Genomic DNA, 72,089 nt, shown 5'->3' with positions numbered 1-72,089 from the left:
CTCTGAAATTTGATCACTCATATCATTGAGTTCTGTGCCTATTTTCTGTTATATCAGTTCTCCAGCTGCAGGTGACGAGGGTCTCTTAAATGCAGTCATGGAGCCCTTTAAGCTTCTTTCAAGGTAATAATAAACCGGCTTGAATCTACTCTTTATAATGCATCCACGGCATTCAGCAATAACCAGCACGCACTTGCATAGTCTTTAAAGTTACTAGTTACTCATACCTCTCAACTGTCAAAGACATTGCACATGTGAGTGCATCACCTTCAACACATATTATGCCCCAATTCACCCAGTGTAGACCTTCTGCAGGATGAAGCCAGGTAGGATGTGATATGCCAATATTCAACTAAGTTGCCAAATCCATATAGATCAACTAAGTTGCCAAATCCATATAGAATAGCTGTACCACACCCCGAACCGAGGGAGATGAAAGTTGTCCCTCAGCTGTTAAGCTGCTGAAATCCCTCTTCCTCAACATAGAGTTGCCCAGGGTGGGTGCAGTATCTAACTCAAAGGCCTCCAATTGTTCTCGTTTAGCCCTGCCGAAATTGTTGAACAGATGCCTCTCTGTCTGCCGTAAGCTCTTTGGTCAATCTCCAGGAAGAATTGACCTGGAGGATTCTCTTTGCTAAGTTTGACCAATTAAATCGATTTCTCTCGTAGAACAGTTTCCTTGAGCTCCTCATACCACCATTCTGCAAGTCCTGCCTGCCCAGGTCAGCGTTGATCCTTTTTTATGAACTTTGTGTGTCCATCATCCCTGCCAAGCTCCTGTGTGCTTTACTGCTACTTGTACCTGAAACCTTCTTCAGGGGATAATTTCTGGCCACCAGAGCCCCCTTACTCATATGGAGAAGTTACAAGTGCCTAGGACTTGTTATTTCTCTGCTCCTGAGGAAGCCTGTAGCCAATAATTACTTATTTGGAGTGCAGACATGCTGCTCATTTGTCTTAACACAGAGCAAACTCAGGGGCATAATTTACATTCCAGATCTCTCCACAGCATCAGGCAGATTTGGCTTCTCCTGCTTCCCTATCCTGTATCTTATTCCCTTGACACTATTTCCTGGGAGCATTTCCTTAATAAATCACTTGCACTTGAATTCTTGGCTCCAAATCTGCCCCTGTGGGAACCTGAATTAAGACAAATATTTTTATAACATCCCCATGACTTTGCAAGAGCAGCACCTCACAAAAAGCAGTGAGTCCATAAAAGAAATGGGCTGAGACAGAAAAAGGACAGGACTCAGTATTAGATTCTTAATAATTTCTCTTCAGGAGATAATAAACAGCAAGGTACCAGAAATTTATTAAATGAGTCAACTAACTGTGTCAAGTTTTGGGCTAAAGGAAGTTCATTGTTGTGGCGCCACGAAATGACAGCTTGCATTGTACATGATTTGAAAAGAGAATGGAGATGGGGCAGGGCTACACATACTGTGTTCAGTCCATTCTGGTTTATGTTTCTGGTCAACAAGTGACAACAATGGAATTCAGACGAGCTCTATTTCAGCAACCTTCCCTAGAACTTTAGGAGAGTTATCTCAGTTATAAAGACTTGTCAGTTCCAGAAACATGGTAGCAGAGTAAGTCTCTGGATATTTAACTAATAATAAAAATGGGAGAATTTTTTCCCTTCACTTCTATAAATGCTTATTTGTTTTCATTGTTAGTGTACCAATTTAGTAGACTTTATCAATTAAAATTCGATCCTTCTGTATGTATGTGTGTGTATCATTCTAATGGAGGATCTGCAAAAATACATACGACATATTTATAACAAAAAAATTTGTTACGAAAAAGGGCTTGAAAGGAATACTAACATATTTTCAGAATGTAAGTGGGGAAGGGGCTTGTGCAGGACAATAGCCCATGGACTGAATACAAATAAATGGCCTAATGGATATTTTTATCCATGGGGAGAAGGTGGGAGAGGAAGGTGAAGATAGGGCAACATAAGAAAGATTACAGGCCGGGCACAGTGGCTGACGCCTGAAATCCCAGCACTTTGGGAGGCTGAGGTGGGTGGATCACGAGGTCAGGAATTCAAGACCAGCCTGGCCAACATGGTGAAATGCCGCCTCTACTAAAAATACCAAAAAAAAAAAGCCAGATGTGATGGTGCATGCCTGTAATCCCAGCTACCCGGGAGGCTGAGGCAGGAGAATCACTTGAACCTGGGAGGCGGAGATTGTAGTGAGCAGTGACCCAAGATTGTGCCATTGCACTCCAGCCTGGCAACAGAGCGAGACTTTGTCTAAAAAAAACCAACAACAAAAACAAATAAACAAAAAACAAAAAAACATCAGAGCTTTTATGTTTTGTTGATTTTTTAAAAGTAATAAGCTTAGCAGAAGTTATCCTTTCGTCTGCAAAAGCCTGGGAAGTACATATAGCACTCACCATTGTAGCACAGAATAGAAATAATAAGCCAGTCCGGAATATTCATGACCAGTTTCAACAAGAACATTTTCCAGTTGGACAGTAGAAAACAGATGTAGTACTGTCTTATTTTAACAATGTTCATACGTTGGATGTTAACTGTGAGTCTATCCTTGATGGCAAACTAATTTAAGAGCATAAATGTTGGGTAATTTTATATGAAGCAATATGTAAGTCTCTAATGCTAAAACACCCTCTCAGATTCCGATAACAATGTTTCATTCTTGCCTGACTTCCTCCAGGTTATTGAGTTTCCCCAGGTATTGAGAAGATAACTTATAAGACACCCCAGAATTAAATTAATAAATTTAATTAACATAATGCATCATTAACTCCCTTGTTAGTATGAGAAACTGGCATATTTCTCTCCTGTTATTACCAAGTTCCTGAATTTGTGTGGGTTTGACCTAGTTTACAGTTGCTTAGTATTTGAGAATCATGGCATTTTTGCTTCCACATTGCCCTGCTAACTTTTGCGGCACTCGTGCTACAATCCCCTGGGGATTTCTCGCTTATCCCTGGGCCACAATACCAGGCAGTGGCAGTCTCAGCAATTAGTTGGCTTGCCTTTCTCACTCGGAAACCTGTGGTTCACCCACCAATCAATCACTGGAGGAAGTAAACACATTTCTTATCACCTGCAGCCATATCCTTTTCTATCCTCTTTTCTTGAAGTCTTTCCTTTTTCCCTGATGTCTCATACCCTATTTTTTTTCAATCCAAGCAGAGTATTCTTCCCACCTTCTGTGGAAACATTTCCTCTTCATCTAACCTGTAGGATTGCGTCTGTTTGTATCTTCCAGAATACATTATTAGCTCTTCATTCAGGAAAGTGACAACATGGCTTTAATTAACATGTTGCACCAGTTAGCTGGAGCAACATTAGAAGAGCAGTAAATGATACGGGTATGGCTTGACTCTGTGTCCCCATCTAAATCTCATGTTGAATTATAATTCCTAGTGTTGGAGGCAGCGCCCGGTGGGAGGTGATTGAGTCATGGGGGCGGACTTCCTCCTGGCTCATAATAGAGTTCTCACGAGATCTGGCTGCTTGAAAAGTGTGTGGTGCTTCCCCTTCTTTCTCTCTCTCTCCTGCTCCCACTATGTAAGACATGCTGGCTTCCCCTTTGCCGTCTGCCATGATTGTAAATTTCCTGAGGCCTCCTCAGCCACGCTTCCTGCACAGCCTGCAGAACTGTGAGTCACTTTCGTCTCTTGTCTTTATTACTTACGCAGTCTCAGGTAGTTCTTTATAGCAGTGTGAGAATGGACTAATACAGATACCATGTTTGATGATGGCAAAAGGGAAGGCTCTATGCAAGACAGAAAAAGCCCTGCCCATGAGCTCACTCTGACTTAGCGTTATGGACATTTCCGAATAAACATTGTTTGTCATTAATCCACCACATCACTGTAACTGTGAACAGTAGTTACAGTGGTATCTTATGTTTAGAATATATATATGTGCTTGTGTATGTATATTTATGATTCAGGTAACTGACTTGGAATCTCTATACGTTTTAATCAGAAATATATTATCAGTAGTTTTCCATTATCTTTATTTCGTTGTAAGGTACTGAGTAAGTATTCTCATCACATCTTGATAAAAGTAGGTATATAACTGAATGGGCCCAAAAAGCAATTGTAATAAAGTTGCCATCTGGTTTCTTCACATGAAATGTAGTGGCCAGATTTTGGCAATGGTTTCTCTGTTGACACATATAAAACTTTTTCAGCAAATCTCATTATCCTTAAGCAGATGATACCATTGACCTTTTTTAAAAAATATTCCAAAAAATGTGAATTTTGTAAAGTCATTCCACCCTGGTTCTTCCCTGTCACTGGCCATTTTTTACTCCTTTCTCCCTCTCTCTCCCATTATTCTGATTCGATGTTAAATTTTTATGTTCTTCAGGCTTCTCTATTCTTGGCTTTTTTTCCAGATATTCTTTCAGTTGAAATGCCTTTACAACTGGTTGTGCAAAAAAAGAAATTACTGGCTGAAGTAACTGAAGAGTCCCGGGGTGGCTTAGCTTCACTGAGGTGCCAAAATGTGTTATCAAGATCTGCTTTGGCTCTGCAGGACTGACTGCTCTCCTGCTCTGTGTGGAGGCTTCATTTGTACACAAAATATGCCAGCAAGAGGGCAAGAGCAGAATCAAACTGCAAGTTTCTGGATGCAAACCTAGGGGAAAACCCAAGGTTCCCTCTCTGTGAAGCCCCAGTGGTATCTGACTGATAAGAGTCATTCTTAGTCTAGAGGATCCTAAGAATCAGTGGAGTGTGCTAACTAGCTTAGGTTGGCATTTGGCACTGACATTTTGGATAGGACAATTTACTGTGCAATAATGTCTGGGCATTTGGTGATACTTAACATCCCTCAATCTAGGGAAATAAATACCTGTAACATCGCCTTCAGAATGGAGAACTACCAGGTCAGACCCATCAGGGCCCTTAAATTAATAGTTCTGAATTGGGTAGAATCCATCTGAATCAATGCTGTGGGCTCAGAATGCAGGAGGATAGATTTCTGATAGGAAATGTATTTACTATTTAAAGAAAAAGGTGTGAATTGTGGCTGCAGTGAATGGATGTCCGTTATAGTGTTTCTCAATTTCTATACCCTTTTCTCAGGTATTATCATCCTTAAGACTCTAACTCTCAATGGTCAGCTAACAGCAGAATTCATCTACTGAGATCTAAGCCAATGTGTACAAATAACCTCGACTGGTACTGCAGCCCCATGGGGTCTAGTCTTGAGCCTATCGTTTCCCCTTCATCCTAAGTTTGTTATTCCACGTTATCTCACTTTCCATTGTCTATTCCGTGGTTCAGCACATGCTGTGTCCTCTGCCAAGTCACATTGATTATGTCTGCTAAATATTGTTATAACCCATCCTTTCCAATCAAATATTTTTGTAATGCCTTGAGTTATCAAAAGAGAGTAATTGTATTGTTGCAGAAATGATTTATCTAACTCATTTTAGCATTTCCCTACTTATCCAATACATAACTGCCAGAATATTCTTTCAGATATTAAATATGATTATTTCAGTACGTTGATACTATTTAGTGATTTCTGATCCTTTGTAAGAGAGATTGAACTATGACTGACTGTTCAATTATAGTTGGACACTTATATGGCCTGTGGATTAAATCTGCCCTATTCTCTGTTTTTTGTAAATAAAGTTTTACTGGAAGACACTCAGGCACATTCATTTACACGTTGTCTATGACAGCTTTCATGCTACAAGAGCTAAGTTACCTTTTATAGATTAAAATGTTTTGACAATTACCCCATAGAATAAAATCCTAGTCTATTAGAATGCCATGCCCTCTAACATTTTGCTTCTATTATCACATCCTCAGCCATCTATATCTTGAAAACCATCTTACCATACTTTTAAATACCAGATTTGATTGGTTCATGGAACACAGCATGCTATTTCACTAGTTCTTTCCTTAACCCCTGCTGTCTTCTTCATTTGATCTAATTTCAAATCTTATCCAAATACAATTACACTTTATTTCAAAACATTCATCTCAGACGTAGCTTCTTCAGAAAGTCGTCTGTGATTCCAGGTAGATAAAATATTAATAATTTCATTTTTGTTTTACTTCTCTACATTAAACTTTATTCGATTATTACAATTATATTTTTTGTTCATAAATTCATTTTTGCAATACCCTGTGAAACTTAAAAATAGATATTATGCATCATTAATATTGTTATCCCAAATCTCCAAAACATTCTTCTTAATATGGTAGAATCATAATAAATATTTGGCGAGTGCATAACTGAATCATTTTTAATTCTAAATTGGGGATACCAGGTAAACATTATCCACACAATGGGCTTAACATAGCCTAATTTTGTTTGCGTACATCTCATTGTACGCTAGGTTACCTGTGGAGTTTCCATGATGCATGATGTTAATAAAAACTAATGTAGCTCTAATATTAGTGAGGCTAGCTACCACTTAGTATGAAGAATTAAGTTTTATATAGATAGGTAAGGTGATGATGTTGAGGAGTTACTCTCATAGATGGATACTCATTCTCTTAGAAAGCCAGTACTATTAGAGATAGGTTTGGTGGAAATGCCGTTAAAATTTTTGTAGAAGTTTCCTTAGCAATGCAAATACTGTCTATTGTAATTTACTAAAATAACAGCTAATGCTCATGGTTCATTATTACAATGGTGTTAACACCACTCTCTAACATTGTGACATCTTTTTCAAAGCAATATGATTTCTATGTTTGCTTTAATTATAAAATACAAATTCTATAGTGTTTGGGTAACTCTTTGGCAGTCCCTGCCTCTGACTCCCCAACTTCTTACCGCTACACCCAGGGATATACAAGGTTCAGGGTCACTCACTTTACTGAGCTTTTATTGATAAAGGCAGGAATGGTTTTGCCTTTACCTATGATCTATAAAATCAACAAAGATATTGATGTATGGTACCTTACCTCCACCATCTTGGTTAGATTATAATCAGTTTACTCATGCAGATAGCAGGAAGTTTTGTACTCGGAGATTGCACCTGGGAAGAATGACATCCTGGGTGCTTACGTTGCCTTTAACTCAGCTCTCCTCTTCTCTGCCCACTCCCTTGGTCCAATCAATACAGATGCCTTTCTGACATCTTCCCTATCCCATGTCTGTTACTCTTGTGTAGTTTGCCTTGAAGACTAGAGACCTGGCCCAATTCCCATCCTGTTTCCTTAGGGCCCTGTTTTATGTGTCACGCTTCTTAGAACACGAGCACTTCTGTTTTCCAGTCCTCGTTTGGCAGACTGACTCCTGTGCAGATATCTGTAGAATGTGTCCCACAGCTTCTGGAATTCAACATTAAGATTCCACAAAAGTATACCTTGTCCTATCATTTAACCTTTGTTTTTAAAATATTGCTTAAGCCATCATGAAACTTGTTAGGCCAGTTGATACCATACATATCTGAATAGCTTACCCTTCTTATTCTATTGGTATAGGCTGATCCATTTCCCAAATTGAGTTTGTAACATTTCAAGTTGGATCACAGTGTCTTCTGACTGAACTCTTCTGGAGTGTAATACGCTTAAACCTAAGCTTGAGTGTTGTCAAATAATATGTGAGTACTGCATGGAAATGGGGGGAAATGAAAAAGATGAGTAATATCCAGTTTTTCTCAGAAAATATTTCCATCTTAATAGAAAAGTCAGTTTGGCCAGGCGCGGTGGCTCATGTCTGTAATCCCAGCACTTTGGGAGGCCAAGGTGGGCTGGTCACCTGAGGTCAGGAGTTTGAGACCAGCCTGGCCAACATGGTGAAACCCCATCTCTACTAATAATCCAAAAAAAAATAGCCAGGCGTGGTGGTACCTGCCTGTATTCCCAGCTACTAGGGAGGCTGAGGCAGGAGAATTTCTTGAACCAGGAGGCAGAGGTTGCAGTGAGTCAAGATGGCGCCATTTGCACTCCAGCCTGGGCGACAAGAGTGAAACTCCATCTCAAAAACAAAACAAAACAAAATAGAAAAGGCAGTTAAAGGAAACAATTATATGCATTCTATAGTGAACAAAAATGAGTGCTGAATAGAATTATATGTGAAATACAGCATGAGTTTATACAAAACAGTAATTACTTCTTACTAATGGGATCTAGGGAAATTTATCCTAGGCATGTGACTTGAAATTCAGAGTGAAAATAATTATATATACATATAATTACATATTGATAATTAATGGAGATACTTTCTGTTCTGAATAAATATCTTGTAAAAAGGTACAGATATGAACATAATGTCAAAATTGTGTTACACATTTGTCATATAAGATGTACATGTTGAAATTAATGAATTAAGGATGGATTTAATGCAGAAAAATAGGTCTAGAGAAATGGTGATTCATGCTAAGGCAGTATATGGTAATAGAGGTTTTAAGCTGAAGAAGAATATGTTTCCTAGAGTGAATTTTTATTTCACAGCAGAAAAGTAGGTCAATAACATTTTTAATTTTAATGGCTGATGAATGTGGCAAAAAGTTCAGATTTTGGGCATTAGAGCATTCCTCTTTGGTGATCTTAGTAAAAGTAGTCTTAAAAAAGATGTCTGAAAAAAAAAGTAGCCTAAGGAGGTAATTGAACAAAAATTATTTTTTAAATTAACAAACATGATATAGATGTATGTATTTCTCCTTCTGAAATTAGGCTTAGATTCTGCTGAGCACTGAAACTGGCTTTCATCTCTAGACAAGCATGGCAAGTTTTCTTTCGTTACTTTCTCAACTTTCCCCAATTCCACCAAATGTACTATGTCGGTCCTTTCAAGAAACACACTAACATGGTTTTGAAGAGATACTTATTGATTGGGCATATTTCAATTAGAAACCATTACTAGCATATTTGTATTCAAGTATGATGCTTCCTTAGGGATTTGTAAGTGCTCAGGCATTCCTCTTTGAAGCCAATGATTTTCATATTTTTTATATTTCTTCAGTTTCATAGAAAGCAAACACATTATAAAAGAAAGCATCTCTCATGTGCATTATGACGTGGTGGAGTAAGTGTTCAAAACGTGTTAGTTTTACTCCCATGGAAGACAGTGAATTCTACCATTGCTGCCTCTGGTTACACGGGCTTGACTCCAAAATCCTATTCTTTCTAAGCACCACTTTGCAATCCGAAGACGTAAAAGATGTCCTACCCGAACAGAAGAGCTGGTCCTATCCTCACTCTCTCCCTTCACTTATGCTTTACTCTCCGAGTAAAGAGATATTTCCCTCAGGTTTAATGCATGTAGCTACGCAGGTTGAGTTTTATTAACATATAAAAACCAGTTAGTCAAACCCCTCAAAAGAGCAGACTTTAATTTTCCCTTGGCATTTTTTTAGGAAGCGTGTTTTCATTTGAAATGAAATCTTTCATGGATTCTAACATTGTATGGAGAGCGTTGCAGCTCCTAAGAACCAAGTAGCTTTTAATCTGTTTTGTGGACCCTTGGGATATCATGTATTTTCTAGAAAATAACTTTACCATGGCACAGGTACTCACTACTTCCACAAGTGTTTTAGATTTTAAATAATTGTGTGGTTTTTAAAAATATATATTAGTGGATTTGTATGTGCTGGAATACATCAAGGCTTTATTTCCCACTGCTTGTGCCAATCCTTACTGAAGCCAATTCAAATGTTTGGCAATTGACTTTTTCACTTAAATACTGATGAAACAGATTATACTGAGAAGGATATTGTTCACTATTCTTGGACCATTTATAAGAATTTCTTTATGACAGTTGTTCACCCATGATCTATAAAATCGACAAGGATTATTAATATTGATGTATTGTAGAAGACTACTAAGTGTTCAGAGGGAGTATGAGAGTCTTAGACCAAACATTTTGAGAAAAGAATGAATATTAGTCTCTCTGGAAACATTTTCATCACTAATTGTTTAGTGTCATCTTTCATTTTTAATTATTCTAAAATTTATTAAGCATCTACTATGTACCAGACAGTGTTCTGAACTTCAGGTTAAATAGTGAAAAAGTATACAAAATTTTTTACCCCATGCATCTTATGGAACTCAAGCACTCAGTGTCTGCTTGCAACTTTAGAAAGAAATGCATATTTTCCTTGTAGTTACGACTCACAATGTCCCAACATTTAAAATTTAGTATCAAAATAACATAATGTGTATCTGACTAGGTAATGCTACTGAAACAGAGACCAAAATCCTAATTATAATGAGGAAACGTATCATTAGTGATGGTGGCAACTAGTAATATAAAATTGAATAAATTTATTTTATCAAAATGCAACTTCAAAATTAAAAGCGCAGTATGGGAAATTATTTCAATTATAAACGTATTTTGGAAGTATTCAACTACAAATAGCAATTTGTTATTGAGAATTTTCTTATTCAGTATTAATAGGGATATATGATAGGAATAACCAAGCAAATTCAAGAGAGCATGATTAAAGTCCAAAATTAATTTAATAGAGTGAAAATTAAAGGGCACATTTAAATAGTTGATGCTGTCTGAAAAGAATAAAAGTTTTGCGTCCATGTAAGTTACAATATTGATGCAAGGGAGGCAGTTTAATTCATGTAATGACTAATAAGCATATTGTGTTACAAAAATATATTTGTGCCTGCCTTGGAAGCTGAAGAAAGCAGCACTGTGAATGTTTTTCCCAATTGGAATAAGCAGTTTCTATTCTGGATCTCTCATTAAGTGGCTATCCTCTGGAAAAAAAAATTAAAGATTTGTGGGAATTGTTTATCATGTAAAAAACTCTACATAAAGCATTAAAGTTTGAAAGAAAAATAGGACAGATAATTTAGTTCTAATTTTTGCCTTACTTTTGCCCGTGTTCCTAAGCAAATCCCTTAATCTCTTTGCATCCCAGTAGGTTAGCAGGTTGGAGAAAAGAAAAGAAAAACAGGGTAAGGGGATTTTCAGGGGTGGGTTTGAAGTACAGTTAGGTACATTACAGAATATGTTAGAGAAACCTCAATAAGAAGTTGAGAATGGAGCAAAGAACCAAAGAAGGCGATGATTTTAAGCAATACTAAACAGTATTTTAAGCAATACTAAACCAGAAGTAAGGGATTCGGGCCAGAATTTAGTCAAGATAGGTAAGGATTTGAAAAGGAAATAAGTGAGAAAATTAGAGAAAAAGTATAGGCAGTTTAATAATTGACTATCAGATGGTGTGGAGTAATCTCTAAAACCCAAATATTGTTGCAGAGTTGATGACACCAGTACGCTGTATTGAAGGAATGTCCATTATAATCTTCAATAGAAAATATTTTGTCTCAAAATACCACAGAATTTGAAATTCCACCATTTAACCTTTATTATTTTGATTTCTGAAAGGTTTAGTTCTTCAAATTTCCCTAAATAAAACATAAGTAAACTAAGGACAAGCTCTTGCGGGAGTGAGATCCAAAAGGAAACACAGAGAAGTATCATACACTTAAAAAATAAATCCCTCATGTGATTCTCCAGCTAGTTAGCAGTCTCCTCATCGGTGCCACCTTGGGTGACTTCACTGAAGCTGCACTTGGTTCATGTTTCTTCATTTAGCCTGCATTCTTTAACCCTTTGTGTCTTTTGGACTCGTATTATAGGTTCACTGAAAGTAACAATACTCATCATACATCTACAAAAGTAAAAGGCCACCAAATCCCCAGTCGCCTTGTTTTTGTAACCTCCTTTTTCCAGCCATTGCTAAGCTGGGACAGTGGTTTATCATTCCGAGTCACTAAAAAATTAAGAGGCTAGTATTCCACTGGTGAGGCGCCATAGAGAACAAGGCACTCCGATTGAGATGGTTTGGCTCTGTGTCTCCACCCAAATCTCATCTTGAATTGTAATCCCCATGTGTTGAGGGACGGACCTAGTGGGAGGATTATGGGGCAGTTTTCCTCATGCTGTTCTCCTGATAGTGAGGGAATTTTCATGAGATCTGGTGGTTTAAAAGTGTCAGTTTACCCTGAGCTTGCTTTCTCTCCTGCTGCCTTGAGAAGAAGGTGCCTGCTTCCCCTTTGCCTTCTGCCATGATTGTAAGTGTTCAGAGACCTCCCCAGCCTTGTGGAACTGTGAGTCAATTAAACCTCTTTCCTTCATAAATTACCCAGTCCCAGGCAGTTCTTTTATATCGGTGTGAGAACAGACTAAGACACTGATGATGATTATGCCAACACAGAATGGTTGATTTCATTTTACCATTTCTGTTGAACTGTTTTAGATTTCTGGAGAGCTAAAAGTCTGCCATTCAAAATGTACAATAGTTAATTGGCCATCCCTAGAATTTGTTCAAAGGTACATCCAGGTTTTGTGAGGCCTATAACTTATACAATCTGGGCAATAATCCTTTAACAATGTGTATAGCATTAGTGAAACTAAATTAGGTGGAAGTCCCTGGAAGGGGCCCATGACATTGAAAGGCCCTGAAGCTTAATCTTCATTAACTTCACTATAAGTCAGCCTCTACACATGATATAATTGGTCCTCAGTTTTTAGGGAGCAAGGAAGGAATGGTAAAATCAGCAACTGGCTGGACTTGAAGCAGCAAAAGAAGTCTAAGTTTGGCTCTGCCATTGGGCTCACTGATTGCTTTCACAGACTCTGAGGCTGAGGATGTTACCACTAAATTATCAAAGAACAGATGAGGTCTAGAGAGCAGCAAATCCCAACTCTTTACTTTTTAATTTGACACTACCCAATGTCTTTGCATTGTAGTGTCTTTCATTTTTAAAGGTTTACTCTTACTGGCATACAAAACAGGCTAGATCTGCTTTCCAGTGGTTCCAAAATGGAAAACTTTTTGTGTCTGCATCTATTCTTACACTAAATATTTTAAACAGGCCCTTGTCTCCTACTGTATCATTTGTCCAACTATTAATTATTTAAGTGTCTGTTTGGGGGTGAATTGTGAATCCCAAATAGATATGTTGAAATCTAACCCCTAGAACCTCAGAATGTAACCATTTGGAAATAGATTATTGAAGATATAATTAGTTTAGTTAAGATGAAGTCATACTTGACTAAGATGGGTCCTTAATCCACCATGACTGGTGACCTTATGAGAAAAGGAGAAAAAAACAGAGACACGGGCACACAAGCGAGAATGCTGTGTGACAACAGACATTTAGACAGCTGCAGCTACAAACCAAGGAATACCCAGAAGTGCCAAGGAACCACCAGGAGATAGAAAGAGGCAAGGAAGGATTTTCTGCTGCAGGTTTCAGAAGGAGCATGGCCCTGCCAACATTTTGATGTCAGACTTCAAACCTCTAGAACTATGACAGAATACATTTCTGTTGTTTTAATCTACTCAGATTGTAGAACTTTTTATGGTAGCCTCTGGAACCTAATATGGCATCTAATCCCAATTATGGGGCCTCAGTGCTGGGCATATAGCAAAGAATGTGATGTTATACAGCCTGTGCTTATGTAATCTATTGAGAAATATTGACTCTAAACATTATGTCTGTCTGTCTATCTATCTATCTATCTATCTATCTGTCTATCTATCTATCTATCTATCATGTGTCTATCTATCATCTATCTATCTGTCTATTATCTATCTATCTATCTATCTATCTATCTATCTATCTATCTATCTATCTATCTATCTATCTATCTATCTATCATCTATCTATCATCTCTCTCTCTATCCGCCTGCTTAACAAATGCAATAAGAGAGGGAATAATTCTTCAGATCCTACTTTATTTATCTCTAACGTGGAAAAATATCAAACATGCAGCTCTTGTTCTGATTATTTAAAAAAGATAATTTATATAGAAACCCTCTTGGAAGCTTGAAAGAATACCAAATAATGGTTGGAAGGCAGTGCAATGGCATTGAACGACTGGCGTAAGCCCAATACTTTTGATCACAAATGACAGCAATCCAGCCAATATTTCTTTAAACTAAAAACAAAACAAAACAAACCCAGGAAATTCAATCAGAGGCTTGAGTAGCTCCATGAAGAGGAGCTGGCTCAGAAAAGTCATTTGTGGACAGTAGGGAAAAAAATCATATACAAACAAGAAACATACCAGTAGAATTATATGACTAAGAAATAGAAGTATATTTTGCCTGATGGACAAAGAATCTTGCTCAGAAAAACAGTATTCACACAAGGCTTGCCACTCTGGGCTCTCCACTTGAGCTTGAATCAAGCCTCTCCCACTTATTACTAGATCTTTGGCAAGTTAGTACTGTGAACCTCAGCCATTATTTTCCAAGTTGAGATAGATATCGCTATCCTGAAGAGTTTTTGTAAAGATTGGTTTGGAAAATACCTATAAAACATATTTCTTCGTTGGAATAGGTAACCAAATTGATATTGTTTATCATGGCAAGCAGAAAATTCTCAAATTCCATCCCTTACCTCTGTTCACTTCCTAATCCCATTATGTTAGGCTACATGGGAAAGGGGAATTAGAGCGTCAGATGAGATTAAGGTTGCTAACCAGCTGACCCAAAAATAAAAAATAGGGAGATGACTCTGGGTTATTCAGCTGGCCCCAAATAATTATGGGGATGCTTAAATGAGAAAGGGGGAAGTAGAAGAATCAGTGTCAGAGTGATTTGATGTAAGAAAGACATGACTAGGCTTTGAAGACTGTGAAAGGACAGACCAAGAAATGAAAGAAGCAGGAAACAGCAAGAAAACAGGTTCTCACCTGGAGCTTCCCGCAGGAAACGCATTCCAGCTAAGATGTGCAGTGAGCTGAGTGAAACCAGTTTTGAACTTCTGACTTTTAGCACTGTAAGACAATCTGTGCTCTTTTCAGCCACCATGTTTGTGGCAATTTGTTGTAGCAGCAATGGGAAACTAATAAAGTTATTTTAATCTTACTGAGAAATATAGGACACTTATTAGGATGAGCGAAGTAAGAAACTATAGTAATGAAGAGGAAATACATGAAAATAAATTCATGAAACTTGCATAAAATCTAAGGAAAATGTGGGCATATCATAGGTGATTGCAATACGCTGTGATTAAGTGATTGACAAAGATAAAATGTTTTCCTAATTGGGACATTAAACTTATGAAAGAGTTCCTGGAAGGGTATAGGTGCTGGGGAGTTTCATGCATCTGAGATTGTGTGATTTTTCTTTCCTTGAGAAAAATTAGGGGGGAAATAGAGAAACTGAAAGGAGTTCAGGTTGAATAGAGTTAAAATTCAAAGAGTGAAAAAATGACAAGAGAGTTAAGTCAGATAGGGAAGCACTACACTACGAGTACACTGTACTGCACACAGAATTTGACCCGAGTTCCTCCTTTCTTGGCCTATCTTATCCATTTTATATGCTATACTACATGATACTACTATACCATACCATATCACATCATGCTAGCAGCTGTAGAATCATGTAGAAAAGCATTAGAATACTTTCGTGAGTCTTGAAACAAATAACACTCTTGAGTCTAATAACACATAACTATTGAGTCTTATAAATAAATTTAATTTTAATGATGAGTTAGTCATTTGTGTTACCATGGGTAAGTTGGGTAACTTCTAGAAACTATTTTTCTTTAACTGATAGAAGAGATAAAAAACAAAATTCCTTCCTCATGGTTTGTTTTGAAGACTAAATGAAATAATACAATTCCTAGCACATAGTAATGAATAAATGTCACTATCATAATATAAATAATAATTATTATGTTACTGCAATTACTATTATTATGACTATTGTTAGTATCAACCCTGAAAAGATTTTGAAAACCATTTTTAGAAGCTTGAGCTTTATCTTCAATGCCAAAAGGAACCAAAGAGGATTTTCCATGGAAAGAAAATGATCTGATTTGCATTCTACAATAATCACTTTGGAAATAACACAGAGGGAACATGAACACTGACCTATTCTCCCTCCCACTATACACTCAAACCACAGTGAATGAATACAAGGTATAAGCCCCACAGATGGAAAACAAGGAGAAAACACCCTAAGAAAAAGGTAATTTTGGAAAACAGCAAGACCAAGACCAGTGCATGAGTAGGAACTGATTTTTCAACGCAAAGTTGAAACCTAGATGTCTATAACAAGGAAAACAAGTCAGCCCGCATGTAATAGAACCTCTGAAATGCTCAGACTCTGAGGAAATGTGCTTCTCTACAACCGGGTGTTCAGGGAGGAACTGAAATGAAGAGAAGTTTCTACTCTTTCAGCCACCGCTGCTCTTCCCAAGTCCACCGCAGCAAGAAGATGAGCACCCTAAAGATTCTGGAAAAGTGGAAACAAGACGCAGCTGGGCTGGGAGTGAAGCACTGTACTGTAGAAGGAAGTTTGACTTATGAGTGCACATAGAAAGGAAAGCCTCTTTGCCCACTGGACATCTAGAATTTGGGCAGCCAAGCAAGCTCATTCTTTTCTGGTATGTGATTGGAGTGTTTCTCTCTGGGGAATATCTGGTTTTATTTCTTTTCTTCTTCTTCTTTTTTTTTTTTCTTTTTCTTTTGAGACAGAGTCTCGCTTTGTTGCCAGGCTGGAGTGTAGTGGCGGGATCTCGGCCCCTGCAACCTCCGACTCCCTGGGTCAAGCGATTCTCCTGCCCCAGTCTCCTGAGTAGCTGGGACTACAGACACGTGCCACCACGCCTAGCTCATTTTGGGATTTTTAGTAGACACAGGGTTTCACCATGTTGGCCAGGATGATCTCAATCTGACCTCGTGACCCACCCACCTCAGCTGTCTGAAGTGCTGGGATTACAGGCATGAGCCACGGAACCTGGCCAGGGAGTATTTCTAATTAGGAAAACAACAACAACAACAACAACAACAACTATCATTAATTGTATTTTGTGCCCTTGGAAGAACCTGTCAATTCTGCCATTGTTACCTTATTGTGGAGCAACACATTAATGCCTTATAACTAATTACTTTGTATTGCCTTTTTTTTTTTTTCTCATTAGAATTTCCTACTCTTTACAATACTGTTTATGTACATACAGGCCCCCTGAATTATTTTGTTTCGTAATGTCTCCCTAGTTCCTAGAATATTGCCTGACCCTATGTATTAGTGAGGGTTCTCTAGAAAGAGCTAATAGGAGATATATATATATAGATAGATAGATATAGATAGATAGATAGATATACACACACACACACGCATACATACATATATATATATATATGGTTTTATTCGGATAAACTCACACAATCACAAGGTGAGGTCCCACAATAGGCTGTCTGCAAGCTGAGAAGCAAGGAAGCCAGTTTGAGTCGCAAAACCTCAAAAGTAGGGAAGCCAGTGGTGCAGCCTTCAGTCTATGGCTGAAGGCCTGAGACGCCCTGGCAAATCACTAGTGTAAGTTCAAGAGTCCAAAAGCTGAAGAACTTGGAGTCTGATGTTTGAGGGCAGGAAGATGAAGGCAGGAAGACTCAGCAAGTCTGCTCTTGCCACGTTCCTCTGCCTGCTTTATTCTAGCCATGCTGGTGGCTGGTTAGATGATGCCCACCCAGATTGAGGGTAGGTCCGCCTCAACTAGTCCACTGACTCAAATTTTAATCTCCATTGGCCACACCCTCACAGACACACCCACGAACAATATTTTGCATCCTTCAATCCAATCAAGTTGACACTCAATATTAACCATCAGACCCTGTGTGTATATATGTAGGTATACACATATGCATATATGTATGTATATGTATATTGTTTAAGTAAATATTGAAAAATAAACTTTTACTTTCCCATGTTGTATGTTCTTTACAGACAAGTAGGGAGATCAAACCAAACGGACAGATACATGGATCTCTCATGATCAGAGGCAATGCAGTGAACAGACAAGAACTTAAAAGGAAAACCAAATACTGAGAGAAAAGATACTGCATGTTACAAGAACAGATGCTATGAAAAAATCAGCAAGTACTCCAAGAAAGAACTCTTGGAAATTATAAAATACATAATTTTTTTTTTAAAAAAATGAAAAGTACTGAATGACAGTCTTGAAAATATAGCTTAGATATTAGAAATGATGATCAAATGATGGCAAATAGTAAACAAAATAACTGAATTAGCTCTGGAAGCCCAGTGTCTGACTAAGAGAAATTTCAGAATAAAACTCCCAAACATAATAAAAATGAAGGAGAAATTAATGAAAGGAAGTGAAGGAAGCCAGTGAAGTGAGGGAAGGAAGGAAGGGAAGAAAGGAGGATTCAGAACCAAATGATTTATCCAGATTGCATAGTGCCCATGGATAGCTCAACAAAAGGAATGAAAATACAGTACTTTCAGTAGACAACTTGATGATTATTCATTTCCTTTGCTAAGACAAGGTAGATAAATAGCATCCTAAATGGGTGTGATTTGTTTTTAAATAATGTCTTTCCTTGTTCATTTTTCTGAGTGTCTGCTTATTTTCTGGTATGCTGTTTTGTTTTAATAATAGAAGAAACATGAGCATATTCTAATGTCAAATCAATTAATCAAGATAGAAAGAACGTGAATATACCGAGAGAGAGTATCCATCACAAATTATTACATCACCATTAGCAAAATGTCTGATTTTAATTTTATCCATATTTATTGTTACAATTCTGAAGGGAGTTTCATGACTCTAATATGCAAAGAGAATAAAATTTTTGAAGGTCCTAAATTGAAATGTTTGCTTACAGTCTTTTTATCTTGTTTACATATATAAAACAATCAACAAATTTTAAGTAATTTGCCCCTTTTTAATTGCAAATCAAATGCAATTAAAAATAAATAATTTGAAATCGGATAGCTTGATTGTAATTGTAGAAGTTATACATACAACATAAATATTCTGTCATTAAATATTGTCTCGTAATTAATATTCAGTAGAGACTATTACAAACTTAATAAAACCAATACTAAATGTTATAATGAACTAAGTTATTAATATATCTATCTGATAGAACATTTTAAAAAATTAATCTATTGAACCCGAACATGAAAATGCAGATTAATTTTTTCTGATAGTGACTTACACTTGATATTTTATTTTGTTTAGTAATTGAATAGAGCTGAAAATGGAGAGTTCCCCTTCTTTACCGTAAATCAATGAACATCCTTCTTAAGTCATGTGGATTGATTAACACTCTAGACTGGAGATCTCAATTAGATATATAATTAAAAAATGATTCATTTTGAAAGATGCACAAGTAATTTTAATACATTTACTTTCAGTTTAAACAAATTGTAATGTTTAATTGCAAATATAACACCTGCATTACCATGTATATATTTTACCTTATCTCTTCACTAGTTACTCAAGAAAATGACACCTAATTTAAGAAAGGAATAATGGGCTCTTATTTAAGATTGATGTGAAAGTTAGTCAATCACACACTTGTCTTATTTAACTTTTTTATTTAATTCACAACCCTGGGTCTTACCAGAAACTGATGAGCTAATTTGTTTGCTTCTGAGCTCATCAATGGGATTCCATTAAGTTAAATGGCTTTGCAAAGGAAAATCTATAAAGGAACAGCAAATCTACTAGACATGATAATGAAAGGGACTCTGAAAATAATGTTTTACATGAAAGCTACTCTAAAACAGTTCAATACTGGATCAATTAAGCTGGAGAAAATAATTCAGTTGGGATAATTGTGTTTTACTGAATGTTTAAATGTTTGTTAAATAAAATAATTTATTCTGATTTGTGAAACATCAAATGATAAAGTTAATTATCATTAATCCACTTTGTAAATCTGAGAATATTTACCCTAGAAGACTGCGATAGCCAGGTTGATAAGCTAAATATTGATAATGCGTGATTTAACATTTCTCTGTTACTTCATACATACTCTTTATTTTGCCATCCTTTCCTAATTAGGTTCGGGTTTGCTCCAATTAATTCTCATCACAGCCTTTTTCCCACTCAAATTAAAATTGAGTTTTGAGGACTTCTTTTCGAGCCATGCTGGTGTAACAAAGTCTGTGTTGACCTTCTTATCTTAAACAATTAGAAAGATTGACAAATTTTGTGAATTAACACAACTTAAACGTGAGACACCAGGCAATGTATGTCTGTAATGCTCAAGAAAAGATAAAACAAGTAAGATAAAATTTTTCATCATTCAAGATTATTTCAAAAACACTCATTCTGATCATGGATCAGGGAGCAAAATCGAATCCAAAGACAGTTTTCTTGCTGAGCTGAGGTGACAGAGTATAGAACTTAGAGAATCTGAAGAGGCTAGAAGTTTCAGAACAGAGTTTTTAAGAAGAGGTAACTACCCAGAACAATGGCCTTAGAATCTGCCTAGGGAAACTCTTTGAGTCTTTGCTAAATAATGAGAGCTGTACACGTAAACTGAAAAATCTAAGTGGTTGAAGAAAGTATGCCCTCAAAACCCTAAACTGAGCAACTCTCAGAGTTCACATAGATATGGGAACTGTTCAAATTTCTAACAAGACTTTCAAAGATCCCTCAGAGCATTCAAGAAGGCCACATGAAAAACAGTCTTTAGTAGTAGAGACAAACTCTGTCTTACTAAAGGAGAAAACTAGGCTTGCACTAATAAAGTTTAAAAACAAGGTATAAAAGTTTTTAGCTGAACCACAAATAACAAGGACCACAAAAAATCCATATACTCAACATTGGAAAATACACAATTTTCAAGATGTAATAAAAATTCCTAGGTGTATAACATGTCAAGAAAAAAAATCACATTTATAACAGTATCTAAACATTAAATATTTAGGAATAAATTTAACCATGGAAGACTATAAAACATTGATAAAAAGTCTTAAAGAATACACTAATAAATGAAAATATTTCCCATATTCAAGGATTGGGAGAATCGATATTGTTAAAATGTCCACACTACCCAAAGCAATATGCAGATTCAATGCAATTCCTATCAAAATTCCAATGGCATTCTTTTTTTTTTCCCCCCCAAGACAGAGTTTCGCTCTGTCACCCAGGTTACGGTGCAGGCGCGCTCTCAGCTCACTGCAAGCTCCGCATCCTGGGTTCCGGCCTTTCTCCTGCCTCAGCCTTCCGACTAGGTGGGACTACAGGCACCCGCCACCACGCCCGGCTAATTTTTTTGTATTTTTGGTAGAGACAGAGTTTCACCGTGTTAGCCAGGATGGTCTTGATTTCCTGACCTTGTGATCTACCCACCTTGGTCTCCCAACCAATGGCATTCTTCACAGAAAAAGAAAATAAATCCTAAAATTTGTGTAAAACAAGAAAAGACTTAATAAAGCAATCTTGAGCAATAAGAACAAAACTGGAGGCATCACAATATTTGATTTCAAAATATATTACAAAGTTGTAGTAATAAAAGCTATAATAATAAAAGCTACAGTAATAAAGTAATAAAAGCAGCAGGATAACAGACACATAGACAGATTGAACAGAATAAAGAGCCCAGATATAAATCTATGTATCTACAGTAAGTTGATTTTTGACAAAGTTTCCAAGAGCACACTTTGGGAAAGAATAGTCTCTTTAATAAATAGTATTGGGACAAACGGATATCTAAATACAAAAAAAAAAATGAAATTAGATTCTTATCTCACTCTATATACAAAAGTCAACTCGAAATAAATTAAACACTTAAATATAAGACATACAAATGTAAAACTACTAGAAGAAAACATAAGAAAGCTCCATTACATTTGTGTGGGCAGTGATTTTTTTTTTTTTTTTAATATATAAGCCTAAAAGCACAGGCAGCAAAAGCAAAGATAGACAAATTTAATTACATTAAACTTAAAAGCTTCTGCATAGCAAAGGAAACAGTCAACAGAATAAAGGGACAACCTATGGAATTGGAGAAAATATTTGCAAACAATACATCTAGGGCTTAATATCCAAAATATATAAGAAACACAAACAACTTGATGGAAAGAAACCAAATAACCTTATTAAAATATGGGCAAAGTATATGAATAGGCAATACTATAAAGATGACATACAACCGGCCAACGGGTATAGGAAAAAATACTCAACATTACTAGTCATCAGGAAATGCAAATAAAAACCATGGGATACCTGTTAGAATGGCTAATATCAAAAAGAAGAAAGATAACAAGTGTTGGTGAGGACGTAGAGCAAAGTTTACCCTTGTGTACTGTTGGTGGGATTGTGAATTAGTATAGCCATTTTGGAAAACAGTATGAAGGTTCCCCAAAAATCAAAAATAAAACTACCATATAATTGGCAACCTCACTACTATGTATATATACAAAGGAAATAAAATCAATTATATAGATGAGATACCTGCACTCCTGTATTTATTGTAGCATTATTTACAATAGTGAAGATGTGGAATTGATCTATGTGTCCATCAATGGATGAATGAAGAAAATGTAGCTACACTCCCCGTCATCAAACACACACACGCACATACTGAAATATTATTCAGACTTCAAGGAAATGTTGTCGTCTGTGACAAGGAACCTAGATGACATATGACATTTGTTAATAAAATAAGTTCCACTCAGCAAGACCAATACTGTGTGATCTCACATGTGGAATCTAAACTAGTTGAACTCATCGAAGTAGAGAGTAGAGTGGTTGGTTACAGGAGCGAAGGGCAGGGGAGGAAATTGAGATGTTGGTCAAAGGATATGAAATTTCAGTTAGAACAAGTTGAAGAGATATTTTGTACAATAAGGAGATTATAGTTAATAATAATGTATTACATTATTGAAAATTGCCAGGAGAGTAGGTTTCAAGCATTTCACCACATAAAAAAGAAAAATATGTGAAGTAATGCATATGTTAATGAGCTTGACTTAGCTATTTCACAGTGTAAGCCCATTTCAAAACAACATGTACATGATAAGAAGATACAATTATTGCTTGTCAGTTAACAGAAGAATATGCCAAGATAAAGAATGATATTGAAATGTAAAGACTATTTATTTTGTAATACCGAATAGATTTTATGCTAGATTAGAAATAAATTAATAAAGCTTTTACAAATTAGAATATGGAACTAAAAATTACCTAAAATATAGGTAGATATTAAGATTAATAATATTAAAAATATTTAAATATAAAATATAAATTTGAAGTCATTAAAATATAGGTTTGAGTTTGAAGTTATTAAAGAAAAATATAAAAGACTTAAGAAACAATGAACATTTTGTCAACACTTCTGATATATTGGATATGAATTGTAGTTCAAATAAATGCATTATTCTTGGTAACTCTCATCTGTCTTCTACAATGTCCAATTCTTTACCTGTAGTAGGCCTTCAGAATGCATTCATAATTATACCGTCTATAAACAGAAAAACCTGTTAAACAAATTGACTCCAGTGTAAATAATATTTATTTGTTTCTCGTTTCTTTATTTCTTTTTTTGTTTTATCTGTTTAGTTTCAGTCTTATAAGAAAGGAGAGAGGACATAGGCGTGAAACATGTTCTTGAAGATAATGGTTGTGTTTCAAAAATGATAGAAATTATGAATCTTCCTATAAATAGGCACCACAACAATCCACCAGAATTGTTAAAAAAAAAAAACCTATCTAGCAGAACATAATGAAAATATAGTGTTCCAAAGTAAAAGAGAATCACAGTAAAATCAGTAAGAGAGAAAAGAAAGATTACTTACTGTTATGCCTTGGCTCTGTGTCCCCACTCAAATCTCATCTTGAATTGTAATCCCCGTAATCCACATGTGTTGAGAGAGAGATCTGGTTGGAAGAGATTGGATCATGGAGGTAACATTTCCCCCATGCTGTTCTCTCACTAGTAAGTGAGTTCTCATGAGATCTCATGGTTTCATAAGTATTTGACAATTCCTCCTTCACACTCTGTCTTTCCCTTGCCACCATGTTAGACAACTTGCTTCCCCTTCTGCCATGATTGTTAGTTTCCTGAGGCTTCCCCAGCTACACAAAACTTTGAGTCAGTTATACCTCTTTTCTTTATAAATTACCTAGTCTCAGGAAGTTCTTTATAGCAGTGTGAAAACGGACTATTACACTTACAAGGAACAGTTGTTAGATATGCAGCTGATTGCTAATCAACCATAATGAAAGTCATAAGCCAATCAAAGTATTTTTTAAATTTTTAAAAATATATAGCTTGGCTTAGGATTCTGTCAACAATGTATAAACTATATAAACTCTTAATTTTACTATATTTATATATTACTAATATTTACCATATTACATATGTTCAGTGTACAAAAGTTTAAAGTCCAGTATTTATTTTTCCATTTACAGTAGCTTGAATTATAAAACAGGTATGCTTTCCGCTTTCTAAAATCTTGTGACATCTTCTCCTCTATTATTTACTTGTGTTTGGTCCTACTTAAACTTCGTTCAAATGTCTGTGTTGGTGATAACAAATTAACAAGAACTTAAGCCTGTATTACAAATGAAGATAGACAAGAGAAATTCAAGAGTAAATCACCTGCATATCGTTATTTTAGTAGTATTTCATTTATATAATAAAAATGGAAAATTTATTTACTGTAGCTTTCTTATTTTGATAAGGAAACAAGTTTATGCCTACTTTTAAAAATAAGACTTCCGCAGCAATTCTTTCTCTGTGCCACTGTCACACGATAAATTTTTCTCCTCTTTGCAACATAACATTTGGTTGAGAGATCAGCTATCAAGACTGATAAGGGTGTCAAATTGATTGACGATGATCAAAGCAGAGTAGAATCGCACTTGCTCTTTGTGGCTCCATGGCCACTTCTTTGCTAGTATCAGGCAAGTTTAGTATTGTCAGAAAAATCAGCGAATAGAATTTGAGGCAAAAGCAATGAAAGGAAAGATGGATAAAGAATGTGACATTATTTGCCCTGGCACTTTTGGGACAATAACTTCCTGGCAAGTTTATCCGTGCTCAATCACCATGACACAGAGGGAGGAGTGAGATCTCTGCACCAAGTGCTCACTCAAATTCAGATTCTGGAAGACCTGACACGGAAGAGCAGTGAAACTTGTGAAATCTGCCACTTAGCAGGTAATATTCAGACAGCCAGATATAATGTATAACAGGTGAGAATAGGTCGTCCATCCCTAGAACCTTGAGGGAAGTTACAAAGAAAAAGAAAGACAAGAATATTCACTATCAGTTTACTTTAGCCCAGGTTCCATGTGAACTCTCCTTGCCAAAAAGGTTTTCATAAAAATTATTCCATTTCACATGAACTGACTCACGTCTGAAGGTAAACATTTATTTATCTGTTTAGCATGCAGGAAATTATTTTTAATTTTAGGATACATAATAATCAATCTTAAGAAATAAGGTGGAAATCACATTTATTGTGTATAATAATATAAAAAATTTTCTGATATAGGAGTTTTACTGTGTTGTTTTATTTATTTTCTTTAGTTATTTTAGTAATTTTCCTGAAATTAAAAAAATGGGTAAAACTAGAATATTTTAAAAAACAATTTCAAATGAGTAACTGTAAACATTTTTCACAACAATAATATTGAAACCATTATTTAAAAATTTAGCTACTCATCGTATGGCTTCTTTAGAAACTAACTTTATTTATAATTGACAGTTACCTATTTGTAAATACAGGTTATTTATTGTACCAAATAAGTAGATAATTATAAATTACAAGATTTACTTTAAGTGTGACATAGTGTTTTCTGAACAAAAATTTAATCTAGTCAATATAACTCCTGCCTTCAACAAAATACTTAAACCAGAACTATATACCAATTACAATCTGTAATTTAATTTTTATATACCAATTTTAACTATATACCAAATTCAATATGTAATTTAATTTTTGTTTGTTTGTTTGTTTTGTTTTGTTTTTGAGACGGAGTTTCACTCTTGTTGCCCAGGCTGGAGTGTAATGGCGCAATCTCGGCTCACTGCAACCTCAACCTCTGCCTCCTGGGTTCAAGTGATTCTCTTGCCTCAGCCTCCTGAGTAGTTGGGATTACAGGCATGCGCCACCATGCCTGGCTAATTTTTTTGTATTTTTGGTAGAGATGGGGTTCACCATGTTAGCCAGGCTGGTCTCAAACTCCTGACCTCAGATGATCCACCTGCCTTAGCCTCCCAAAGTACTGGGATGACAGGTGTGAGCCACTGCGCCGGCCCCTGTAATTTAATTATAAACACACACAAACAGACACACACTCACACACACACACCCAGACTTTCCAATTAAGCACACTTAAAAAGGAAATATAACCAACTGTAACCTGTCCACATAAAGATTGATATTATTAGCACACTAACTTAAAAGTTACAGGTAGGTAGATGAATACGTAGCTAATGATATGAATTTGGCTTTTTAAAAACTTAAAATGTATCATACTGTATATGATATATGAAACCAGATATTTCTTATAATATTTTGAATATTTCATAAGTTATTAAATATTATGCCACATTAAGATATGTGTACAAAGTAAACATATTTTAAACATATTTCTGGTTTTTGTTATTGATGTCATCAATATTTTTCACTATATTAAAAGTAAATGATATGATTCTTGTTTTTAAAGATTTGTATTCATTAAAAATTAGTTATATGGAAAAGAATTCCCTGAAGACATTTCTTTTTCTAACAGAAGGTTTATAAAACTTTAAATATTTTGGGACTGCTAAACCTCCCTTCAAAAATATTTTGTTAATTTTTAAATTTTTATATACAGTGTATGAGAATTCAAATATCCCACACATTTGTCAATTCTGATTATATAATTTTAGAACCAAAATACACCACAGATCTATTTTGTTTGTTTTAACATCTAAGGAAAATATCTGAATGTTGTTTTAATTTGTATTTCCTTGGCACTATTAAGTTTTCATTTTGTTTCATAGTTTCAATGACCACTTTTAGAATTTCTTTTTTTTAATTGAAAGACTGTGTATCTTTTTTGTCTTATAGGGGGCAGGGGGCGGAGTCTCGCTCTGTCGCCCAGGCTGGAGTGCAATGGCACGATCTCTGCTCACTGTAACCTCGGCTTCCTGGGTTCAAATGATTCTCCTGCCTCAGCTTCCTGAGTAGCTGGGATTACAGGTGCATGCCACCATGCCCAGCTAATTTTTTGTATCTTTAGTAGAGACAGGGTTTCACCATGTTGGCCAGGCTAGTCTCGAACTCCTGATCTCATGATTCTCCCACCTCAGCCTCCCAAAGTGCAGGGATTACAGGCGTGAGCCACCATGCCGGCCTATGTGTATCAGTTTTAATGAAGATCAAGTGTTATTATTGGAGCTTGATTAGGAAAATGAAAGACGTCCAGTATATTTTGAACGTCGGAGGGCCTTTTCATTTTCAAAAGATAGAGGTTAAAGGAATTAGCCATGTGTAATGGAAATGTCCAAGGTAGGGCCCAGGTGCTGCTTAAATGATACAGTCAGGAATCGGCTATGCTTTGTTTTCCTTCTTTTTTTTCAGTTTTTAAGGGGGAATTGTGGGGGAGAAAGAGGTCTCATTTTGTTGCTCCAGGCTGGCCTCAAACTCCTGGTCTCAAGCACTTCAGCCTCCTGAGCAGCTGGAACTACAGGCAGGCACCACCAAGTCAGGGGCGTTTTGTTTCTTAAGGATGACATTTCTAGTGACGACAAAGACCACCTGCAGCCCCGGCATGATATTCATCCCATCTCTCACCAATTTTGTAGTAATTATATTTATCCCAACTCATGCACTTCCAGATCAAGTGGAAGAGTCCCTTCTGATACTTCTCCCTGACCACACACAGTGGTACAACATATATTTCAAATATGGGATGAATCCAACCAGACTTAAGTACATTTGTATATGTGACATGGATCACATACCAATTACCGAAGCAATCACTGTAGACTGAAGAAAGAGGGGTGGATCCTTAAGGAACAACAACGTGCTATCTCCTATAACTTCATTTTTCATAAAATTGTAGTTTTCACTATACTGTAAATACGAAAGTAGAATATAAGCTTCACACGCAACGCACGTGAACGCGCGCGCACACACACACAAGCGTGCATACACACACACACATATTCTCCCAAATATGTTTTGTTTAAAAATAACAGGAGAATGAGTGAATGCTTTACCGCCATTTTACAAATAGTAAAAATATCAGGGGAAAAATATTTACTGATGTGTAAAATAATAGATATCTGCAATACAGACAAATCTAATAAAATTATGTGTATATTTTTATATGAAATAATCAGAGACTAAGTTACAATTTGACCTGCAAACATACATTTCACTTCTAAGGAACACACCATATTAATGTCCAAAACTCACGTGATAAAATCCAGCTTTAGACCAATTCATTCATTTTTTAGTAGGTATAGCTATTGTATTATTTAGAAAATCAGTATTAAATAAATTATCTCTTATTATTAGTTCAGTATTCACATATTCCTTTTATCATTTGGAGCTACAATATTTAAGACCTACACTTAACTTTGCTTTCACTGTATGCCTTATTATCTATTCTCTCTAAATAAAATCTCCATTCCATGAAAATAGAACACAATAAAAATAATAAGATTTGGGGTTATCTTGTTACCAAAGTTCCAAAATGCATATGCCAGCAAATGCTTTCAGAAATTAAAAAAGGAAAAGTTTATGGTTCATTTTAGGCAGATTACTAGAATAATATGCAAAATCTTGATATTGGCTAAGAATGTTTCAAAATCAAAAAGGACGTTAATCCTCATTATGACAATACACTCAACATAATGTAAGCAACAAATAAAAATATATCCATACATATTCCAATTTATTGAGAATAATGAACAAAAAACCCTTTAACATTACCAAAGATAATATAGAGACAACTGACAAGTGATAAATTGGCATTAAACTTATCATCATAAAACAGATGTCACAAGAAAATATAATTTCATACACACCTGCTAAAATTTTTAGTGAAAAATATAGAAACTTTTAGAGAAATAAGGACTGATAGAATTTAGTATTTTTGGACCCTCATTGAGAAAAACTGCATAAACATTTGTTGTCTTGGAAAAAGGAAGTAGAATAACAGAAACAGAAATATTTTGATAATAGGTAAAATATATTGGTAATTTAAATACATACTTTAAAAATAAAAATAAACATTGCTTGGTTTAAATAATAAATTTAAAAATAGAATTTCTATAAAACCATCACAACTAAGATAGAGTAGTGGTATAATCATTGCTTAAAAGATTTTCAGGTATGTTTTCATTGAAATTATAGACATATAAAATAAATTTAGACATAGAAAAACATTGTAATAGTTACATCAGAAAAGAAAGGAGATGAAAACTGATTCTCCATATTATTTAATCTATGCATGCATACATGTATACGAAGAAGATAATATAATCATTCCAGTGTGGGTAGTGGGCACATGTTTTCATTTAAACAGTCTCTGTACTCTTTCTGTACATTGCTAAAATACAGTTTTGAGATATTTTCAGGTAAAAAAAAGTATCAAAAACAGTGAATAATGTATTACCAGAGTGCCATTTTTATAATACTTCTCTTTTTAGATTTCAAGTTTGTATATTTTTTGTTTCTATATTTCTCAAGGTTTTATGTTTCTTGTTTGTTCACAAGGAGTCTTTGTGGTGCCTCTGCAATATGTATATTTGCCTGAAACAATTAAAATAATTAAAACAATTAAAAAATTATAAGTCAATATGGTTACGTAAACTACTATACTACATGTTATAAAATTCCACACAGTTCATGACTACCTTTCTATAATACTTCTCTTTATATTTCAACTTTGTATTTTTCTCTGATAAAAAAATAACCTAGCAAGTAGTAATTAAAGGATGGAGCAGAATCAATGTAGTCAGGTGAGAGAGCACATTTGCAGTCCTAGCAGGATGGTCCTCAGTCTATGGGATCCTGATCACAGCGGACTTTTCATTAGCAATGGGATTTTCCAAAAGTCTGTGTTAGCAAGTTAGTGGCATCTTTTCCTTGCTGTTCAATTAATCCGAATTTCACCACTGGAAGTATAAACCTGTAGAGACATTTTATGATTAAGACTTACAAAATCATCTTCAAAGCATCAGGAGCCAAGACATCTCTACTTACCCTAGAATTTAATTGAATTGTTTTCAGTGAGCTGAAAAACAGTGTTTTTAATTTTCACTTTAATGTGTAATTATGTCCCAACATATACAGAAAGTTACCTGACATTAGTTACTAATATGTAATTATTGCAGCCTTCTATACATAAAACACCTAACAGTTTTTTGAAATGCATATTGTGTAAGAATAAGACATCTATTTATACAAGGGTATGAAGAGTATTAAAACAGTATCAGGGAAATAGATATGAGACCATACACATAATTATTTGATTTTGTATTCATTTGCTTTTCCAAAGTTTTTGTGTATTACCTTTAAAAAATATATGTATTCAGTCATTTTGAAAAGGTCATTTTCTCCTTTGGTTATGGACAGGTGTCTTCATTATTGCAAAATCTGCGAGTTGAGCAATAATTAAGGCAACAGCTGCACTCGGGACATGACAGGCAAAAGACATAACAGCATGTTTTCCGAATACTTTGTTTTAGGAGAGTGTCTATTGGTAACAATCCATGAGATAAATGACACACTTTAGACCACCACACTTACATCCAATCCTCATAAACACTTTCCTAAAAATTATCTACCTGCTGTCTTGCTGAGGTGTGTTCAATTATATTTTAAATCTAAATAGATGTTCTGGATTGGCATTTAGAACAGAAGTTCTACTCCCATCAGCATTTTATTTTATGAATTTGTAAACCAAAACAAAAATTCTAAGCCCTTCAGTTGACTGAATAGACCCCGCTCTCCATCAAGGGGATTCCAAAGAATCCTGAAAAATTAGTTCAGGCCATTGATACAGGAGCTAAAAAGAAATTATTTAGGCAGTTAGTGAGGGTAAGAGAGTCCTCCGTAAGGCTTCCCTTTTAACAAAAAGCAGCTCCCAAATCATTTCTTTTCTAATAAAGAGCAGCCTGTAAAATTGAGCCGCAAACATATATAAGCAAGCTTGAAGCTTGCATAGGTAAATGCAAGCAGCTGTGCTAATAGGAAAAGACTACCTGGGGGCCAGGCATGTTCATCATGAAGGTTCCGTCTTCCCTTTTCTTTGTTGTCATGTGTGCAGTAAAAAGGCAGGCAACATGGCGCCGGCCAGTTAGAGACCCCATCTCCATAATAAAAGATTAGAGTGGGATGGCCAGCTTCTTCAGACTCCATCTGCATAATAAAAGATAGAGTGGGATGGCCAGCTTCTTCACGCACTATGCACACATCACACCTGGTCCGATGAATCTCTCAGGCCCTATGTAAATCAGAACTGTCTCCTCAAGCTCCTCTGTAACCTCATGCATTTCACCACAAAACCTGAAGACCCTATATCTCTGCAGGAGAGAGAGCTTTTCTCTTTTCTCTCACCTGTTAAACCTCTGCTCTTAAACTCAGTCTTGTGTATCTGCGTTCTTGATTTCCTTGGCTTGAGACGACAAACCTCGGGTATTTACCCCAGACAATGACGCCGCTTTACTATGACAGGAGGTGGAGGTCAGATGTGCCTCAGTTTCTCTTTTGGAGCTTACACACAACTAACCAGCATTACCATTCAAATAGAGATCGTAAGCCTGATGAAACAGTTTTGTAACAGTAAGATAGCAAATTCCAACATGACTAGTGTAACATCACATGACAGATAAAGACATCAAAATATTTTACCCCAAAATGTGTTTCTTTGCCATATTTTGAAATGGCCCTGCAAAGCTGTTTTTTGTTTGTTTGTTTGTTTGTTTTAATTTATGGGGGAAAGTTGCAAGTGTAAAGAATCTCTATTAACATAACTAGATCTTGCCCTTTCAGCCCCTCCCAATCCTGAAGAGATTAACTGAGAGTCTAGCAACTTTTAAAGATCTGAATAGGAACTATTTGCCATCTATATCATCTCTGAGGGTGGCCATCTATAAGACTTTATCTATATAATAACAACCTTGGTCTCCAGGACCCTTTTTTATGTTTTGAAACAGTCTCACTCATTCACCCAGGCTGGAGTGGAGTGGCGTGATCTCCAGTCTCCAAAATCTCTGCCTCCCTGGTTCAAGAGATTCTCATGCCTCAGCCTCGTGAGTAGCTGAAATTACAGGCGTGTGCCACCACACCCAGCTATTTTTTGTATTTTTACTAGAGACGGGGTTTCATCTCATTGGCCAAGCTGATCTCAAACTCCTGACCTCAGGTGATCCACGAACCTCGGCCTTCCCGAGTGCTGGAATGACAGGCGTGAGCCACCGTGCCAGGCCCAGGAGCCTTTATCTTAACCCAAATACTGGTTTCTATTGATTCCAGTTCTTTAGATAATAGCTTAACCCTTTCGACTTTTTCCATCCACAAATTCTTAATAATAATCTTACCATTTAATGATGTCACCAAAATGAAGTTCAAAGAAAAAAACATGGCGCCTTCAATTTTGCTCTTTCTTTCTGGTTTGGAAAGTTTGAGTATTTTAATGATGTTGTGTGCTGTATTATCTCTACTGCAATGGTCTCATTATCTGGGGTGTATTTGAGATTGGTTGTTTCACGGTCGTGGAAAATTAGGACGTGGACACATAAATAGTGACGTTCAGAGTGGAAGTTTAATAGGTGAAAGAAAGAGTATAGTTCTCTCTGTTGTAGAGAGAGGGGTCCTGAACAAATTTTCTGTTTTTTTGTGGTGAAATGTAGGGGGTTTTATAGATGAGCTTGAGGAGGTGGTGTCTGATTTACATAGGGCATAAAAGATGGGTTGGACCAAGTGCGTCATTTGTATAGGGTGTGAAAAATTGGTTAGGGCTAGGTATGTCATTTGCATAGGGTGTGAAAAGTTGGCCATCCCCACCCTAATCTTTTGTTATGTAGATGAGTTTTGGGTTTGGCTGGTGCCATGTTGTTTGTTTGTTTATTGTATATGTGATAAGAAAGAAGGAAGGTGGAGCCTCCGTGTTGGATATGTCTGGCTCCTCCTAAGTAGCCCTTTTTATTGGTGCAGTTGTCAGCATTCACCTGTGCAAGTTTCCAGGTTTCTTATCTGTTTGTTGTTTGATTTTTCAGTCTGTTCTTTGTTAGAACAAAAAATAATAATAATTTCTCAGGCAGCTTTTTGTTAAAAGGGAAGCCTTGGGAAGGACTCTTTTGCCCTCACTGTTTGTCTAAATATTTCTTTCTAACTCCTGTATCAGTACTTAAAAATACCAGAAATGAACCTGGAAGGTTTAAAAATCACAGATATTTTCTTGGTATTCCTCCTTGTTGAAAGATAGTGTTTGTGGTGCCTTGGCTATATGTATATTTGTCAGAGCAGTGTGAACCAGAGCAACTCCATCTTGAATAGGAGCTGGGTAAGATGAGACCGAGACCACCTGGGCTGCATTCCCAATAAGTTGCAGCATTCTAACTTCCAGGATGACGTAGGAGGTCAGCACAAAATACAAGTCATAGCGGCTTTGCGGATAAAACAGGTTTCAGTAAAGAACCTAGCCAAAACCCATGAAAACCGAGATGGTCATGAAAGTGACCTCTGTCCTCACGGCTACACTCCCATCAGCGCCATAACAGTTTACAAATGCCACGGCAATGACAGGAAGTTACTCTAGATGGTGTAAAAAGGGGAGGCATGATAATCCACCCCTCGTTTAGCATATCAAAAAGAAATAACCTAAAAATGGGCAACCAGCAGCCCTCAGGCCATTCTTTTATTCTTTTACTTTCTCAATAAACTTGCTTTCACTTACTTGATGGACTCACCCTGAATTCTTTCTTGTGTGAGATCCAAGAACCCTTTCTTGGAGTCTAGATCTGGACCCCTTTCCTGTAACATACTTGCGTCAAGCAATTAAATCATCAATATTATTTTGTAAACTAATGTATTATGTGTTATAAAATTCCACACAGTTCTTTACTACCTTTCTAGAAATATGGTTTTTCTCTTACATGTCCTTTATAGGAAAAACATTTCAATCTAGGAAATCTAGAGTGAATTGAGATCCAGGGTCCTTCTGGCAGAAAAGATACAAAATATAAATTCTCATGTGGGTCCAAAGTTTATTAATGTATACCCCTGGGAGAAAAGAGTAAATGAAGTAAAATCGAAGAAAAATACAGTACATCTTTTGGGCATGCAGCTATCAGTTGAGATCAACTGTGTGCCTTGCAGACACTATCAAGATGAACTTGGGAAGAATACTCAGGTCTGTTTCTCCAAGTATAAGTCATGCAAGTTGAATGTTTTATGCCTTTTTAGTAAAACAGTGTTGGATTTCTCATGAGAATGTGAATGCCGACAGAGAAGCAGCTTTTAATTAAGAATATAAATAGTAACATCCCTCAGGAGGGCTGTGGAAATAAGCCTCAGTGTCAGAATATTAACGTTTTCCTATTTCTTCCTATTCAAAGTGTCACTTACATCTTAATTCCTACACTGTAAGCCAAATTAGTAAGGAAGCTGTTACAGGAGGGGGGCCCTGGTCCACACCCCAAGAGAGTGTTCTCGGATCTAGTGCAAGAAAAGAATTCAGGGCAAGTCCACAGAGTAAAGTGAAAGCAAGTTTATTAGGAAAGTAAAGGAGTAGAAGACTGCCTGCTCCACAGACAGGGCAGCCCTGAGGGCTGCTGGTTGCCCATTTTTATGGTTATTTCTTGATGATATGCTAACAACACGTGGATTATTCACGCCTCCCCTTTTTAGACTATATAGGGTAACTTCCTGACATTGCTATGGCATTTGTAAACTGTCATGGTGCTGATGGGAGTGTAGCAGTGAGGACGACGTGACATTACTCTTGTGGCCATCTTGGTTTTGGTGGGTTTTGTCCAGCTTCTTTACTGCAACCTGTTTAATCAGTAAGGTCTTTACGACCTGTATCTCGTGCCGAACCCCTGTCTCACCCTGTGACTTAGAATACCTTCACCACCTGGGACTGCAGCCCAGTAGATTTCGGCCAGATTTCGGCCTTATTTTACCCGGCTCCTATTTAAGATGGAGTTGCTGTGGTTCACACGTCTGTGACAAAACTTCCCGTGCTTTTTGGATCTGACATGTGAAAATAAAACAAATGTTTACTTCGTCGAATCATCATCTCCTTTGACACCATTACTGTCTGGAGAACCTTTTAACTTCTAAAAATTCCCAGTTTGAATTTGTGGGGGCCAAGGAGGTTCGCTGCAGTATCACTGACATGAAGGCAGATTGATTAATAGGAAAAGAAGCACACAAATTTTTTTAACGTGTTTACATGGGAGCCTTCAGAATGAACACTCAACACCCCCTCACTTCAATAAAGTACAAAAGCCTATATGCCATCTATAGGTTACAGAAAGAACGTGGGCTCAGAGCATGGCCTAAAACAGGTTTTACTGGCAAGATGGTTGTAAGAGGGAGAAAGGAAGAGGCTTGGCTAGCAAAAGTGGTCTTATTATGCAGATATAAACACCACAGGTAACAGTCCACAGAAAGAATAGATGGTAGATGTTTCTTGTCAGACTTGAAAAGTGCCAGCCTCCCAACTATTCTCACCTAGATCTTGGAACAGATGTAAATTTCCTCCACAAAACATAGCATTCCAGGACTGCTCCAGCCTACTGGCCCTGCAGCAACCATTTCAAAATATGTCAGACAAACATATTTTGGGGTGAATTGTTTTATTTCCTAATTCATAATGGAAGACACTCCCGATTTCTTCTTTTTAAATACTGAATCAGACTGGCATTCCTAAGAAGAGGCTTTAGCATCTGCTATTGTGGTAATGAATGTAGATTGTATCATCTTTCTTCTCCAGTCTGCATCCTGACTCAAAATGAAACCCTGGCTGAGACCAGTTCAGCAGCCACAGGGGTACAGCGGGGCTGCCATTCTCGTATCTGATTTGCTGATTGAGACTCTGCCACCACTTGAAAGCTTTGTCGCTCAAGTTATAGTAAGATACAGGGTCGACATTAAACAGTCTGCCTATGTGTATTAGTTTGTTAGGGCTACCACAATAAAGTACCAGAGACAAAGGCTTATATGACGCAAATTCATTTTCTTACAATGCTGGGTGCCAGAAGGCCAAGGTTTTGGCAGAGCTGGTTTCTTCTGAGTCCTCTCTCCTTGGCTGGTAGATGGTTGTCTTCTCCCTGTGTCTTCACAAGGTCTGTGCCTCCTAATTCCTCTTCTTGGAAGGACACCAGTTCTATTGGATTTGTGCCCACTCGAAGGATCTCATCGTTTTAACTTAATTTTCTCTTTATCTCCAAATGCAGTCATATTCTGAGATACTGATACAGGAGCTAAAAAATTTATTTAGGCAGATAGGGAGGGTAAAAGAGTCCTCAGTGAGGTTTTTCTTTTAACAAAAAGCAGACCCCAAATCATTTCTTTTTCTAACAAAATGCAGCCTGAAAAATCAAGCTGCCAGCAGAGATAAGCAAGCTAAAACCTTACATCGATAAATGCCAGCAGCTGTGCCAATAGAAAAAGGATACCTGGAAGCCAGGTATATTCAACATGGAGATTCCCTCTTCCCTTTTCCTTGTCGTCATGTGTGCAGTAAAAAAGCAGGCAATGTGGTGCCGGCTGGTTAGAGACCCCATCTGCTTCATAAAAAGGTGGGGCAGCCAGCTTCCTTGTGGGCTATGTAAATTGCACACTTGGTCCAACCAATCTTTAGGCCCTATGTAAATGAGACACCACCTCCTCAAGCTCATCTCTAAAACCCTGTGCATTTCACCAGAAGACCAGAAGACCCATCTGGACACCCCTCTCTTGCTGCAGGAGAGACAGAGAGCTACTCTGTTTTCTCTTTCTTTTGCCTGTTAAACCTCCATTCTATTTTTCTTTGTTTGTTTTTGTTTTTTAGACAGAGTTTCCCTCTTGTCACCCAGGCAGGAGTGCAGTGGCACAATCTTGGCTCACTACAACTTCCACCTCCTGGGTTCAAGCGATTCTCCTGCTTCAGCCTCCCGAGTAGCTGGGATTACAGGTGCCCACCACCACGCCCAGCTAATTTTGTATTTTTAGTAGAGGCAAGGTTTCACCATGTTGGCTACATTGGTCTCGAACTCCTGATCTCATGTGATCCATCCGCCTCAGCTTCCCAAAGTGCTGGGATTACAGGCATGAGCCACTGCACTGGCCTAAACCTCCACTCAAATTCACTTCTGGTGTGTCCACATCCTCGATTCCCTAGGCATGAGACAATGAACCTTGGGTATTTAGCACAGACAACAATGCCGCTTCACTATGGGCAGATAGGAATTCAGCATATAAATTTCCCCGGATATAATTCAGCCCATAACACTATGAACAAAGAATTTCACTCTAATTAGCCTCATTGTTCGGGACATGTTTGGAATGTCCTGGCCTCTGATTTTATTATGTCCTATAATTCTTCATCATAGCTGACCAGGGCGAGAAACTCTCTTTCTAGCTTTGATGTGGCAAACCTCCGTGTTGAGTGGCTTATGGAAGGGCCACGTGGGAAATAACTGCAGGAGACTCTTTGGAACTGAGAGTGGTCCCTAGCCGGAGTCAGCAAATAAACGGCACCTTTCATCCCACAGCCTCAAGGAAAGGAATTCTGACAGCAATTTCAGTAAGTTTTAGAGCAGATCTTTCCCCAGTGGCATCTCAATGTGAGAATTCAGCCTGGACGACGCATTGATCACAGCCTTGTGGTATCCGCAGCCCACAGTCGAGTGACGCAGCACTGGGAGGGACTCTCTTCCCATGGAAACTGTGAGACAGTCAATGTGTATTTTTAGAAGCTGCTAATATTTAAAACAATTTGTTACACAGAAATAGAAAATTAATATAGGAATTTTTTTTAAGTCATACAGTAAATATCTCAAACCAGAAATAACCCAGAATAATTGTATATTTACTTTTGAAATAGAGGCCTGTTTTTGTTTCTTCGAAAATGGTTATGTCTTCCAGGAACCTTAGAATTAATAAGGTCTTACAAACTGTCCTAAAACCCCAGTTACCAACTTAAATCTTTAGTGTCCCCCTCTGCTTAGCTTACTTATTTCACTAGGTTTGTGTTGATTTTATTATTTTCAGTCTCCTCCTTCCTCCAGCTCTCTCTTCTTGACTTTTCTCCCTTTCTCTACCTCCCAATCTTTTCTGATGCCTTATCTCTCTCTCTCTCTCTCTCTCTCTCTCTCTCTCTCTCTCTCTCTCACTCAGTGTCTAGCTCTCAAACTAGGTAAACCTTACATGGAAGTAGTAAAACAAATGCTTATTTGTTGCTAAAGCAGGTTCTAAATAATGACCTGATAGCCCTACAAAATTGTGAAATATATACAGTATAATGCGCAATTTATACCAACCAAGGGAGTAACAACACAATTCATTTATTAGCAAATTTTCAAAGTATTTTTCCTCGTTAAACTACAGTGAAAATAATAACTCTACTGATAGAAATAATTAGAAATGTAATTTATAAATTGGTGAGTTAATTGATGAAAATATCCCTAGGGCAGATATTGAGCCAATCTTTTGCCCAAAACTATGATATATGAATGTTCTTTTACAAGTGAAATGAATAACACAACCTTAGGAGTATGTGTGTGTGTATGTGTGTATATATAATATGTATGTATATATACACACAGGCATATATGTGTATATATATGTGTGTATGTGTGCATTTCTGTATTATATACCATTATTTGCTTTTGTTTTTATGTTTACTTGAGTAGAGATTTGACAACATATTTAGGTTATAAAAATGTTGAGTGTGTCAAGGTCATTACCTGGCCTGCTTCTAGTCAGGACTGAATTAACGCTATCTCAATATAAAGTGAGAATGATAGGCTGCCTGTCAGGGGTTGTGAGCAAGGTGATAAGAAAGACTGAGATGGTTAATCTGGATAAGATAAACCACATTTATACTCTTGGAATTAATGATTTATGGTGGAATAGTATAGCTGTACGAGAATGCAGTGATAGTTTGCTTAAAACAGAAGGGAAGAAATCCAAAACACTCTTGAAGGAAGAAAATAGGTAATAATACTACAAAATATAAATATAGTAATGTTTATGAGGAGGCTAAGTCACAATATTTTGAAATAATAAAAATTGGGACATAATCACTATTATCTTTAATTGGTAATGTATATTTTCTTAAAGTATTTAGTCATCTTACTTCCATTCATATAGACACAAAAATATGTAGAAAGTCTACAATCTCTATGAAGAAATGTCACAGTATCTTCTTTCTGGAACATTTTTGGGGACATGAGAAAAACATTTTTTAATAAAAAAAATGATTATTTAAACTTATTGACCAATAATATCCAACCAGAGTTCATGAGCGGAATCTATTTTGCCATTAAAAGTGATGGCAAAAACTGCAATTACTTCTGCACCAACCTAATACATGCAAAAGACTTCCATATGTAATTTGTCATATCTATTAAAATCAAACGACTTTTTAAAAAAATTATATTTTAAAATGACTTAGATTTGCAGATGAGTGTTAAAAAATAGTACAGAGAATCCCTATATTATCATCTCAGCTCCTGTTAATGTTATTTTGGTAACCATAGTACACATATCCAAATGAAGAAGTCAATACTGTTACATTATTAACTCAATCACAGACTTTATTTGAATTCCACTAGGTTTTTCATTAGTGTTCTTTCAATCCAAGATCCAACATGGGATACAAAGTTGCATTTTTCCTCCCTGTCTCCTTAATAAAGCTAGGATACATCTTTAATTTTCTATGTGTTGGTTTTGATCTTTCCTTGTGTTTCCTGAACTAGACACTTTTGGAGAATATTGACCTGGTATTTTATAGAATGTCCTTCAACAAGAATTGTCTGATGATCTCTTACAGATAGAATAGGGTTTTGGATTTTTTGGAAAATAAGACAGATATGAGAACTTTTTATACAACATTTTATCAGGAAGTACAAAATATCAATTTTGTCACTAATATGTTAAACATGATCACCCCGTTAAGGTGGTGTCTACTAGGTTTCTCCACTGTAAAGTTACTGTTATTCCTTTCCCATACACTGTTTAAAGCCACATGCTAAATCTAGGCCACTGTCAAAGGGAAGGGAATTAAGAACTACCTTCTGGAGAGAGGAAAATCCAGGAATTTGTGGGCCTTAGTAATTAATAATTTTTTTTTTTTTTTGGTGGGGAGAACTTAAGCTCTACAAATATGCTCTTTTTCCTTTAAGTTTCGCCTACTAGGGAAAACTGTATCTATTAAATTTCCTGAGGCATATTTTACTGCAATATGTTAATGATGATTTTCTATTTCCCTTGTTCGTTTTACATTTATTATTTAGAAATCTTTTGTAGGAAAGATTTGTTCCTTATTTCCCATGTAATTACTAATATGTCATTTATTTATATCAGTATGGACTCATGGGTATTTATTTTGTATTTTAAGTTGTAAGACTAAAATATCATTATTTTGTTGATTTAAATTATTTCAGCTTTAGTCATTGTGAAATTTTTGTTTCATTTCTGGAAAAAAAAACTAGTGTTTTATTTAAAAATTATGATAGGAAATGAAGTTGATATAGAGGGTGTAATAGACACACAGCCAGTGAATACAATAAGGTTCAGCTTCTTAACCACGAATAATGATTGCACCAATTAAATCACCACACGGACTCAAACTGGGGTGCTGGTTTTAACTTTTCACAACAGAAACATACTCTTTTAATTAAGTTAAGCCTTTATTTAATATTAAAGATGTATACTGGTTTATCTTAGCTTTATTAATGAAATGTCTCAAGGTGGAACAAAATATCTGCCTAGTAGAAAAGCAAAATCCTATATCCAAAATTCCTTGAATAACCTTGGTTTCCTACACGATCTTTTTGGTGATAATTGCGGCAAAAACAAGAACGTGACGTTGATAATTAAGTAAAATTAATAAGAACTAGGTAAAAATTAGTAAACATTAATAAGCAACAACATAAAGGTGACAAGTAAAATTAGTAAAAAAAAGATTGCACCATGTTTTAGAAAATGATACCAAATCATGCAATCCAGTGATGAATTTACTTCTAATATTTTACTTAGGATCCTTGAGCAGTGAACTCTGTAAGCCACAGGCTTACATAAATCAAAATAGCTCAGTAGATCAGTTGTTTAATATATTGAACATATTTGATCTTCTTTTAAAAACTGAAGAACCTAGAAGGCAATTTTTTCGAGTTTCCTTTCAGGTGAATTTGCAAGATTAAATGCCAGTAATTCAGAGGCTGCTTCTCTTATCATATATTGCCTAGTTCTTTCCATTTTGGAGTATTTCTAAGCTTTTTGCTTTTAACTTAGCATTTAAAATCTTTTGGCACAAAATATATGGTTTTATTATTTGGGTATATTGTGAATTAAAGAATACCGTTCGTAATCCCAGAAATTATAATTCTCTTAAGTATAGTAGATTTAATGTTGACAAAATTATAATACCGAGTATCGACTTTTTTATTAAATAAATATAGTTTCAGAAGGATAAAATATACATTTAAAAACATAAATGGAGATAAGAAGAATTACATTAACTTGTATTAATAAATGAATGGCATATCAGAATTCATGGGTTTATTTAATACCTTCAACAAATCTGGAGTATGCCTCATTTTCTCTTTGTTTTTGTTCTAGGATCAGTGTTTACAATGCTTTGAATTTTATTTGAGATATATTTGAAATTTTAAGTATACATTAGGAATAATTGATGGCAGGATATGTGGAAAAGTAACTTGGAATTTGTTTTTTCTTTTTTTTTATTTTTAGAAGTTTTTATAAAATATGATACTAGTGACAGCAAGCAAGCCTAACATTTATTTTTGAATCGGATATTGAGATATCAACCATGCCTCATTGGTTCTTATTTTTCCGGTACTTGCTCAGTATCTAATATGATGTGACTGTTTCTTGAATGAACAGATGAATGACTAAATGAATGGGATCCAATGCTAGAACAGCAATGATTATTGTATGAACTTTTAAAATAAGTTTCGACTACTTTATTTTCATGTTGAAATAATACGGGCATTCCCTGAACTACGTGAGTAGAGGCTAAAGTATAAAATGGAGTAAATTTTATTGTTAAAGATATTTTATGACATTAAATTTCTCCTTAATATCTCTGAATATTTATGACCACTTTCTAGAAGTGGCTTCTTTGACATACATTGTCTGTCAGTTTGATATGGTCACACTCCCCTTATTACCTGTGGTAGGAAATGAGAACATTTAAGATAACTTTTAAGGAAGATTTAGGATGAGATTTATTGAGCATTTAGTTGAAATGCTGAAGGAAAAGACAAGACTGGAGAACTCACTGTCAAATAAATACTTTGGCCTGAAGGTGACTCACCTCACTTCTCACAACCCATTGGCTGGAACAAATTGCATGTGTCTTATGAACCACAAGGTGATTATGATCCTCCTGTAAGTTTAGAGATGTTGAGAAATTGCTGTGGGAAGTCTGAGATACAAGATGAGATAGAACGTGAAAAAGATGAAAAAATTATTTTTTTTGCCAAAATTTATTTTTCATAAATGCCTAACATGAATTAAAATATGTCAGTTGAACAAATTAAAATGGCTAGGTTTCCCATTTTTTTCTCTCTTATATGAATGGTAAAAATATTATGTATTTATACGTAGTATTTGGTAAAAATATTATGTATTTATTGATGTCATTTTGACTTTGTTGTTATGAGATTTTTTTTAATTGGCTAAAAACGATCATCAAATTAATATTTTTAAGTTAAGATTTTTCAAATGTGAGTATTTTAAACTTAGAAGAATCATAAACCCATTTGAGATTAAAATAGATATTTGAAGAAAACAGTAAATGTTTTCAATGCATTCTCAATGCAAGATCTCAACTAATGATTACACAATAATAGTAGTAATAGGAAGACAGACTCTTTCAAAACGGATATATCAGAAAGAAATACTATGTGGTATGACCAGAGAGAAATACTATACGCTATGACTGAAGGGTCTCCATGATAGTGTGCAAGGAAAACAAAAAAACACATCTTAAAATTATTGAGTTCAGAATATTTGTGTTCTTTTTTTTCTGACAAATGTGGATAATTTTTACCCTACTTGGCATGCAGGATACTTCTTTAAAAAATACTTTAAGTTCTGGGTTACACATGCAGAATGTGCAGTTTTGTTACATAGGTATACACGTGCCATGGTGGTTTGCTGCACCCGTCAACCCATCAGCTACATTAGGTATTTCTCCTAATGCTATCCCTCCCCTACCACCCCACCCCACAACAGGCCCCCGTGTGTGATGTTTGTTCTCCTCCCTGTGTCCATGTGTTCTCTTTGTTCAACTCCCACTTGTGAGTGAGAATACACGGTGTTGAGTTTTCTGTTCCTGTGTTAGTTTGCTGAGAATTATGGTTTCCAGCTTCATCTATGTCACTGCAAAGAACATGAACTCATCATTTTTTATGGCTCCATAGTATTCCATGGTGTATATGTGCCACATTTTCTTAATCCAGGCTATCATTGATGGACATTTGGGTTGGTTCCAAGTCTTTGCTATTGTGAATAGTGCCACAATAAACATACATGTGCATGTGTCTTTATAGCAGCATGATTTATAATCCTTTGGGTATATGCCCAATAGTGGGATGGCTGGGTCAAATGGTATTTCTAGTTTTAGACCCTTGAGGAATCGCCACACTATCTTCCACAATGGTTGAACTAATTTGCACTCCCACCAACAGTGTGAAAACATTCCTATTTTTTCACAACCTCTCCAGCGTCTGTTGTTTCCTGACTTTTTAATGATCGCCATTCTAACTGGCGTGAGTGCTGGCTGGGGCAATCAGGCAAGAGAAGCAATAAAGCGTATTGAAATAGAAAGAGAGGAAGTCAAATTGTCTCTGTTTGCGGATGACATGATTGTATATTTAGAAAACCCAATCGTGTCAGCCCAAAATCCCCTTAAGCTGATAAGCAACTTCAGCAAAGTCTCAGGATACAAAATCAATGCGCAAAAATCACAAGCATTCTATACACCAATAACAGACAGAGAGCCAAATCATGAGTGAACTCCCATTCACAACTGCTACAAAGAGAATAAAATACGTAGGAATACAACTTACAAGGAATGTGAAGGATTTCTTCAAGGAGAACTACAAACCACTGCTCAAGGAAATGAGAGAGGACACAAACAAATGGAAAAACATTCCATCCTCATGGATAGGAAGAATCAACATCGTGAAAATGGCCATACTGCCCGAATCAATTTATAGATTCTATGCCGTCCCCATCAAGCTACCACTGACTTTCTTCACAGAATTGGAAAAAACTACATTTTTAAAACACTTATTTTTTTCACATTCACTGAAGTATAATTTCTATGTAATAAACTGATCTTATTTGAAGTGTACTATTTCATGAGTTTTACTGAGTGTATATCCTTGTATCAACCAACTCAGTGAAGACACAGGACATTTAGATATTTCATAGCCAGCCAGGCACAGTGGCTCACGCCTGTAATCCTAGCACTTTGGGAGGCCAAGGTGGGCAAATCACTTGAGGAGTTCGAGACCATCCTGGCCATCACGGCAAAACCCCAGTTTCTACTAAAAACACAAAAATTAGCCAGGCATGGTGGCACATGCCTATAATTATAATCCCAGCTACTTGGGAGGCTGAGGTACAAGAATTGCTTATACCCAGGAGGGAGAGGTTGCAGTGAGCCAAGACTGCACTCCAGCCTGGGTGACAGAGTGAGGTTCTATCTCAAAAAAAAAAAAAAAAAACTTCCATAGCCACTTTTTGTTTTTGTTTTTGTGTTTGGTCCATGATCTATTTTGGCTAATTGCTTTTATAAAATGTGCACTAGTAGTAGGGAAATTATGGGAAAAAACAGAGTATACTAAACAGAAACAAAACACAACATATTTACATAAACATGAAAAATAAAAAGTAAATTCCTTCTCAGACAAGAATATGTTTATATATAAAATCAAGGCAAAAATAATAATAGTAAATTTAAGCAGTTAAAAAGTAACTGGGCTAATAAGTTTAGGATAGCTGATGTTATGAGAACAAACAACTCCAAAATATCAGGAACTTAAAGCAATTTTTAAAAATGCATTCACACAACATGTCTGATGTGGACGACCATGGGGACTGGTCTCCTTGCTGTTACTCCAATATCCAGGCTAGCAAAGCTCTGCTGCCTGAGGATGCTAGCATCTGAAAAGCAGATGTAACAGTGTACCACTGTAGCAAATGAGACTTGCAAGTTAATACATTGACTCTTTATCCTTTGCCACTTCCAGGTGGCAAAGGATAATTTTAATCAAATTTCAGTAGCTAAGGCAAGCCATGTGGTCATACCTGTCTTCAAGGTTGAAGGGAAATATAACTGTCTAAGTGACACAAAGAAAGGAGAACTAGAAAGTTCTCTAAGCATAAATAATATTGACCACAGACACCCCAAAAGAGTTCTGAATATTTCATCTAATGGAGATCTTTATGGATGTAAACAATTGTCAAAAATTTACAATCACCAGTGCCTTTCTATACCATATAAAAGATACATTGTAAAAACACTGAAATAATTAAAGCCAATACAAAAAAGAGATTTAAAATTCTCTATTTATGAAATCCAAGAAACTTGAGGTTATATTTCTGGGAAATCTTTATTTTGTTAGTTTTTATTTGAATTGTTCATTCTAATTATTAATACAAGAAAGAAAATAAACCATGAAAATAATATATGCAGATCAGGTATTTTGCAAGAGAATAGCACTAGTGATGTTTGATACTTATTTTGTTTTGTATATTGGTCATTTAGAATAATTATTTATGTTTTCTTTGTTTTTTAAAATTTTTTCAAGTGAAACAAACAAAACATTGCATGTTTGATAGTACAATTACAATCCAAACATGAATAAATAAGAAAACCATTGTTCAGTTAAACAATGTAAAATTTAATAATTAGTATCTCCATAATCTACTGAAACCCTCAGGACATATGGTAGTGCTTGCCAATAAAGCTGACTGCATTTGATTTTTCTTTTAGTCAAATAAATTATAGCTACATTAGTAACCTTGGAAATCTCTGCTCCTATTTAAATGCTGAAAGAATAGGATATTTGGACAGAATAAGTAATGCATTTTGAGAGAAAGAATTTGTACATTTTACTTTCTTGTAAGGTAGAGTAAGATTTTTTGTTGGTTGGTTTTTCTTTCTTATATTAAAAAATATTCATATAAAAAAATCTCTTAACCATTCACTTTTATGCGATTTAAATAATCAGTTCTAGGAAAACAACTAAATTCTAGTCCAGAATCCTTTTGACAGCAAACATACAAAGCTCAAAGCAACACATTATTTACATGAAATCAAATATTGTTAAGTTAGGGACCAACTGTTTTCTAAGTACCCTGTTATTATGTCGGCTAAGCCCTGGGGTTGCAAAGATAAATAAGTCACACTGTTCCTGCCATCAAGGAACCTGCGTATATGTATATAAAGCGGTAGGAAAGAGAGATAAACTAACTCATAATTCTAACTTACTATCATAAGCCAGAAGAGTTATCCAGAATGGAGAATGGTCTTGGGACATTTTACTCTGAGGTATCACTTTCTCATTTATAAGAGGTGACACACAATCATTACAATCATGTCTTCCTCTATTTACTAACTTTGAGAAAACTGGTTATTTATTTATCTATTTATTGAGACAGGGTGTTGCTCTGTCACTCAGGCTGGAGTGCAGTGGCGCAATCACAGCTCACTGCAGCCTCACGTGATGCTCCCAGCTCAGCCTCACTTGTAGCCGGGACCACAGGCACATACTACATCACCCAGCTAATTTTTCTATTTTTTTTATGGAGACAAGGTCTCCCTGTGTTGCACAGGCTGGTCTGGAACTCCTGAGCTCAAGGATCCCTCCTGTCTCGGCCTCCCAAAGTGCTGGGACTACAGGTCTGAGCCACCACATTCAGCCAAGAAAACTGATCTTAATTGGGGAAAATTTGTATTTTACAAATCATGAAGGCATTCACCTATTACTTATATTTGTTTACATTCTTTCAGATTTGACCAACAAGGATACTCATATATTATTCCTATTTAATAATACATGTTTATATTTACATTTAGATGAATCGGTGGATAATAGTATAAAGCCCTTTTTGGTAAGATAGAATAATGCCTCTTGTAACAGCAAATGTTAATCATGTAGAGAAAGCAACCACTGATGAAGATGGATCTAGTCTGACCAATTTGTTTTGTGAAAACATATCTTTACAAATATTTAGTTATTTAATGTAAAAAACTAATAATAGATTAAAACTATAATCTACTTGCTCTAGTCGTTAAGTCACTTGAGAAAACAGAAGTATGGAATGAGTGAATTACAAATACAAAAAGTGCAGACAGCTTGAATTTTAAATCTTGCTGATAGTTACCTCAAAATATTAAAGACAGCTGGACATAATGTTTATCTAGAGTTGTTTTAAAAAGCGACTTTAATTAATTCATTCCCTGAGTTCATTGTGAGTCCAGGGTTAATCTAGTTGCAGAGCTTTGAGTAAAATGTTTACCTTCTCCCATCCTAAACTATATCTTTAGAATATGGTAACAATAATAATAATAACCACTAGGTAGGGCAATTCTAAGAATGGAACAAAATCAAATATCTAAAGTGTTTGAACTATTGACCAACTCATAGAAATATCTCAGTACATCTGAACTGTTAATAGTAATAACAATGATTACAAGGAGAGACTAATCACATCTCATGAAGATGAAAGTGGGTTTACACAACTCAGTCAACCAATAAGATCAATAAAGCCAGAAATCACTGTATGATTTTGATATGATTACCTCACTTTTTGACCCTATGACTTGTTAGTGTTTCAGAAGGATCTTTCAAAACACGATTTGCTAATATTTATTTATGAAGGACCAAATTCTAAGATTAAACATTGCCTCACCTCAGATGATCATTAAAAGAGAGATGATACAGGAATATGTAAACAAACTTCCTGAATTAGTCTAAAATAATCTCAGAGAATGGAGGTCCTTGAGAGCATTTTATTGTTTACAATGGCAACAAAACTGATGGGTACCTCCCTCCCTCCCTCCCTCTCCCCTTCTTTCTTCCTTTTCCTCTCTCTCTTGTTCTTTTTCTTTCTTTTTATAATTAAGTCTAGAGCTGGCCCATCTCAATCATCAATGCAACACACAAACTTTCTGTTTAGGAGTGTCTGTGTGTATATATGTGTGTGGGGTTCCCTCTGGAATAATGCTTCACAATTTCTAATGATAGATTTTCTGAAATCTTTCTCTAAAAATATCTTACTTTTAAATATTTGAATATCTTTAATGACAGTGATCCCTCTTAAGCCTTTAAAATGGTTCTTAAATATGCCTTATACCCTTACATTACAATAATTGTGAGTTAAGGGCAAACTTCACAGGTTAAAGTTTAGCCCTGCATCTTATGAATTAATATAAATTATCAAACTCAATGAACCTTTGCTGCAAATTATATTAGTTCCTTTTGAAACTGACAGAATCAATTTTTGATATTTTTATATATTAATCATTTAATTAATATACACAAATAATTAGAATGAAGCTTAAAACTCTACATAAATCCCATAGGAAGAAAGTAATCAAAGAAATCAGGGCAAGAAAGACTATTGATAATTAAGTAATAAATCAAAGATAACATTAACAGAACAATACAAACAATATGAACCCGTGTGATAATAGAAGGAGACAATGTTTGCCTCTAATATTTCTGAGTGGCCGGATCAAAGAAAGGAACATAATGCTTTCCAACGGTTATTGTATCCATAAAATAAAAAGACAACAGATAATCCATTCTTAAGATTTAAGGATGGACATGATGCAGGACAAGTTTTCTCTTTTTATTATTATTTTAAATTTGATCATTTGCTACAATTTGTAAAAAGTGAATAAAGTGATTTAAAATCTATAATAGTTCTAGAAAACATTCATACAATTATAAAGGCTGTGGTTCTTTTAAAATACATTTTTAGGTAAAAGTTGCTAAGTGTAAACTAACAAAGTTAATTGGAATTGATACAAATAAAAACTTTTAAGTTTTTTTTTTTTTAATAATGTAGGTGGAAGATGTAAAACAGACTTTAATGCCTTACTAACATAAATGGCAAATCACACTAACAAAAGTATGCATTATAATTCTTCATGGTGTATATAAGATGCTGTGTATCTAATGCTTACTAGTTCTAAATAATTTGCCCCCATATTACTGCTTCTTTATTTAAAATAAGAAAATAAATGTTTTTGGAAGGTTATTTAAATATTGTATCATTGGCTGTGTATGTGTTTAACTCCTAGTTTACATTGTCTGATACTGTTTTCTCAGTTATTAATTAGTAATGTTCCAGGTATATGTAGTTCTTATAATTTATAAGATGCTTTCTTTTATATTGCTTGATTGTTTATAACATGATTACGTATATGTTAACATGTTAATTCCTCGAATTGCAGTGTAGACATCCTATGGTCAAGAATCACATCTTATAGAGTATTTGATGGGTGAGTACATTTGTAGGCACCCACCCATTCTCATGACATTATATTTTGTGGTCTAGTTCATGGAACAATAATCAGTGAAAATTACTGGAATGTTTAACATTTTCTGAGATAATTTATGGCCATCTTCTGTACTCACTTACAGATCATATTATCAATACAGTCTGCTGACTTTTGCTAGCATTAGGAAAATGAGAGTTGTTTTCTCTACAAAGAAAGATACTTTTCTGCCTCCCAACTCCTCAGACTTCTCAACTGTGATGGCACAGAAAACTTCCAATGAAAGAGTAAGCTGGATTTGAAAACAACTGTGGCGTGCTGGCTGAGGCTGCGACTCAAGTCATTTTAAACTTCATATTGTATTACCATGAAGATAATCCGGAGCCGAACAAACACTCCCCTGTCTGAGTATTTGAATAGCTGCAGACTTAGGTACCAGCCAACAACTTAATTATGGATTTAAAAAATTGGCATTCATCTTTTCTTTCCTGTATGTATTCACTTGTAATGCCACAAGTCACAGTAAATTGCTCATTAAACTTCAAGCAATGCTGTGTAATGCTTGCTACCATTTACAGGCAACGCTCTCCAAAGAACAATTAGAGGGAGTATTATGACACAGAACAATGGAGACAATTATTTCTGAAGTTTATTAATGCTAATTAGCATATGGCATCTAAGACAGCTGCTGATACTTCATTGCTAAATACTGAGGGACTAATTAGTGCTTGATGTTAATTAGCTTCTTCTCATGTGCATTGTCCTTAGACGCATATGCACTGTCACCATCGGGCTATTAAAAATCTGGCCCTGCACTCTGCAAGAACATGAGGTGGCATTTAGGAGTTCTTTCAGAGTGTATGGCATTCTTTCCTAATACATATACCCTTAATGGATTCCACAGGAGCTTTAATAATCCACTCTTTATTTAAAACTTTCTAGTAAATTATGATTTTTTTCAATGCTGAAGAGAACTGTTTACTTTATCTTGTAATTTTTCATGTCCTGTCACTCACAAGTTAATTCAAATGCTAAAGATCACTGGCATAAAAATATTTTGGTTGTAATTTATTTAATAAACTGATTTTGGCTTTGCCTCTCACTTTATATTTCATCTTTTATTTATGATTAAAATATATTATTAAACTGATAGGTCAAATATGCACACTCTCCCCATTAACTGATTTAATAACATTTTTAGTTTCTGGAGTTTTTTCTTCAATGACAGCCAAATACAGTTTTTTTCTTTTAAAATCTGAACCAAGAATTTACCCATTAAAAACTCATCTTTTGAAGACAATGTGTAGGTTAAGCCAGTGATCTAGGAAGTGTTTTCATGTCAGTCTTAAAAACTTTTCAGTGACACTTTTTGTTTACTTGCTTTTCTTCTGGTTTGGTGGGTGGGTACTCACCTGATCAATTTGTTCACCAGATTTCTCTAACAGTCGGTATAACTTGTACACATGTTGGACATTTTCTTTCAGGCATAAACTCTGTGATCAGTAAATGAACTTAAAAGTTCAGTTTACAACATGAAGCTCTGTAAAGGGTGACCACAAATATATAGTACTCTGATATTCTAAAGATAATCTCTGGTTTAATTACACACAGTGTTTTTATGGTGCTATATGTATACATTTTGAATGATTATGAACAATACTTAGAGTTAATAATAATTGTCCAAACATTTTTGCCCATAGTTTTATAGCCTTGAAATATTTTGGCACTGATGCAATTTGTATGAGAGCATGCCATTCAAAATAAAGGAATGAAACAAAGCTATCTGCAATGGAAATTGTAGAATCGCCCGCCAAAGTAACAAACTGCAAAAAATAAGTATCTGATAGGCCAGAAAACATGCAAAAAGGGGGACAATAAAATAACAAGTAATGAGGAAAAATAAATTTTAAATACACTTCGTTCACATTTTAAAATGCCCATTACAGCTTTCTAGATTGTAAAAACAAACAAAATGAAGTAGAAACCAAAATTTTATTTAAATGAGTTCCAAAATTGGGATGACTAAATCTCATTTAATTCCAGCGTGCAGGGATTTTCCCCAAGAGACAGGTTCGGCGTGTAGAAGAAATGAATGCCATTTGATTTCTCATTAGGATCTTTGGACTTAGGAAAACAAGGAATATGCACATAAAAGAAGCTGTCTTTTTATTCTTTTTCTTCCTCCTCCACTTCCAGCTTTTCTTCATTATCATCTCACTTTTTTACTTTCCTTCCAGCAGGTGAAGAAAAGTTTTCAAACAAGTGAGACTTCGGGAGCTATAATATGATTTAGATTTATGTCTCCACCTAAATCTCATGCTGAATTGTAATCCCCAGTGTTGGAGGAGGGGCTTGGTGGGAGGTGAGGTGATTGGATCACGGGCCTGGATTTCCCTCCTTGCTGTTCTGGTAACACTGGGTGAGATCACACAAGTTCTGATTGCTTACAAGTGTGGAGCACCTCCCACAGAAGATCTGATTGCTTATAAGTGTGGAGCGCCTCCCACAGAAGATCTGATTGCTTACAAGTGGGGAGTATCTCCCACTGCTCCCTCTTCCTCCTGCTCCAGCCATACGGGACATGTCTGCTACTCCTTCACTTTCTGACATGATTGTAAGTTTCCTGAGGCGTCCCCAGCAATGCTTCCTGTACAGCCTACGAAACTGTAAGTCAACTAAAACTCTTTTCATTATAAGTTACCTGGTCCTAGGCGTTTCTTTATAGCAATGTGAGAACTGTTTGATATGAGGTTAAATGTGAAAAATATGTTATTTAAAAATTCAACTACTTTTTAAGAACTCTGAATGTTGCAATATCAAATGCGTCATGTAACCAACATAGTATAATGAAGTCCAAACTTGACTCCTAGTCTATTTGTGGTACTGGGCCTCAAAGTCTCAGATTCCTTATCTGGAAAATGAGAGTTTTTCTGCTCACACAACCAGTAATTAAGAGTGTGTTCTCTGGTTGCCTTGCATTAGGGGGCTCTTGTTTCGAGGGGCTCTGTGGCCTTAGGAGATTCTTTAATAGCTCCGTGTCTCCACCTTTCCATCTGTAAAACCTGAGTGACAATTTTGCTGGCCTGTCTTGTACCAGAGACTCTAGAAAACAAAGGCTAGGGAAGTATTAAGCGACAAATACTTCAGTTGAGACATGCATAGTAATCATTTACCTATAACTCTGGGAACATCTTTCACTATATTGAGGGCTTTCTTCTCAAAATTCTTGTCAGTGACCCCAAAGCTGAATTTTAGAAAAGACATTGTACTGACTTTTTAAAATAGTCTCAGGACTATTAAATTAGCTTCCTTAGCCTTAAATTTGCTTTATTACACTGTGTATCTTTTGGGGTGGAGAATAGCAAATGTTATCTTAAGATATTCTGCCCGTGAGAGGCCTATAAAAAAACAACCTCCACTGTAGTTCATATTCAGATGTAAACAGAGAAAACAACTATACCTGACCCAATTGGGTGATTTTTCAATGATTCACAGCTAAATCATTTTGCTTTAGAATACCTTCCATTGTAAATTATCTGTCCCTTTGAGATGGAAATCATCTCCCAGCCTCCTGTGAGTTTTACAGCCCGGGAATGTCTTTCTCAAGTTCCTGGGAACCATCCCTTTGAAATTCAATCAGCAAGAAAGATAATGTTCCTTTCTCCCAGGTTCTGTGGGAGGGTAGGAGCCTAACTCACCAATTATCACCAATTACCAAACACAGGTGGTCTAATTAGACTTACCTACCTTCTCCATCCACCCCCTTATTTTTTCAGTAGCTCATTCTTGTCCTTGAAAGTTTTCCTGTCTTTTGATTCAATGAAATTAAGTTCGATCTGTCTACCTTACATCATCAGCCTTCTTGGGTAAAGTCTTCCTTGCCTGTTTAACTCTGTCCGTTGTAATTTTTCTTTGACACCTTTAACACCTTATATTAATAATCTTGAAATGTTAATGAAAGCATTGTTGGAAACATCTATATTTTGTCTTTCAAAATTTTTATTTCAAAAATGTATAAATATGTCTATACATTAAATATTTTCAACTTTGTCAAGAATACAACTAAAAATACTCAATTTGAGTGTAAGAAGTGTAAACCAAAAACTGATACAGGTCTCAATCAATTTAGAAGTTTATTTTGCCAGAGTTAAGGATCATGACCCATGACATACCCTGAGAACATGTGTCCAAGGTGGTTGAGTTGCAGCTTGGTTTCTTGTGTTTAAGGGAGACATAAGTGAGTACATGGGAGATATACTTTGGTTCAGTCTAGAAAGATGTGACAATGCGAAGTAGGGGGGCTTTACAGGTCATAGGTGGATTCCAAGATTTTCTGATTGGCAATTAGTTTAAAGAGTTACTATCTAAAGACCTGGAATCAATAAAAAGGAGTGTCTGGATTAAGATAGGAGAACAAAGTTATTATGCAGACGAGGTCTCCTAGGTAAAGGTTGCCCTTAAAGGCAACATGGCTAATGTTTCCTATCCATATCTTTGGAAAGTGTTAGACTCTCAGCTAATCTCTTTAGGATCAGAAAAAGACCTGGAAATGGAAGGAGATTCTCTACAGAATGTAAGTTTCCCCATAAGGGACAGCTTTGCAAGGCCGTTTCAAAATGTATCAACATATTTTGGGGTAAAATACTGTATTTCTTTCAGGGCCCTACCATATGTCATGTGATGGTATACTAGAGTCAGGTTGGAATTTGGTATCTTACTGCTTCAAAGAGTCAGTTCTGTCAGTCTGAAAATCTGTTTTAATGTTCATTCTGATCAGTTGTGGCAGAACTCCCAAGGGAGGAGAGTATAATTGGGCATATCTGAGTCCCCACTTTCTGTCATGACCTATACTAGGGTTTGTTTTTGCTGGGTTCCTTTGGCCAAGAAGAGGGGCTGTTCGTTCAGTTAGGGACTTAGAATTTTATTTTTGATTTATAGAAGCTACCGTGCTGTGCCCAATATGACTTAGATAATAATGGTTTCATAAGATTGCTGTCACTTGTGATATGTATGGGTTTTGATTCCTAGTTATTAATGAACTATGCCTTTAAGAGTGATTGCAAATATAAATGACAAATTTTGTTTTGCTTTGCCTTTGCTTTGTTGGGGAAAATGGTAGGTGTTATTTTGCTTTAGGTTTATATTTCTTGTGCCACATAGTCACATTCGATTAAACAGCTCCTCCCTAAAATCTGTCCTAACCTCTGTACAGAGCTATTATCCTTCTGACAATTCCCAAAGGTTATAGCAATTAGAATATAATATGTCTTTGCAACTAAAATTCAAAAGGTCTATTTTAATTATTATACTTTACCATAGATCAATAGCCCCCATTAAAATGATACTTTTTTTCTTTATACTGACTCTGCTTTGACTACCCTTGTAGTGAGTTGCAAATCAGATATAGCTAAAAACTTGTCTAATTATTTTCTTCTACTGAAACATCTAATTTAGCTAGGGGAAAAATAAAGAAGCTCACTTTTTTAAGAGAAGAATATGACCTCTGCCTGATAAAAGTAGATTAATGATTTTAATGAAGCAGCTTTCCTAGGATTGGTGCAAAGAGAAGCAATGGCCACTAAGGGCTTCCAGGATGTTATGACTACAACCATAGGTGCAGTACGAGAGGCGGTGACTTGTGCTTTTAAATGGCCAGAACAGGTTTTACCCTCTGCTATGCGATTGCTATTTAGGCTTTTACTTTGTGTTCTTTCTCCACACAGAAATATATCTTTATAGCTGGATAGTAAAAGGAGATAAAATCTGCTCATGAATTTGGAGAAGGAAGTCATTGATACCTTTGTGAGGACTTCTAAGGCTATAAACTACTGAGAGGCAGTTTCATCTGGCATGGGCGGTTACTGGGTATTAACTCTAAACTAGTTTCATTTTATAACCATTAAATAACATATAACTGTTCCCATTGAAACTCCTTAAGATGAATCATTTCTAGAAAAACTACAAATAAAACAAAAAGTGGCAGGTGGTGAATATAAAGAGATCCAGTGACACATATTTTGTAAAAATTATCTGACACTCGTATTTCTATACACTATGTGAAATAATATTCCAAGATGAATCAGGCTTAAAATAAATCACTGATCAGACGATCTTGAGCTTATTCTGAAGCACCAGAATGATTAACCTAAGGCACAAAATAATTATGTTACTAATTTATATAACCTTCGGTAATTTTTTAAGTCCTTGAATTATGAAAGCTTTTAATCGTGGTATTGTGAGCAGCAGCAGCAAAGATGCCATGTGTGTCTCTATTTCACATTGTCCTCAGCATCTGGATGTGTCCCACACACAGACTGTCCACAATCAATATTCGGTGTATGAATGAATCAAGCAACCATTCAAGGGATTTTAATTATTTTAGTGAAAAGGAATTCTAATCCTCAATAGATGAATATATTCAAACAGATATGGGCATTGTGTACACCAGCACCTATAAAATGCATATGTTCATGCATATTTATGATACAAACATACATATGATACAGACATACATAGTAGGAAATCCAGTAAAGCCCTATTGCAACTGACTGGTGTTTTTAAAGTAACTAAATTATCATTTATAGAAAATATATTTTGTCAATTAATGATAGTTTAGAACTAGCTTAATGATGGGGTTTGGCTCTGTGTTCACACCCACATTTCACCTTGAGTTGTAATAATCTCCATAGATCAAGGCTGGGGCCAGGTGGAGATAGTTGAATCATGTGGGCAGTTTCTCCCATACTCTTCTCGTGATGGCGAGTGAGTGACTTCTCATGTGATCCAATGGTTTTATACGGGCTTCCCCATTTGTTCGGCACTCATTCTCTCTCCTGCCACCGTGTGAAAAGGCACCTTCTGCCATGATTGTAGGTTTCCTGAGGCTTCCCCAGCCATGCAGAACTGTGAGTCAATTAAACCTCTTTTCTTTATAAATTACCAAATCTCGGGTATTTCTTTGTAGAGGCGTGAGAATGGACTGATACACTTAAGTTTATAATACAAAATATTTTGAAGTTTATATAACCTGAATTATTGTTTATATGTAATTTATTGCTCAATATTACTCTACCATTTTTATAATAAAAACAAAAACCTAAGGAATATGTATAGTTTTTTCCTGTGCAGTTGTAATAGACTTATAGTGTTGTGAAAGTAGCTATATTCAATAACTGAATGGGCCCTGTGATTCTTTTTCTCTTCTTACCCATCAGCTCATTCCTAAACTACAGTAAATAAGACATTACAGTAAATTAGGGCATTTAGAAAGAGTAATATGAAGATTCATTTTAATATTCCATACCTGTACATGATTGTGATGGTCTAGGTTAAATCAACTATTGTGATGATGACATTAAAATGCAGTTCAATCAGATAAACTGTAATATATAAATAATATATATTTCTTGTGTGTGGTTAAAATATATAATTATTTTGAAGAGTATTTAATGATATTCATAAGTTTGGAAGAATAAGGATATTTTATTCAGTAAGTTTGCAGTAAATATGTAGCTAGAGCATGCAATTTTTTTAAATAAAGAATTTTTGAGCACATCATATTATCTCTAGCCAAGATTAATTTGTTGGGACTGAAACAACAGTATCCCAATATGAAGTAGCCTCAGAAATAAGTTTCCCTCTGATTTCCTGAGGGATCTCCTGTCTCTGGCCCCTCAGTCTTGCCTGAGCATAAACTTGGAAATTAAAATCCCTCTTCCCCAAGACAGGTCATAGAAACCAGAGCCTCTTTGGCTCTGGTTTATAAAAATATTCCTCTGAGTTCCCCCACATTTCGGTCTAAACACTGGCCGTAAAGGAATTATCTGAACTACTTTGTTTGATTGTACATCATAAGATCCTCATCCCAGAGAGAGTCCCACCAGATACCCAGAAGAAACGCTGCACAGAGAGGCCAGGAGAATCTAAACAGAAAGACCTTGCTGGGTTTCTCCACTAGTCCATTAGCATTAGATCATACCATTTTGTCCAAGCATAATCCTACATAGCTGTCCATACTTCATTGAACCTGAACATAAAAATGTATAGTTTTACCTGTATCTTTGGGTTTTCATTCTGAAGGCTCCGTTGTCATATAGAGATATGATTAAATACATTTTTATGCTTTTTTCTCCTATTAATCTGCCTTTTTTTCAGTGAAACTTTTACATAATATTTCATTATGTAATTTTTGGGAAACATTAGAGTGAAAATCTTAGTCTTTGAAATCTGACTGCATGGCTTTGGAATTCAGAATCTATTTCAGTATCCTATTTAATGTGTTTAAATTTTCTGTACTTTACTACATTCAATGGTCTATCTGTCTATCACCTACCTTTCTATTGATATCTACCTATCAATCTCTTTATTATTTACTTCTCTATTGTATGTGTATCTTAATTATCTACCTATCTACCTACCTATCATCATTATCATATGTCTCTAGCAGTGTGGTCTCTTGATTTATATCCTATTTGCATTGTAGTAGACATTGAGGATGAAAGAGTCCCATTTAGGTATACTAGAAAATATACAAGCATTCTAAACTGTTTTCACAATAGAATTCCCTGGCAGGGTTTTATTTATTTAACTATTTTCTGTGTGGATGTCAGTTCTTATATTAGCACAGCTAAGAAAGATTACTTGAGAATGGCATTTGTAGAATTGATAAGTTAAAGATCTCCAGAGAGCCACTTTCAAGTAGGTTATAATAGCTTTTAAGAGACTACTGATCTCCCTAAGCTCCATTTAAAAATTGAGATACAATTAAAATTTTATCTATTTAAGGCACCAGAGAGTTGAAGAAGCAATAAGGAGTAGAATGGCTAAAATTCTGAAGAGAAGAGGACTTCAGAGAATTTTGCTGATGATCTATAGTTATTCTGATCGCTGGGAATATTTACTGGTTCTGAATTCAGGTTGAGAATCCACAGTTGGGGAATGGGGAAATCAGAAGAAATCTGGGTAGTTTCCAAAGACTGTAAAAAATACAAAACAGAATACAAAATGGATGGTGTAAGGGTACTAAAAACACAGTATTTCCCTCAAGACATCAATGGAGTTAAGAAGCTGTGCCTGGTAGGGGGCTAAAATCTTAAGCTAGAATTTTCTAAGAAGTAGAGTTTTCTGCTATCTTACAGTGCTGAGAAAGCAGAAATTAGAATTTGGGATTATGGAAAAGGGCCATGTTGAATAAATCTGGCTATTTATAAAAGTCCAACAAATGCAGCCTGGGAATAGGAGGGTTTCAGCCTTCCCAAAAGTACAGCTCTGTCAAAGGCAGCTCAGTCCTTGTTTTGATAAAAATGTTCAATCCCATTCTCACTAGCAGAAGAATGGGTGATCCTTTAAAGATGGTTAATGTCATCTATATTTTCTAAATTTTTATATACTGTAGCTGACATTCAGTTGAAATTAAGAGACATGCCAAGAAACAGGATTGTATGATAAAAAAAAAAAAAGAAAAGCAAAAAAAATAGGAATTAGTACTCAGCTGTTTGAACTTATATTAATGGAATAAGTAGAAAATGACTAAAATATGTGTGATTAAGTTGTATGAAAGTGACTAAGAGGCTTTGCAAATTCATGGGAAAACTGTATGCTATTTAAGAGGAAGATATATATCATTTAAGACTAAAAATACAATGCCTGAAATGAGGTTTAACTATAGAATGAAACAGATTAGAAGTCAGGGTCATGAAACTTAAAGACAAGGGAGTAGAAAAACATTCTAAGAGGCAAATGTGACAATGTGAAAAGACTTAATATGTATGGAGATAAAATGTAAGGATAAAAAAAAAAGACAGCATCAATATTTGAAGAAAATAGAGGCCAAGAAGCTATAAAAACAATGAAACAATTGAAACCTGTATATCCAATAACTACTTCAAACGTCAATAAATACAAATAATGAGATAACTGCATATTTAAGAAACATATTCTTAAAATCGCTAGAAACATAGGCAATAATAAAATGTTTAGAGCAGACAGGTAATATGATATGATTTGGTCATTGAAAGCATCAACAATAAGAGTAGGGACTGAGTATACAATATACATAATGGAAGTCAGAATACAATTGAATTATGGCTTTCAATTGCTGGATGAAAATAAGCAACCTAGAATTCAACAATAAAAATATCATTTAAAACAAAGGCCTAATTTAGATGTTTCATATCCAGCTCTAAACAAGATAGAGCAGACATATTTTTCTTTATTCCTACTACTAATTACCGTTAAAAGTCCTGGATATTATGCATCAAACAGACATGATAATATTCTGAAAAATAAAAATACTGAAGGCTGGCTGAGGACAGTAAGTTCCTTCAGTTTTTTCTTTTTTTTTTTTTTTTTTTTTTTGAGACGGAGTCTTGCTCTGTCGCCCAGGCTGGAGCGCAGTGGCCGGATCTCAGTTCACTGCAAGCTCCGCCTCCCGGGTTCCGGCCATTCTCCTGCCTCAGCCTCCCGAGTAGCTGGGACTACAGGCGCCGCCACCTCGCCCGGAGTTTTTTGTATTTTTTAGTAGAGACAGGGTTTCACCGTGTTAGCCAGGATGGTCTCAATCTCCTGACCTGGTGATCCACCCGTCTTGGCCTCCCAAAGTGCTGGGATTACAGGCTTGAGCCACCGCGCCCGGCCTCCTTCAGTTTTTTCGCTTTGTCTCCTGAACTAGATGCTGGAGGAGCTGGTAACCTGGACATGCCAACAGATAGACAAAAAATACACCAAGGAAAGCCCACAGTCTAGCTAAAGGGCCAGTAAAAAATAGCCCAGAAACACAGAACACATTTGGACAATAGCGTCACTACTCTAATCACTGTGGGGGAGAAATGGCCTCCTCCTACCCCCTCAGCAAAGGCTAAGTGGGAAGTCAGACTTTTACTCTCTCAGACTTGAATGAAGTACCCCTACCTGTTCCACTAGGCTGTTGTCACAGAAGACTGAGTGGGAGATGAAAGTTGGAATTATTTGACAAGAATTTTAAAGCAGCCATCATAAAAATAACTCAGCAAACTAAATACAAAATTTAAAAATACTCTCGGCAAAAATACAAGGAAATAGAATAAAGAACCAAATGGAAATTTTAGAAATGAAAAGTAAAATAAAAATTTACAAAGGAAATAAAAATGGGACAAACAGCAGAATGCAGACACAGAAAAGAATCAACTTAAAAATTAAAACACCAAAACCCCCATCAGAACAACAAAGAGAAACAGACCAAAAACCAAAAACTAAAACAAAACTGAAAACAATCAACAAATAACAGAAGTCAGACCCTCAGCTCTGTGGGCCTATGGAGCTGTGATAAAGATGTTTTAGATATGCAAAAGGTGAGAGAATTTTTAATTTTACTCCAAAAAAGAACCAAATTAGAGAAAAAACTTAAAAAGGAGGAAGAAAGGCAAAATTTAAAAAGACAAATAGTGTGTTTAAACTTAGCAATGGTAATTAATACATTAAATAAAAATAGACTAAACACCCAGACTAAAATACAAAGATTTTCAGATTGCTTAGAAACCCAGTACTCTGTCATATGCAGTTGAAAAGAAACAAAAATTGAAATATATATACAAACAGATATAAAGAGAATAGCAGAAAATTATAAGCCATGCAATCACTAATTTAAGATGCTGACATTGATATATTATGAGAAAAGTAGAATTTAAGAGTTCTGTCAGGGATGAAGAGTCATTTTATAATGACACAGTATACAAGGAAGACATAACAATCATAAACATATTTGTACATAATAAACCTATAAAATACAGTGTGTAGGGTGGGAGTAGGGGCAAAGGACTGACAGAGCTACAGGGTGAAAACAGAAAAATTATGATAGATTGTGGGTATTTAAACATTCTTCTCTCATTGAGTGGTAGATCACTAAAAAAAAAAAAAAATCAATGAAGATGCAGAAGAATAGATCAACTCTATCCACAAATTTAACTTAGTTGATAGTTGAATATTGTACCCAACAAGTGCAGAGTAAACATTTTTTTCCCAAAGTGGACACAGAAAATTTGCAGATAGGCCATATTATGCAGCATGAAAAAGCAAATCTTAATAAATGTCAAATCCTTAAAAGCAGATAGAGTAAGACATCAAAAATCATCTGATATCTAGGAAAGCCCAATATATTTAGAAATTGAGCAATAAACTTCTAAACAGCTTGGGGAAAGAAATCATGAAAATATTTATATATATTTGAAAATATATTTGCTAATAAAAATATTGGGGGATGCAGCAAAAGTATTGAGAGGAAAATTTATATATTGTTAGGAGGAAAAAATATATATTGGCATTAAAAACTTAAATGCCAATATTAGAAAAAGAAGTTATTTAAAAGTCAGTCTTATGAATAGGTAAAAAGCTGGTGAATTAAACCTCAAAAAGTGTAAGACGAGAAATAATGAATAATTTTACAAAAAGTTAATGACATAAAAAACAAGCATTATAGAACATTTTCAAAGCCAAAATCTGATTCTGTAAAATAATAAAATTGGTAAGCCTTGGCAAGATTTAATAAAAAAAAAATTTCCAACATCAAGAATGCAAAAAGTTACAGGTCATAGATCTTAGAAGTCTAAAAATATACTATATATAATATATAATTATGTACTATAGTATTAGTTGGCATTATATAATTATGTAAATGATGAAATGTATTATGAACAACTTTGTGTTAAGTTCAGTAATAAATGAAATTATTTGCATATAAAATTCAATTCAGAAATTGAACTGAATCCAAGAATAAATAGAAAATCTAAATAGAACTATATTAAGGGAATTAGCCTAACATCTATTTAAAAATTGAAATTCATAGTCAAATACATTCCAAACATAAAAGGCCAAGCCTGAAAAGCTTCACAAAAATATTTTGTCAAATTCGTAAAGAATAAATATTAGCAATATTACAGAAAACTTTTTAAAAATACAGAATGAATAAATGGTTACCAACTCGTTTTGTAATTCTAGCAACATCTATATACCAAAAACTGAAAAGGCTATTACAATTAAAAATTTCTAGAGTAGTATTCCATTTTAATGTAATTACAAAAATCTTTGGTGAAATGTTTGCAAATTTAGTCTATTAATATGTAAAAAGATAAAAATAATGACTGAGTAAATTATCATGGATATGCACTTTAAAAAAATTAATATGAGGGCTGGGTGTGGTGGCTCACGTTTGTAATTGTGGCACTTTGGGAAGCTGAGGCAGGCAGATTTCAAGGTCAGGAGTTTGAGACCAGCCTGGCCAATATGGTGTAACCCCGTCTCTACTAAAAATACAAAAAAAATTAGCTTGGTATGGTGCATGGTGGTGCACGCCTGTAATCCCAGCTACTCAGGAGGCTGAGGCAGGAGAATTGCTTGAACCTGGGAGGCAGAGGTTGCAGTGAGCTGAGATAGCACCACTGCACTCCAGCCTGGGTGACAGGGTGAGACTCCATCTCAAAAAAAAAAAAAAAGAAAAAAAAATTAATATGAGAAAGCAGAGTAATTAACAATTAAAAGAAAAAGGGGGATTTCATATGATTAACTCAATAGATGCAGAATAAGCATATAACAAAATTCTATATCTATTGGTGATATAATTTCATGTCTAAAAATTAGGAACAGAATAAAATATCCTCACTCTTTTTGGGGTATTTAAAAACCCCTTTCATTGTTGTTATACTTTATAATAGAATATTGAATGCTGTTCCCTATACATCCCCTAACATTAGGGGCTCTCTAACTTTTATTCTACATTGAACTGGAATTCTTAGACATTAACATTATGCACATACTATAAAAAGCAGAAAGATTGTAAAGGATAAAGTAAAACGCTCCTATTTGTAGATTACATTGATGTATATTGTTTGGTTTACAAATTTGGTAAATTATCAAAGTCAACAAAATAAACACCATTGCATTTATATATGGCATAAAACTTATGAGTACCATTTACATAAAGATAAATAATTGAGTAACTAGGAAAAACCAGAAAAAATGCTAAACCTATAAACTATGTACAAAAGCCCTGTTGAAAAAAATTCACAAATGCCTAAGTATATTTATTTCACAACATAACAAAAATTGGTAGAGCAATATATGACATTCATGGGCTGAAAGAATTAATATTGATATGGAGCCTTTCTCCCAAGATTATTCTACAGAAGAAATGTTAATTTAACCTCAGTCACTGAAGACTTTTTGAACAAATTGCAATGGAATTCTATAATGTACATGTAAAATCAAAGGCTCTGAAATAACCACAACATTCATGGGGGAAAACAGCAAAATTAAAGGACACATATTACCTGATTACAAGACCAAATCAAACTTTCTGTAATTAAGATATTGTGTATTAGTGAGAGGTGAAGCCAGCTGGGCTTCTGGGTCCAGTGGGGACTTGGAGAACTTTTGTGTCTAGCTAAAGGATTGTAAATGCACCAATCAGCACTCTGTAGAATGGACCAATCAGCGCTCTGTAAAATGGACCCATCAGCAGGATGTGAGTGAGGCCAAATAAGGGAATAAAAGCTGGGCACCCTAACCAGCAGTGGCAACCTGCTCAGGTCCCGTTCCACGCTGTGGGAGCTTTGTTCTTTCGCTCTTCACAATAAATCTTGCTGCTGTTCACTTTTTGGGTCTGTCCGCACTACCTTTATGAGTTGTAACACCCACCGTGAGGGTCTGTGGCTTCATTCCTGAAGTCAGCGAGACCACGAACCCACCGGGAGGAACAAACAAATGAACTTCCTTAATTTGATTAAGAGTAACTGCCAAAAGCTTTGACAAATGTTGTATTGGTGATATACTGAAATCATCCACTGTCCCTCTCTACTATTTCAAGAATGAGATTTTTCAATATTATCAGGAATGTCCTAGCTAATGAAGTGGGAGCTAAGTTATGAGGATGCAAAGGCAGAAGAATGATACAGTGGACTCTGGGGACTCGGGGGAAAGGGTGGGAGGACGTGAGGGATAAAAGACTACAAATTGGGTTCGGTGTATACTACTCAGGTGATGAGTACACCAAAGTCTCACAGATCACCACTAAAGAACTTACTCATTTAATCAAATACCAACTGTTCCCCAAAAGCCTATGGAAATAAAAAAGTTTAAAAAGAAGAAATTTAAAGAAAAGGCATAAAAAGTAAATTGAAAAAATAAAGCTTCCTCATTTACAACAATATTATTTTGTACAAAGAAAATATTTTTTCTTATATTAAAAAAAAATCAAGGCTGGTGCGGTGGCTTATGCTGTAATCCTAACATTTTGGAAAGCAGGCAGATTGCTTGAGTTCAGGAGTTTGAGATCAGTCTGGGCAACATGGCAGAAACCATTGTCTAACAAAAATACAAAAAGTAGCCAGGCGTAGTGGTGCATGTCTGTGGTCCCAGCTACATGGGAGGCTGAGGTCAGAGACGATCACTTGAGCCTGGGAGGTAGAAGATGCAGCAGTGAGCCTCTGGGTGACAGAGATGCTGTCTTAAGAAAAATAAAAATAAAAAATAAAAGAAAAAAAATTCTTCAAATGAGCACATTTAGCAATACATTAAATACATAAAAACATTGAAAAATAAATTATACTTGTATAATATCATTTAATATACAAAACATCAAACTGGAATTAAATTTAGGAAATATGTACAAGAAATCAAGGTTTAAAACTACAAATATTATTGAGAAAATTGTAATAAAACCTAGAAACCCAGAATTTGAAGAGAGATAACTTGCTGTTAGGTTGGAAAAGTCAATATGTAAAAAGTATATATTCTTCAAAATAAGATATTTAAATACAACCCAAGAAAAATTCTAGAAGGTACTTTTAGTGGAAAGCTACCAGTTAGTCTCAAAATAGCAATGCAAAGAGCAAGATAAATTTAAAAAGAACAAAGACGACTTTACTGTGTCTTTTGGCTCAATGTAAAAATTTCAGAAGCAGGAACACATTTGCATGGTCACCTAATCTATAAAATTATCTATCACAATATAGAAACAGCTCTAATTTCAGTAAATGATTCTGCGCTTTTTGAATAGCTATCTGAACAACTGTGTAAAAATAAATTCTAAATTGATTTTAGAAATAACTGAAAAAGTAAAACAAAGTTTTGGTAGAAAATACAAAAGGATAAATATTTATGGGCTTGGCATAGGTAATGATTTATTAAGTAGGACACAAAATACTACTACAATGGTAGATGTGCTATATTATGCCTTACAAAAATGTACAAATTTCTGTTAATCAATAGATACCATGAATAGAGTGTAAATGAAGCCACAGATTGGGAGAAGATAGTTGCAATACGTCTTCTGGACTTGAATCTAGAATATATAAAGGATTCTTAAGTAAGAAAGCTGGAAATCACTTGTACCGGCACAACTTTAAAAATGATATCTAAGCATTTGATGATTATAAAAATAGTTGCTCAACATCTTTAATCATCAATGATATATGCAAATCATTAAACTACCTATTATTTGACATCCACCAGAAGCCTAAATGAAATAAAAACTACCAAATGGTGCTGAAGGTTTTGAGTAATTGGACATCCAGTCCAACACTGGTGGGCATGTGTGCAGGTATAAGCATGGTGGAAATCCATCGGACAGTGTCTGTTATAGTTGATAATGTGCAAGCTCTATTATCTAGCCCAATGGAAAGGCACGGCTATCTTGTTAGTCACTGGAATAGGGCCTACGAGGAAGCACCTGGGTACTGATGATACCTTGATTTTGGACCTGAGTGCTGGTCACATGGACATGCTCCCTTTGTGACAAATGCATTGAGTCTATAAATTTGTGTTTTTTTCTGTACCTATGTGGACTTAAAATGAAAAATTGTGTTCTTAAAAAAATCTGAAAAGAAAAATTACAAATAAAATTCAAATATAAACAATAAGCCAGTCCTAGTGAGTAGAAAGAAAACTTGACTGGCAGGTAAAACATAACTCAGCATTTTAACTGCTGTGGAACACATCAGCTAGGGTAAAAATCCATATTGATAAGTACAATTTCTTTTCAAGATGGGACACGGCAGCATCACTACCCGCTTGGCAACAAAAATAAATAGGTTCCGTAAGGGGTCGCAACTCCTGGAAAAATAACAGGGAACTGACAGGTTTAGTTAATACATCTGAATGGTGGAGAAAAGCTTGGAAAAATTCTGAAGAATTATACATGAAATATGAAATTATTTCATTCTTAGCTATAAAAATGTCCTCCCAGTTCCATTTCCTTTTTATTCACCATCAATGGACTCTATTTGTCATGTTGTGATATATGACACTAGTACATTTCCTAATTGGTATGAAACAAATTTACATAGACCTTCACATCCTTTTACCAGAGTGATTTTGAAAGTAAATGCAAGTAAATATATGCCAAAGCAAGAGGATTGCTTGAGACCAGGAGTTTGAGACCAGCCTAGGCACCATAGCAAGACCCTATCACATAGCAAGACCCTATCGCTACAAAAATAAAAAATTAGCTGCACATGGTGAGTCACATACATGCATGGATCATTCTTTTCTTTTTCTTGTAGCTCATAATTCAAAATTTTATTTAGGATATTTTTGTGTTAAAGAAGATTATAGATTAATGTAAATATTATTCACCCCAGGGGTAAAGAAGAAAAAATTGCCCTTCCTCTTTGAAGACATTAGTGGTGTGTATGGAGCAATCTAGTATGTAGTTGAGTTGATTCTTGGCTTTATTGCAGATTCATCACCACCTTCAAATATATATGATTAGGACACTGTTTTTATCAGGGCTTAGAATCTGAGCACCACTGAAATCCCAGATTTTACTCTACCCAGTCTATTAGTCAGAGTTCTCCATAGAAACAGAACCAAAAGGATGTATATGTAATACCCTGGATTTATTATGAGAATTGGCTTACATGATTGTACACACAAAGAACTCTCACGACATACCACGTGCAAGCTGGAGACCTGGGAAGACCAGTGGTGTCATTCATTCCAAGTCCAAAGGTCTGAGAATCAGGAGCCTTGAGGTTAAGCACAGGAGAAGACTGAATGTCCCAGTTCAAGCAAAGAAAGAAAATACACCCTTGTCTCTCCTTTTGTTTCATTTAGTCCTTCAATAGATTGGATGCTGCCCACCCACGTTGATGAGGGTGAATCATCTTTGCTCAGTTTAGTGATTCAAATGCCAGTCTTCAGGAAACAGCCTCACAAACACACCCAGAAATAATGTTTACCAGCTATCTGGGCACCCCTTGTCCCAGTCAAGTTGATGAATCAAATTGACCATCAAATGCAGCCTGACAGTTCTTTTGCTTTTCATCCTCCCCTCAGTTTCCGAAATTCAGGAGATCTTTCTTGCTGTCTGCCCATGCACAAGGCAAAGGCTGTTGCACCGGGATATGGGGCAGAGGACACTGCGCAGCCTATCAGCCCTGCCCCGTGCTCTGGAGGTTGCACCCTTTGTTAATGCTCTATTGAAAAACCTGGCTGGTTGTACAGACAGTCTTTGACTGTGGCTCCTCAGAATTCTAATCTCTCACATCAGGCTATAACTGGCTATTACAAGTTTATTAAAAGTTAGGCTAGTTTACCCTTACCCCCATCTGTTGAAATTATTTTTTCCTACTCCCATCATTTCAACAAAAAATAAAACAGTTGTGGAGCTCTTCGATCCTAGCAAAACTTTGACACTTTCTGAAATTCAGTTAAGATTCAGTTTATCTTCAAATGTATGATGAGTAGGAAAAAAGTGTGATTTTTATAACTCATCCATCTTATTCTTGTTTTAGGGTGGGTATGATGGCCTCTTCTGATTTTATGTCTTCACTGAAAGCAATGGGCTGTTTTTGTTTTCTTGTTAAAATCAAAATGTGAAAGTTGCAGAATTATTAACATCTAGCATTTTTTAATTATATATGTAATTTTAAACAGATACACACTGCTGAGTTGTCTTCCAATCTATAACTCTATTGCCATTCTTAAATATCTCTGCACTGAACAAATGATATGTGTAGTCACTCTTATTTCGTATGATTCAATTACTTGTGGTTGAGAGGCTGGTTACTACTGCTTCTATTTTATACTATGGTTCATCACCTATGCCTGACAGCATGTTTCTGAAATTGTGAAATAATGGGCTATGCAATGTGAAAACTTTAAGATAGCTGCAGCTGTTTGCTCTAGTTTCATGAGTCTTCATTTGAAACTAAAATAGTCAGCATTCTCTTTTTCAAATTCTTGTTTGTGTATCCATAAACTACTGAAATTAGAGTCAAAAAATAAAGTATGAGTATTGAAATAGTTCAACTCTAACTTGATCCCTAGATAAATAAACACTCATTTCCTTTCAATGAACAGCCAGTGCACTGAAAATAATTAGAGTTGATGTATTCTGCTTCCTTAGAAGAAAAGCTTTTCTTTTTCTGTTTTGTTTTTATGAAAATCTTAAATGGAACTTCGTTGACAGCTTATCCACTGATAGGCTTCTACACGATTGTTTAAAGAATGGTTATGGCAATTAGTGTCTTTTTTGTACACTCTGCAATTTGTGGGTAAATCTGTTTGCCTCACAGAGTCTGGTATTTTGAATTTTTAGCCAAACAAATGTCAACACATTTATATTTTAAGCTTTTTATTTTGCCTTTGGAAAAGCCAACATTTTCAAATAATACCTTCATTAAAAGTATACTTTTAGCAGTTATCCTTTCATTATTTTGTCTTGGTTGCCTTACAGTTAGAAGTTTTCTTTCCCCATCCTTATAACTATTGCAATTAATTGTGGAGTTTCACAATTTTAAGCATACAGGAATGTAACTATAGGGTATTTTCCAAAGAAGACTCTCAGTTATGGACAACAAAATGGAATGAGTTATTTTTGCCTGTGCAAAATCTACCTTGTGTTAGGTTTGCATAATAAACTGCTTAAATGCTATATTAGCCAAGGTACTTAATGCTCATTTCTGTAACAATCAAAATTTCATTAACATGGTGAAACAAGCTTATTTATTCCTCACATTGCAGTCAATGTAAGGACACAAGTCTCTGCTCAAAACAGTATCGCAAGGAAAGAAATTACTTCTGTCTTCTGGATTCTTTAGCTAATAGCACCAGGGTTATCCTGAGATGAACACAATGGCCTTTGGAACTACTGACTGCTTCCTCATAGAAGAGTCAAAGCTTTTCTTTCATATTGGTTTGAAAACATCTAGTTATATAATGATCCTACTTCCAAAGAAGCTTGGGAATTGAAGAGGACACTGATTTTGAGTTTTTATAATTCCTCACACAAATAGGTAGCCAAGTCAGAAGTGAAGGCTGAGAAGTCCCAGGGTATGGGGACGATTCTGTGACTTCCTGAACACCGTTCTCAATCCATGTGGGCATAGCTAACATTTGTTAAACAGCTGCTATTTGTGAAAAAAACCTTATTTCATTTTCTGATTTGATCATTACAAGAGATCTCAATTTGGCATTGTTTTTATTTTAAATTTGAAAGATTAGAAAATTGGATGTCAGATATAAAAAGTGGCTTCCAAACTATATAAGCAATGAATCCTAGACTGTGTAGAAGAACACATACACATGTGTGTGTGTGTTTTTGAATTTGTATGCTTTTGTGAAGATTTCATGTTGCCTCTATATATTGATCATGGAAGATTCTTTTCAGATAATTCCATAAAAATGTTTTTGTTACAGTTATTAATTTTAGCAAGAGGTCTACACAGGAAACCTAGTACCCAAATTTAAAATAAAACATATAACTTGACTTTTATCATACTCATATGTGACAGAGATCTACTGCCATAATACATTTTGTTTTAACATTATCTATGGCTGAGAAAAAAGTTGTACAATGCTAGAAATACTCTAAAAATTGACACAAATTTTCATTAAATTTAGAAATTTTCCTGTGTTTTCTGGAATACTGGACAGGGCACAACAGCTATAAATCAACGTATTTATTAACAATATAAATTTGCTGCTAATATAAGGATAAAAAATGATTTTTCTTTGACATGTGTGCATACATTTATTAGCAATATTGTGTTTTTAATTTCTGTTTTAAAATTGATAGTAACAATTCAGTTACTGTAAGTGAATGACTAAAAACTTCATATGTAATCACTGTATTTAAATATCGATGAAGTAACATAAAAGAGAAAATGTACCACTTTCTCCTTTGTGCCACGAATAAAGGAAATTGTTTATTTCTCTGCATGTCAGTTTGTATCAATAGACATGTCATTGAGAGAGTTATAGGGTATTTGCCTTTTCTACATTAAGCATTCATTAGTGTCTGATATAGATGATTTTCTAACTTACTGAAGTGTTTGAATATAACTGGGCATTTTCCCTCTTCAATCACCACAGGGAACTCAGAACTGCCAGTAATTTTTTTTTTTTTTTTTTTTTTGAGACGGAGTCTTGCTCTGTCACCCAGGCTGGAGTGAGTGGCGCCATCTGGGCTCACTGCAAGCTCCGCCTCCCGGGTTCCCGCCATTCTCCTGCCTCAGCCTCCGGAGTAGCTGGGACTACAAGCGCCCGCTGCCACGCCCGGCTAATTTTTTACATTTTTAGTAGAGACGGGGACTGCCAGTCATTTCTTAAGCTCCAGCAATTGAGGTCGTTGGTGACCTGAAGGAGACTGATTTCAGTGGAATCATGAGGAAGAAACGTGCTCAAATGGAGCTCAAGAGACAATAGGAGGGAAGGAAATGTAGGCAGTGAGCCCAGATAACCTTTGAGCAGTAATTCTGTATTGAAAACTGCAGCAGAAAAACGTAGCTTAAAAGATCCCAAAAGGCTTTTTTTTTTTTTTTAAGATAAGTAGAGTATATCATTAATGCTGGCGGGGACAGTGGATCAATTCATCGAGCCACACCCTTGCTAAGGTAAGACGAGATGGAATGGAGCATACAGCAGGAGGGTCCTCATTCTGTAGAAGCAGGGCTATGTTTCCAAATTAAGAGAAGAGAAGGCAGAGGTGAAGTTGGATGAAAAGGAGTCGTGGTGGAAGTGTGGTTTATTCTCATTGTTTCTATTTTCTGTATGAAATAGAAAGCTGAGAATGTCAAGAGTATAGAGATCTTGAAGTCTTGAGTAGAGAGAAAATATGAAATGCACTTATATGAAAGGAGATTGAATGGGATAGAGAAATTGAGTAGAATTAATGTATAACGCCAAGAATCTAATGCGATAGGTTAGAGGTCATGGATTTAAAGTAAATTTGTGTCTTGCTGTATATTTTTCTCTAGGCACTTTCGGCTGTGAGGGTTCAGCGAGAGTTAGAGAAAAGTTGGTCTTAAAGGGAGTTACGGTTTTGCTAGGAACGAGGATGGCAAAACTGGCAAGGGAGTGAAAAATATGCAAGGCAGGGATCCAGCAGCTGGACCATGCCCCCTTCACTGAATTAAAAGGAAAGTGAGGTCATAGGACTGGGAAAGAACAGTGAGAAGATGGCAGGATGAATGGATTGTAGGTCTTGCTCAGATTAAAAAGTTGAAGTGAAGGTAGAAAGTATTCACCTGAACAAAACTGGAAGTCATGGAATAGAATGCATTAAATTGTGATTATGAAGGGGACGTGGCTTTTAGAAATGGTCGAGGCCTAGTGGGGGTCATGGTGGAGTGGAATGGGTGACAAATCAACCCCATCTAAGAGACTATAGAATGGGAGGATTGCCTGTCCAGTGTTGAAATTTT

This window comes from Theropithecus gelada, chromosome 18 (assembly GCF_003255815.1).
Source record: "Theropithecus gelada isolate Dixy chromosome 18, Tgel_1.0, whole genome shotgun sequence".
Taxonomy (NCBI): domain Eukaryota; kingdom Metazoa; phylum Chordata; class Mammalia; order Primates; family Cercopithecidae; genus Theropithecus; species Theropithecus gelada.
The sequence above is the reverse complement of the archived record's forward strand: the minus strand, read 5'-3'. Positions refer to the sequence as shown.